The following is a 72,089-nucleotide window of genomic DNA, read 5'->3' as shown; positions in this document are numbered from 1 at the left end:
TGAATACAAATCATTTGGTTTTAGAAATCCCAGCGTAGACGAATGTTATTGGACAATTTTAACCTAATTTGAAAAAGGCCAGATTGGCGCCCATGCGATGCCACTCCACGTAACGCCGCAGGCACCTAGTTTCTATACGAGTAGATAGGAGATTTACATCGTCTGAGATTTCCAATGCATGCATGATGCACAAAGCTCAGGGAAACATGTCTTAATAATCACCTATTAAAACTGGTTAAGGTCGGAAAGTTTTCTTTGTTTGATAGGGTGTTAATAATCCTTATTTGAGTCAAGCGCTACCTGCTAGCAGGGTACTGTACGCTACCTGCTAGCAGCCTCCATTGTATCAGCGTTCATAGCCTCGCACCCAGGTCGCCTCACACGGCGAAAGCCGGAACCAGAATGACGTCACACGGGCTTTTCCCAGCATTCATACTTTGCCGTCGCGATTTCGCGCGCTTGAAAATTTTCACTTTTCATTTAATCGCGATAAATAGATATCGTCATTTAAAATTCTAAAACCGTGAAATACGTACTCCAGGAGTAATAATCTTTCGATTTAGGCAATTAAAAAAATAGTAAACCACCCTATTGTCAAAATACACTTTTATCAATTTTGGTACCCGAAAATTTCTAATTTATACATTTGTAACCATAACGAATTTGTTTGTCCTTTTCTTTGATTTTATATTTTATTAAATAATTGAAAGACACATGGAATAATATTTCATTTACAATAAAAGTTAAAAGAAAGTGCTTTCCGGCATTGCTAATTCTGCCACGACACCACTGGTCTTATAATCTTCACCAATGAAATTCTCCCTCTTTTCCGTTTTCATGTTCCTCCCAGCCCCTTACGTAACAGTCTCTGCTTCACATTCCGCGATTCCGTCTCTCCATCTCTCAAAGCTCTCTCTTCTACCGGATCCCATACTCCATGGCTTACTTAACTCCACGGCTTCAAAAACCCATTCTTCCCTGGACATCTTCCAATACGTCACCTGAGCAATTCACTGCTATCTATCCTATAACCCCCCTTCTTATGCTCAAAAATGTTGTTTTCTGTTTGTTTTTTAAACATTGTGTCTTTAATATGTTATTCATTTATTGATAACAGCCAATTGACTAGCCTCCGTGCCGTTTTTATGGTAAAAACTTAAAAAAAAATATCGATGCGGCTGAGAAACATTTTAATTAATTCAATATCAACAGCTTGTGTGCGGCAGTTAGCCGTTAGTATAATATGATATATAACGTACCAAAATTAAGTTGTTATATTCGAATACCTCACCTGAGCGAATACATGCTCCATTTTGTGTTTCTTATCGGAGGTTGATCAACATCAGCAACGGGGGAATATTTGACACTTTCCATGAGAAAACGCAGCAGGGGGCAGTTGAAGAAGAAGCCCCCCCCCAGAAGTGATAGTTGAAAAATGCTGTTTGAAAAATCAGGAATGGATTGAAACGTAAATTTTGAACAAATGCCTTTAAACCCACGAAAAATGATATTACTGTCGGCGTCAAAATGATATGCCGCTGTACTTTGCAAATGTATGTATGGGCTTGTGCGCATGTTAAAATGGCAAAAGCTATCTTCTTGTTCTGCATAAATGGAGTCACTTATTGCTGTGGTGTGTCAACATTTTTAATTTTTTCATAAAACAAAAATACAGTCACTTTCAAAAGTGTTTGTGGCGCCACTTCTGCTTCTCGAGGAACTTCAGTTTCCCTTACTCTTTTTGTTTTCCTTGGTTACTCACCGAAAATATATCGTCTGTGGGTGAAGATTTATGTCATGATTTATGTACTATGCTTTTTTGTATTATTTCGTTAAGTAAACGCGAGGTTGAAGGAGTTACTGGAAATTATAATTAGCAGCCAAGTCTATAGATTCGATTATTCTTCCTTATCTTGCCCTCTGTTGTGCTATACTGTAAGAGTTCAAAAACCCGCATTGCATTATAAAAGGAATCCAACTGCGCGTGTATCTTAAAAATGCGTCGTTTTGCGACTAGGAAATAAGATAATTCAAAGAGAAACAATACATGCCGCATGAGCGCCAAAAACTCCTCGCACAGAGAAGGTGAAAATCATGAAATTAATTGTGGAAAGCACGCTTCTGTAAAAGAAAAAGTAGAAAAACCTATTTAAAGAAATACCGTAAACGAGACTCGGTCTTCGAACCTCAGCACGGGCAAAGAACACCATAGCCTCTGGGCCACGATAGTGTTCGTATTACGGGGAGTTATGAAGGGAATTCAAAGCCAAATACATTCACAGCTATAACCGATCCTTGCGCCACTAGTGACTAAAGTTGGAGTGCGAATTGATGCGCGGGGACCGGTTTCACAGTAACGCGGCAGCTACTCCCTAGTGGAGCCTCCTATAGTAATACAAACGAATTGCTCATTAATTTTGAATCTTCGCGAAGGAATGGCGGACGAGAATGCATCTGTGTACACGTACACGTTGGCTGATTGCAAAAATCCCAGTGAGGGTATGAGTGCATCGCAACGATCTGCAGGTCCAAACCAACGACAAATTCCATGAGGTCAACATAATACTATATTTGGACAGTCAAAAAGTCGTAAAAAAATTATTTGTTCTCGAGGATGAGAAAGCGTAAGTAGTAGGGATGAACGTGAAGTGGCCAATGGGAGCAAGCTCTCAGAATGCGATTCGAAAAATGGCGGATAATTAGAAAGGAAAAAGTAACCAACTGAAACTCACGAGACACTGATCATTAAATCCCTCCTTCTTGATTTCTGCTTGCAGTTGTTATCGTAGGGGTAATTCGAAGTGGGCTTTGGAGGGAGGAGGGGGGGTTCGGTTCCAAGAAAATTAGGGGCAGTATTATAGTTGGGGGCATTAATTGGTGGCGTGGAGATAGATTTAAGAGGGCGGGTCACCACCGCTCGTATTTCTTCTTCATTTCCTCGCGCTTTTGACTCGTGGCCATCACAAAGACATTAATATGGAGTAGAACCTTGTCGGCATTCTGTCGTGTTTAAGATGAGAGAAAATATGCTGGAGAAAATACTGATGATAAGTCTCAATCACTGAAATAAATAATGAAAAGGCTGTGTCCCCCACATTCTGAAATTTTCATGATGACGGAGGAAATATTGACCAAGTACATAATAGGTACGACGGAAAATGAGACCGTTCGACCGGGCTGACTCGTCCTCTTAGCATTGGAATCTGGTAAATATATATGAGAGGGGGTCGACCCCCCCCCTATTATCCATCGCTTCTCTGCTGCTAGGGGAACATTGACCGTGAGACTGAAATGAAATTAAATGTGAATGATGCGTGGTCTCGCAACGAAGCAAAAACAATTGATAGCGCCACAGATGGAGAGCGATGCGATCCAAGGAGGAAGGAGACATTGGCGCTCCCACAAAGTGGACCGACAACATTCCACGAGTAATAGCGTCTGGGCAGCCACGCATCAATTGCAAGTGCTATTCCCAACATAATTACGCCCCATCTTCGATTTCCGTGCAATCTGAAACTTCCTTGAAACGATCGATTAATCGATTTTCGGAAAAAAAAGATTCCAAAAAAATTACCGATGCTCATTTCTTTGGTCTAAACGGCGAAAATAGCACGTGCAGCAGCAATTACAAGCCAGCTTTCCTTCACTGTCCTTGCTTATTCAAGGAAAAATAACGGAAAATCGACTTCCTCTGAGGCTGATTGTAGCCGCATGTGAAATAAAAATGAATGAACGACAGCGGAGAGTTACAGAGCAGGTTAAAATTGTAAAAAAAAATCGGAATTCAGAGCTGCATTACCCGGCACCTGCCCGCCTATACGAGCTGAGAAACCTTGAACGCACGATCGGGCGATGAAAACAGCGGAACAAGCAAAAAATATGAGAAGCTGAGAATTTGCACTAGCAATTTGTGGAGGGCAGCGGGTGGGAGAGAATTACAGCGGTGAAAGATAGCGAGGGACACGGAATCGACGCGACCTCCAACATCTAAAGGATTGGCTGGAAGATTGCCATCCAAATAAAAATGCATCAGTAGAAATGGCAAAACACTCCTGTCATTCACCCAATTCACCATAAATATGAATGCGCTTGTTCAATAGGGTAGTTTCCTTCATCAAAGAAAAGGAAAGGCATTAATTGCGATTCGTTACCCACCATTAGTGTATTCATAATTCACAAATTATTTGGTTTTTGAAATACCGGTTTAGACGAATGGCAAGGGTCAAATTTTATCCTCATTTGAAAAAGGCCAGATTGGCGCCCATGCGATTCCACTCCACGTGACGTCACGGGGACCTAGTTTCTACACGAAAGAATAGGAGTTATACATCGTCTGAGGTTACCAATGCATACATGAGGCACAGAACTCAGGGAAACATGTCTTAATAATCACCTATTAAAACTGGCTAAGGTCGGAAAGTTTTCTTCGTTTGATAAGGTATTAATAAACCTTTATTAAGCCAAGCGCTACCAGCCAGCAGGGTACTCAGCTACCCGCTAGCAGCCTGCGTCGTATCAGCGCTAAGCCTCGCCTCAAGGTCACCTCACAGGGCGGCAGCGGGAACCAGAAATACGCAACACGGACTTTTTCCCATCATTCCTGCTTACGCGTCGCGTTTTCGCGAGCTTGAAATTTTTCACTTTTCATTTAATCGCGAAAAATAGATAACGTCATTTAAAAATCTAAAAGCGTGAAATACGTACTCCAGGAGTAATAATCTTTCGATTTAGGCAATAAAAAAATAATAGGAAACCACCCTATTCACACGAGTGAAATATTCCATTATATAAATGAATTTAAGATCAAATCACTCGCAAAAAATACATCAAAATGGATAAAATATTATTATTATTAAAGTACTCTACCGTTAAAGGTAGGTGTGCGTAGAGTATTTATGAATTATTCCTAGGAGTCGCGATCGGTGAGGCTTTCCGTGGTGTGTCATCCGAAACTGGGCGAGGAATGGGAATAAGTATATAGCATCCGCGCTTGGTAAAACATCTCAGTTTGGTCTTTTTGGCATTATCGCCATGGAATTCAGAGCAGAACAAAAATGCAACCCTCTCTTTCATGAAGTAAAATTAAATGCTTTATCATCCCTTCGGCTGAAAGCTCTTCTAGGCTGGGAATCGAATCGAGGACTTTTGGGGAAAATGCGCACATCACATCGGATGCAGAGTCAGGATCAGTGTGGGATAGTTGACGGGTGGTGTTCCACAAAGTCGCACCAAAAGCAGAGGCTCCGTGAATTGATTCCCGTCGAGATGAGCTTTTTCTCATTTCTATGAGGGGTTTTCATGATTTTTTTAAATTGCGACATCGTAGGCTCAGAAGGGTCTTTAAAATGGCCATTTCCGCTGTAACTCATTGGAATACCGACCGACAGGTGGCGACTTATGATCGCTGCGACTTTTCCAACCCGAAATTTTTATTTATGTGATTTTAATTGTGCACAGCATTCAGTATCAATTAAAATGTGAGTCTACAGCTAGGCAAAATGAGAACATTTTTGGCAAAAATTTATCGTGTTAGGTAAAAACAAATGATACAGATAGCAAACAGCATGTGTAGTAGGCCGCTAATTATATTTTCACTAGTAAATAGCCAAATTTCAACTTGCCCGATGAGAGTTTTTTATGTTTGCGCTGACTTGAATTGAATAATTTCTGGACGCTAATAGCAAAGAGCTCTCTGCCCGCATGATGATGATCAGACATGTCTGGATGGGAATTGTGCGATTAAATTAAGAAGGCCCCTGACGGACAAAGTGATGCGAGTTTCTGGGGGTGATAAGGTATAATTAGGGGTGTTAACCGAAATTTAGACGCACGATGTTGTGATCTATCAAATTCATAACTTTTCATTGCAATTCCTCGCAATTAAAAACATTATAACGCAAAATATTCGAAAAAAGTGGATCATATTGCACTGATCACAGCGCCGCCGCTTACATTTTTGAAAGCCGATTAAAATGCGACCAAATCAGCCTTCATTTCATTGGATGGAATTGGGTTCCTATTGCCTTGTCTACACTACACACTTAACTTAAGTGACTTCACTTAAATATAATCTTAAATGTGGTGCGGTAGCTACACTTGAGCTTTAAGTCGACTTCAGCACCGTGATTGTCTATATCGGGAAACAGTTATGTTGACAGATGAAGGTCTAGGAGAGCAATTAGTGATTCTTTGATCCAAAGCGACTGTTATTTGCAATAAACTTCCAAACTCCGTGAATTAACCATTTTGGATTCAGAAGGTTAAAAAGAAAGACCGATTTCAGTTCCTGAGGGAACGCTATATGGCGAGAGGTGATGGAGCCAGAGGAATTTAGAATTACTAAGCGTGACTTCGTGGAATGACATATTCATAACGTAAACAAAAACACTTATTGCTAGTCAAATTCCACTGCTTTATTAAAACCATTGATGTTTAATTTCAACCATTAATTCCTCCCACGTCCAATGAAATCGCCACATCTTATCTCCCTCGGCATCCCTAGGACTAACATTAAAGCCCTATGCAATAGTTTCAATAACAGTGTGTGGGAAGTTACTGAGTGCATTCGTTTACGTTATTTTCGATTATGACACCATGGAAAATAAACTGTTTTACCGGATCCTCTGCCGTCGTCTCATTGTCAGTCTTAAAAGTCCTTAAAACGTTTCTAAGTTTTATAAATCGAGTTTCACCGTGAGCAACAGGCATAACAATTAGTTTTCACGGAAATAAAACCAACAATAAGATGAGAAACACTACAAAATAAATTCGTCGAATTAATAACCCCAACACTAGAAATTAACTAACGAAATAGAACGCTCAATAACCACATCATACAATACAGCACAACTTAGAACATAATCAACGGGATGATGTGAGATGGGTATTATGTGCCATTTACAACACATGAAGAGCTTCAACCGTGCGGAAACAGTTGCCTACGCAATTTAAGTTGGGTTCTAAGATGACTTAAGTGGAGGTGTACTTAAATGAAGCTGGTGACACCTACACTACCAACTTAAATACAGAGCCAACTTGAGTAGTCACTTAAGTTACTAGTGTAGACCCGGCATATGCCTCCATGCAGTTAGTTCCCTTGAGACTGCAGTCAATGACTAGCCACTTCAATCTTGGGCCACGGGAGGCGCTCAAGGCTGTGATCGCGCAATTCGTTTCCGGCCATATTCTCAACGCGTCATGTGGACGGCGACCTCGTTGTCATAGGATGTGTTTAGTCTGCTGTGCGGTGATGCTACGTCTCAAGGTGGTTACCATTTATAATCTTACAATTATTGTATTCTCAGGAATTTGTGAAATTATCAGGATAATTCTAATTTTGAGCTGAAAATTAAGGAATGATACAATAATTTAATAACATTTAGATTCCCTTTATTGGCGTATACAAACTTGGTCCGTCTAAGCCACAGGGCTTGTCAGCAGGTTGCATTTATCCTACATAGTGGCAGCACTGAAAGCATAGCATTTATATTACATTACAAATTAAAAATTCACAAACAAAAAAAGCAATAGGTAACATGGCACAAAAATTTTAGGAGGTTTGAAACATAAATATGAGAAGTTAATATAATTTGTGCATTTCAGATTCATTAAGGAAATTACAAGTTTACAGTTTCACTTATTAACCATTCTTTCACTTTTTTAATATCGGCCAAAGATTTTAGATTACATAGAGCCTTTGGCATACAATTGAAGGTATGAGGTACAACATACTTCAGCAATCTTTTACCATAAGTTCGACTCTTTTAAAGTCGGTCGGATCCCGCCTCGCTGAATAGGATTCGTGGAGGCCCAGTGGTCTTCGCTGTCATCACTGGCATCCTGCAAGTACTGGTGTCAGTGCACTTCCTTTTTCGTGTACTCCATTGAGAATTCCATTGTTTCTCGCTGTAAAGGTGAGGCGCAGTTCCATGCTCAATAAATATTAAAACTGTTGCAAATCGATACTGATATTCGGTCTCCCTTAATTCCATGTTAACAGCAGGTCAGTTTTCATTTGGTGCTAAGCAAAGCTTTTATGTTTACCTTCGTAAAACAAAGATATTTTTAAATTTGTGAATAATTTGTTCGTACGCTTTCGCCTATTCTAAAATGGGCCCGAAAATGCTCCTCGCTGGATAGTACGTGTTTTCTCCTTCAGATGGCTTTATGTTCTATTTCAAAGTGGATGTATTCTTCTGATAGAAAACCTTTCTTCATTGGCTGAGGAATTTCATTTTCAGTTTCAACATTGTTTGCTACATACATTTTTTATTCTATTTCAACCAAACTAAATACGACAGGATGTGGTCTTGTTTTGTATTAATTAGTGATGGGTCGATTCCAAAATTTTATCGATTCCGATCCCGATTCCGATTCTGACATTTTGATTCCGATTCTACCGATACCGATTCCATCGATTCTAATGCCATAGGCTCCAAGAAAAATATCACTTAATTCCAGGCAACAAGATAACCACTTTAAAAAATATTACTCTGTGAAAGAGTCAGTTGACAAAAGCATCTTTCAAATAATTACTATGTAATTAAAATATAATAGCTAAATTTCAAAACAGAACATACCTGAGTACAGAAATTTTCATAGCTGTAATAAAGATTACATACTACGTATATGAATCTATGTAATATTTGGCCCTTTCAAATTCTCAAGCAGAAAAACCAATTATTCTACATGCTCAGCCAGCAGGTTTTGACGTCTCCATGTTATAGTATTACTGCCTGCAGAAAATTGCCTTTTGCTACACATGTGTGTTATTGGGCATGTACTTTCCCACCAAAATTGCAAGATTTCGGAAACTTTGGAATTTTTATTAAAAATTATATCAACGATTTTTTGGATCTTGAATCTTCATGGAATTCAAGTGGTCGAAGCGAACAACTATAGAACTAAACTTTAGTTTTGTAGAGCCAAAAAAAATGCTATACTTCTCACGTCATTTAATCAACCTTAAAATCTCTTGCTTTAAGTTCAAGAAAGAAACTAAACGCTACAAATGAATATCACATCGGACGGTCGTAGTAATAAAAAAGGCTAAAAGAGCCTTGTGGTGTGAAAACTCCCCCTACCGCCCGACTCACCTCGGCGAAGGTGGAAAGGGAAAAAGGGTATCGGTTGTTGTCTTTCACGGAAATAGTTCTTTTTTCTCTCTATTAAGCATGCTGACTTAATTTCTTCACTTTACTTGAATACCCGAGGCATATTTCTTATGCGTGGGATGGTTCCAAAAAATATCCAATCCTTAGTATTTTCACTCGAGTAATGCGCTAAATGGTCAAGTCGATCTATACATAATCCTTTTTAACATCCTCAGTTTAGTGTTTTAAGTCAATGAAGACGATTATCTATGCTTTAAATGACGATTTTCAAGACTAATGTTTTAAAAAACTTGAAAAATCGGCCTGTTACCGAGCCTTAAAGTTCCGCAGCGTGTAGCTCAGCCTTGACGCGCGATTGAAAAATCGCTCTTATTTCCTTCTTCGCAAACTTTTTTTTCAAGATTTCTTATTAGTACTCTTTAGAAATCTCTACTTTATATTGTGGTTAAAATTTTCCGAGTTATATTTTTCGTAAACGAAAGATAATGTCTACTTTATGTCAAATTTCACGTGAAAAACGGGTCGGCCATTTTGCGTTGTAAAACCCGACAGATGAGAGCCAAAATCTTCGAAAGTCATTGAAAGTATAGGCAAAGCACCAGATCAAAGGAATATTGCGTTTTATATTCCATAAAACTCACACCAACGCAAAACCACTTGGATAAATTCAAAGATTTTTTGAGGAAAAACGATATCTCGCGTGGCATTGAAAAATTGGTCATGCTTGGGCCTCTGTATCTCACTAAAGGTTCGTATTTATGTGAAATGGCATATAAAGCAATATTTGGTAATGATTTATGAGTATTTACGCTGAGTTTCAAGTCTCTATCCCCAAAAAGGTCATTTTGGACTTTATTCCAGCTTTTTCCGATTTCAGACTAGTGTGCGCCGGGTAGGAAGACGATCGGCCGCTGCGGCTAGCGTAAAGGTATTCGGCGCCCACGTCGACAACTATAGTGTATTCGGCAAGCTGAAACTACCAGGCCAAGGCATTAGAATGACTTATCGGCTTTAAAAACTGCATTATAACATGAGTTTCATGATAGCGCTTCCTATCGCCAGATTGCTGGACCAACTAGCCTCGAAAGCATTGTAACCTTAACTACTCGACTCGACATTCGTAATGCGACTCGGAATGCTCGAGTCGAGTACCAACTACTCGATCGACTTGAATTTTCGAGTACTCGCACATCCCAAGAAGATATGTGTTTTGTTATTACGATTACGTGGCGCGAAAATTCAAATGACTGTTGGAAACGCGGTCGTTTATTTTGTTGTTTGAAGTACTACTGGAATCGGAATCGATTTTTCGCCTTGGCAAGTACTCGTTTTCGATTCCGGTTCTTGGCCGAGAATCGAGGAATCGAAGAATCGAGGAATCGAACCGACCCATCACTAGTATTAATTCTACAGCGAGTCTGTGGTGACTTGATACCAGACAAGGTAGGTATACACAGTGGCGGCTCGTGAGTCAAATGCTGGGGGTGGGAGGGCGCACTCCTCCGGGGGGTTATAATTTTTTAATATTTCGTGTATTTTATTGAGTTTTTGCGGCAATATGGGAATTAAATTTTGTGATGCCATATGTTACATTTTTTTCAGCAAAAATACCTAGTTTTCCTAATAAAACTTGATTAATTGATAAATACTAAATGCAATAGACTCTCGGTCATACGAATCGGTTTAGTCCGGACCCTCGATTTTACTGATCAATGATCTTAAAGAATAAAAATATATTTGCTGCGATATTTTACAAATACAAACGAAAAAAAGGAACTTTAGGTTTTAGCGCCAACATTTTTCGTGCGGATATGCCCGCAATACACTTCTGTTGTTCGTTTTGCAATCATAATGCGTTATTTGTCAAATCTATACAATATTTGCAATGATTTAGGTAGCAATGACACTTGTTACACCTGAGGAGGGTGGGGAGTGTCACTGACCTCCACTAGGTAACAAACACTGCTAGAATGCGCGCGCTTTGTTATTGCAGATGTAAACTTTGATTGCTGTGTTCGGGTTGCTTCTTGAATACAGTATGATTTAAAATCAATAATTAAACATTTCTCACACATTTTTAGCAAAATCTGAAATACTCTTCTTACATGACTTTAGTTATATTGCAGAAGTCCATCCTTCTTTCCTTTTGTCCAGCAAAGTGATCAATTACACGTTCGTTGAAATCAGCGCCGGACAACAATTTCTTTCCGATTGAACACATGGCAAGGGCACTAAGTCTATCCTCTTTCATCGTGCTTGTATTAAATGTCTTTATTCGTATCAATGTTGAAAAACATCTTTCACTTTCCGCTGTTGTCATTTGTATGGTGCCGATGATCTGGAATAGTTTAACTCATTCTGAGAGAAATTCTTTTAGGTTGTTGTCATAAATAAAATTAAGCCGCAATGAACTGGTTGCCTTTAAAAATTTCTTCCGCTGTATATAACTAGAAGTTCTTATTTCAGTTCCAACTTGTTTAGTTAAATAGTTTAGCTACGGTTTCAAGTTCATGTTCTGGAAAACTCTAGGTAAATTCTTGAAACAACATAGGCTGGAATAATTTTGCTGCAGACAAATAGTCCAAATTATTAAAGCGATCCTCAATTCCCGTCATAATTACATCGCAACTTTCTTAGCCACCACATTTCTTCTATCTTCAAATCGACTGTTTCGAACTCGACTCGGTCTCTGAAGTCGTATTATTGGTATTTTTGGAATCAAGTTCTGAAGAGTTTCTAATAGTTTGGATAGCAAACTTAAATTCGTCTACATAAATCAAGGCCTTTAAGCAATCAATTGTTCTGTGCTGTAGTTCATTGTTCAAAATGTCACAATGAGGCAAAATTTTATTGAATAAAGTTAACCAAAAATTGAAATCGTCGTCTTTGATAAAGTGATTTTGAATTCTGAATCTGTACGCACTATCTAATTGGACTCTTATGTCAACTTTGCATAACACGGCATACTCAATGCAGGCATTAATATGTTTTTCACTCAATTTATGTTTTTTGACTTAATCATTTAAATGTTTTAAATCCGAGACACCATCCACTGTCCATGCACGGTCTGCAACTCTCATTACCAATCAAGGATGAAAATAAGAATGTTTGACTTTGCACCAACACAACCAATCAGCATAGTTGTACAAATTATTGGAAATTTTCCGAACGAAACCGTTTCGTGCTTTAGAGGCCTTTTGTTGTTGATTTACATTTAGTATAGGCCCAGGGGGGGGCCTAAATTCTTGAGCTCGATCCTATGTTCCAGGCCCTTAATTCCATTACTAATAATAAAATTCACATTGTTGGAAACAGACGAGGCCATTATGAATCACTGATGCTCTAAACAATCACTAAACCTAAAACAGTAACAATCACTAAACCGTTTAACTCAACTGCAACTACTTAGGCCTATTTACACTACTTCGATAAAATAATTCACACACCATAAGTCAACTGGTCACCAAAACAAGGTATGCAGCAACACTGCAACACCACAGAAGAGGGACCTACTTTTTCCGTAAGTGAGGAGGTACTAATACTTATAGCCTTTAAAAAAGAAAAGGACTCTTATGATTGCGTTTACTTAATAAACAAGGGACGACACAAAATAGGCCGACGAAAAATACGACCAAATAGGTGCCTGGATACAGAATTGGGATAATTTTTCTCTAAAACAAAAACGAGCACTGTTGATTAATTCAAAATTGTCTTCTTGAATGTACACACAGCACTAAGAAACTTCTTAATCGGCAATTACGCGCAGTTAACTCCTCGAAAATGATGTCTGAACTCATTTCACTCCGTTCTTTCCGAGAGTCTTGCAGTTACTATAAGGACGACTCAAGGGAGATAGAAGTCGTGGTCCACTAATGCTGATTCAGCTGAGGGACGAATTTAATGTCAGCATAGGTATGAAAAAAAAGAGGTCACGGACCATCTCCTTTAGTCTAAGATTCACATGTGGTAAACATACGGGCCACACTTGGAATAACCGTGTCTTCGAAATCATTGCCATGATAAAATAGAAAATCAATTCTAGATCGTAAAAGAAGATGACTCTGAGCCACAGATGGGGGCTGTAAGGATCTCCGCACTGATATGAACTCTTCGAAGCCACTTAAATCAGACCCAAGTGGACATTTTCCGTCAGACAGCTACCGCTCTGCCGCTGAGGAATTAGGTGAACGTGAACTAATAGAACAAGGACGGCTAGAAAAATAATGAACCTGCACACAAAAGGTGCATTGCACGCGGCACTTCTTGACATTCATTGAATGACTCTATTTAAAGTCAAGTTTTACGGGTTAAATCATGTTCAATCCTTCACCCTATCACGCACGCGCCTATTTCCAAATATTATAAATCAGTGAGGAATGTTACCTGATTTTTCCTAATACTGCAGGTCTTTTGATAAATTTATCTGAAAAATAGGTACCGCATTTCTAATCACCGGGAAGATAGGACTACATTGTAAAGGCCTAAATATTATAATATTAGTTTCCCCAAGGTTCTTGAAATTCGTAATCATAACAGAACTGTGGCAATACTCGAGAATAGTTTTCCTGCGTCAATACGGCCTTCAACTGGTTGGATTTTATGTGTTCCGGAATTGAAACACCCAAAAACGCAAGCATAATGGGATAATTTCTTTTCTGTAACAATACCTACCAGTAATTTAAAATTAAAATCGTATAACTACACCCAGTACAGTGACCATTCGGACTCCGTAGATACCTAGTAGACGCCAGATTATACTCACTCGTCGCTCTGCGCATTCTCGGACGTCGTCCCAAGACTTCCATAAGGCATAAGGTTAGACGCGTCATAGCACCAGCAGCCCCCACCACTACCACTCTCCATATAACTGTATGGGGATGGATTGGGACGTTCTGGCCAGCCCCCCACGGCTACTAATACGAACTTCTCGCGCTATTTTTTCGTGTTTTTCCTACACTTTCGATGAATGCGACTGAAAAAACACTTATTAATTAGATGTATAATTATAAATTAATGGATGCTTATTTTTTCTACTTTTTCAAATATTTGGGAGGGGCGGCGTCCGAGAGTCCTTATGGGCAAGCCGCCACTGGGTATACATACTTTTTACTCTGTAAAACGACTAATTTATCTTTCTCTCTACTTTAATTTAAGATGTTTACGTGAATATTAAGCAAGAATGAAATTCGCGTGGAAAGAAATCACATGCCTCAGATGGGATGCGAACCCGGGTCTCCCGATGGCCGGTCAGGAATGCTGTCACTTGCAACACCAAGCCACAGTCTCTAGATGCGAATATCAGAACAATTGACGCATTTCATCCGCATTGTATTTGCAACTTTCAACCCGTGCGCGTGCCTTCGTGCGAAGTGACGTGTCTCATGCAGACGTGTCGTTTCGTTTGGCTAACTTTGACTTTTCCACGCGAATTTCTCCCCCGTCACCTCTCTACACAGCGAGAAGAGCAACCCCAAAGACTTCGGAATTTTTCTTTCTCGTCCACGACAGATTTTCTGCCTTCTGATTATGTTTCTTCGTACTTTGCTAAATAAATATTTGATTTAAATCCAGTCACACCATCATTGATGTCCCAATTTGAAAAATTTGCTTTGTGCCAAATTTTTTTGATTGTCAGTTGTCCTTTGATCGCAGACGGAATGCAGATGTTTTATTTTTTTTACGACAGTGAATGATATTTCATGTGTAGAGGTTTGACATGTTCCTTCGTTTTCGGAAGATATCACGGTAAAGGTTCGCGGCTGTCTGGAGTCGCTCTTGTTTCATAAAATTAATACCGAATGCTTTTCCCATTTTTACAGCTAACAACTTACGTACAGCAGCTAGGTCATTTCAAGCCGACGAAAATGTATAATTTCGAATATAAATTCGACTAAGATGCCGTTTGGTGCTGTGCAAAGTGACTTTTCAGTGTCTGTGAAACGAATATTTTTCTCTCTCCAAAAGTACACTTTCTTTCACTGTTGGATGTCCCCGTGAAGACCACTGTTCGCTATTTCTTAAAATTGGTGCAGGATATTTTCCGTGCAAGCCCACTCCCGGCAGTTTCATCTCGTGGACTTGCATCATCACATGCTCCATTACGTGGATGTCGGACGGTCCCGTTTGATGCCCCCCCCCCCCCCCCCAACGGACCTCTCTCCTCCCCCCCCCCCCTCGTACCTCATCATATCCCAAAGGGCGTGATGGCACTCTGTCAGTGAGCTGCCTGCCGCCGTCTCTAGCGTTTGCAGTTAAGTCGATGGACGCCCGTGGGTTTCGCGACTTCGCCCGAGCGGCCGTGGACTACGTCGCCGACTACCTGGAGAGCATTCGCGAGAGGTGAGCGCAGCAGGGAGGGTGTGTGTGCAAAGGGGACGACGACCTACTTGACGAGGGACTCACTCGCTTTCTGGAGACCGCGAATTTGAGCGTGGAGAGGGCTCGACCGCTGCGCGTGTTGTCTCTCACCCCGCATTCACGTGCATTCACCGAAGTCGTCACTTGCGTCTCTGGCGGCAAAGCGATCCGAATTGTACGGGGGATTTAACAGGGGCTGACAACAGAACTGTGGATTCAATTAAATCGATCTCGTTGTATCACGGCTCTTGACTCGCTCAAAGAGGAAATATTAAAATCGTTCAATTGTATTAGGCTCAACTATGTGGAAGTTAATACTCGAAAATGGAAAGGAGACTTCGTTGATTTCCAATAATTTATTTTTAATAATCCGTACGACATGTTTCGAACCATAGAGGTCATTATCACGTACTTGATAATGGCCTCTATGGTTCGAAACATCACGTACTTGATATTGACCTCTATGGTTCGAAACATGTCGTACGGACGAAATAAATCAGTGGAAATCAACGAAGTCTTCTTTTCATTTTTGAGTATTAAAATCCTATGCGATCATGAGATCCAAGTTCCAAGCTTCTCTGAGTGCCGTCCCCCACGAGGGACAACGGGGTGGTCTGCACGGTTTGTAATTGTAAAGGTTAAATTGAAATTACTTTACAGTGCTCCTCCTCGCCATTGCTCTGCTAATATTGAAAATCTATAAATGGCTTTGCTCTCATCACCAGGTGCGTTGCGGACATTTTTGGAAATGGACGAGAATGTGCTGTCGGTGGCTAAAGAAATCGAAACTGGGCGGGAGTAAGTCCCCTCGACAGCGCAGGCGCGTGCAGCGAATCTGATGACATCTTGATATTCATTATCAAATATCAAGGTCGTATAAATACGCTTTTCACTGTTGATATCATGCATGCATTAAGTCGGCATTACTGAGATACTAATAAATATGGGAATATCTGTATTTAATGCTATAATTATAGCGCATTTTTTCATAGTTCTCCTCGAGCTCCTACGCTTCCTCGTTAGCGGCGTCAAAAACGAGACTTCATCTAAATCTACATAACACCCTGCGAGCCACCTCTAGGGTGTTTGGCAGGGGGTGATCAATCACCAGCATGCAGCATGCGATTGGACTCCCACATGCACACCACACGGTCCACAAAACATCACGGATACTAACAAATTATACTACCACACGCTGTTAGAAATAATAATAATAAACATTCAGAAACATGCATTAAGTTATCCATAAGTTATTAGGCTATACTACAAGTCATATAATCTATTTTGGAGTTTTATCGCTGCCGTTATAATCTCTTATTGATCGTGGAAAAAAAGACATTCTGAATCTGTCTATTCTACAGTCTATATCTCTTATTTTATTTACATGATCTCATCTTCCATAGTATATTGGCGTTCGTAAGATATTGCTAACTTCGTTTGAAAAGACACTGCTCTTGAATTTATCTGAAAGGCTTAGTCTATTTTTCAATCTACGGTCTGACAGAGATTCCATCGGAGTTTATCTAAGAGGTCAGTTACACTAACAAGACTATTGTAACAACTTTTCGCGGACCCGGCAGCTCTCCCATGTACAGTGTACACGTTCTAACGCAATTTTAAAGCCTATTTCACGAGGATGCTAAACACTGCCAGCGTATTCTAAATGAAGTTCTAACGAGAGAGAAGTAGCAAATTCCTCTCACTTTGTCGTCGCACTTTCCTAATATTCTATTTAAAAACCCCAATTTACGACTAGCATGACCTGTTATTTCCCGAAAATGTGTATTCTTCAAGAGACTGTGGAACAGATGGATTCAGATAGATGTCGGTTTTCCACGATTAATAAGAGACTGTAACGGCGGCGTTAGGACTTACTGATCGGTTGGTTGACTTGTAGTGCAGCCTACTAATTTATTTACTCCTTAATGCATGGTTCTCAATTTTCCTAGTGTTGCCAACAGCATGTTTAGCATGCTCGAGCTTCTTACGCGAATTATCTTCATGCGTAGTTGGCAAGTTTCGCTTTTGCATGAATGTGGAAGGATATTTCGTTAATATGCATAACATTTATATGCATTATACATTTGTACTATAACCGTGTGGTGCACATGGGGGAATTTTCTTGCATTCTGCATTCTGGTGATTGATCACCCCCTGCCAAACACCTCTGTAGGGGGCTTGCAAAGGAATATATAGTTGTAGATATTAGTTGGATTCTGTTTTCTTCCTAGGCCAGAGAAGAGCCTCGATAATAGCGTCAATGATATAAACCTTCTTTTACTGATTACCTATTTCAGATTTTTAATGACTTATTGAAGCCTTTACTTGGATATCTTTATTATCTTTAATGCAATTTCTTCAATTGCGGGAAGGTGATACTGCATTTAAATCTCTGCTGAAATATCCTTTCACCATTACTCAAGATACAACATTTTATTGGAATTGTGTTGAGTGAAATAAAAAAATGAATGGAATATCCATAAATTGACGTTCATGTCTCCTGCAGACAGCTATTTCTGTGCTCTCTAGGTCTCAGCGAGCAGTTTTTCATGTCGCGTCGCGAAATTACGATTAGGCATTACATCCATGATCTGTGTGGAGTTTCATTACATTTTCAAAATTCAAAACTATTTTATTATTCTCGTATTACAGACCACCTTACTCAGATGTAACATCAATGTTGGATTTTGAAACTCAAATAATCAGCATAGCATCCAAGTATCCTGAAAGAAACTTGATTGTAGGTGGAGATTTCTACATACCATCTATAGATTGGGAGACATATTCCTGGTGGGAGGAATGAAGTGATTTGCGAGGCTTTATTACACTTTTACAACTAAATCACTATTTCTAATAGCATCCGCACCAAACAGAGGAGAGAATATTCTTGATTTATTAGCGACAAATATACCTCATCAGGAAATAAACGTGGGCACTGTCGAAGGAATAAGTGACCATAGGGTAGTAACTGCAAAGTTTTCTCTGAATAGCGCTGAAAATTTTTAAATAAGAGCGTAAAGTTTTCATTTTTAAAAGAGCTGATTTTGATGGGTTTAGGAGTCATCTGAAAAATGCAATCCCCGCGTTAAAGATTCAATATTAAAGTGAAAAGTAGAGGGTACTTAGAAAGCTTTTCTTTCGCTCGTAACTTCGGGAATAAATAGCTTGCATCCATAGTAAAACAGTAAAAGAGGGCAGCGAACCAAGATGGTACGACGCGGAAGTGAGAAAATCATTGAGGCGACAGAGAGTATGCCATGCTAAAAAGAAAGAAGACAGCACGGATTTTTCCGCTAATGAACGCGAGCTAATAATTAAAAAATATAGGATGACTAAAGCCGCCACGAAGGAAGCGTTCAGGATTTCATTCACGAATTTTAAAAGAAGAACACTTGTATAGCAGTTACGGGATAACCCAAAAGCATTTTGGTCTTATGTTAGGGAAGTTCAAGGTAAACTATCTACCGTATGTTCGCTGAGGAACGATAATGGAGCTGTGTTGACAAGCAGTTACGATAAAGACAATTTATTAAATTCCTACTTCAAGAGCGTGTTCACCGAGCCTTCTGAGAACGCATCCGACACAGTTGACAATCTCTACATACGAAAGATGCCGCCTATTGACAATAGTACCTACGCACGGAATAGAAAACATATTGAAATAGCCCAGTCCCAATAAATCACCTGGTCCAGACGAAGTCCCTTCTCGCGTACATGGAGAACTAGCATTAGATATTGCCCCGTTATTGCAGTTAATTTTCAGTAAATGCATGAAACAACACGAAATACCTAATTACTGGAAAATTGCTAACGTAACGCCAATATTCAAAAGTGGAGACCAGCTACAGCTATCTAATGACAGCCGTTATCATTCTCGCCGATCTCATGCAAAGTCCTTGAACATATCGTAGTCAGCTCAGTAATGAAACACATAGACGCGCAAAACTTGTTAATGAGAACTCAACATGGATTCAGGAAAAGTAGGTCATTCGAAAACCCAGTTTGCGCTTTTCGCCCACGATATTTTAGTCTCCGAAGATGAAAAAATTTCATCAGACGCGATTTTTCTTGATTTCAAAAAAAGATAATGATTAAGTACAGTCGCTTTCAAAAAAGTCGGTCCGCATACCCGGCGCAGCCATTTAGGTTATTCTCCGAAGTCTCTCGACCTTGGCGTATTCCGTACCTACGCTTTCCTTGGGGTCCACTGGGGATCGATTTAACTGGATGACTCGTTGTGCAAATGGTGTAACTCGGTTACTTTGACCCTCGCCAAGAACCCCAAGCACGATTTCAAAGGTGGGAAGGCCCCGTGAACCACAGCCAAACAATTCCACCATCGAAAAAAGCAGCGAAGAATTTAAGGATTTTTCCGAGGATTCACACGCGCGAGGAACATGGAAGATTTTACGAATCACCCCGGCCGGCACCCTTTCCAACTTAAATTTAGCACTTCCATTCATAGGAATAGGGTGGTTTCCTATTATTTTTTTATTGCCTAAATCGAAAGATCATTACTCCTGAAGTGCGAATTACACACTCTTAGATTTTCGAATGCCGATATCTATTTTTCGTGATTAAACGAAAAGCGAAGATTTTCAAGCGCGCGAAAACGCGACGGCTAAGTAGGAATGATGGGAAAAGTCCGTATTACGTGTTTCTGGTTCCAGCTGTCGGCGTGTGAGATGACCTTGGGGCGAGGCTTGAGCGCTGATTCGACGCCGACTGCTAGCAGGTAGCTGAGTACCCTGCTAGCAGGTAGCGGTTGGCATAAATAGGGATTATTATTCCCCTATCAAACGAAGTAAACTTTCCGAACCTATGTATTTTTAATGTGTAATTATTAAGAGATGTTTCCCTGAGCTCTGCACCTCATGCATGCATTGGTAATTTCCGAAAATGTAAAACTCCTATCTACTCGTATAGAAACTAGGTTCCTGTGACGTCACGTGGAGTGGAATCGCATTGGCGCCAATCTGGCCTTTTTCAAATGAGGTTTAAGTTGACCGTTGCCATTCGTCTAAACTGGGATTTCTAAAACCAAATAATATGTATATTATGAATACACTAACAGTGGGAAAGTAATCGCAATTAATGCATTTCGTTTCCTTTGATGAAGGAAACTACCCTATTGCACTGTGCCCTTTCATTCTATCCATATGTATCCTTAATTTCATCTTCCCCCCCCCCACTTACCTAAAATCTCTCTACTACCGTTTCTGCATTTCTTTTACTCTCCGTCCATCTCACCTTTTCCGTTCTTTTATACTCACATCTTGGACGCCTTCACTTTTTCTTGTAACTTTTTCTTCTTTACCGTAAAGCGCTACATCCTAAGCAGTATAGTTGGTATATAATAATTATAGTTTGTATTAACCGCGCAGAAATGGTTATCATATACCCAACACGGATTAATTATATTTTATGAAAATTATGCACGCGAAGTTTTGTGTTAGTAGGGAAATAATCGGTATTGCTCACGTTTGAGACTCTCTTAGGTATTCATTACGTGAGTGTAAGTTCTATTATTGCTATGAAAGCATTTAATGTGGAGGATATAAACATGCATGATATCACCAGGCGCCAATGGCGACTCAGCAGAAAAAAGAAACGAGAAAGGGCTGCTTAGATTTGTGCTCTGGAACCGGGCGTCGGGGAAGTCGCGAAGGATTTAGGAATAGAGAAGAATGCCTCGGTGAGACTTGCGCGGACGGTGAGAGCAAGTCAATGTGGCCCTTCAAGGCACACAAGGCATAGGCAATACCCGAAGTTCGAGCTCAGCGGAAAACGTAGTTGCTCGCGCTGGTCGTGGGGACCGACTTTTGAAAGTGACTATACCTCACGGAAAGTAAATAATAAAACTGAAATCTTACGGTCTAGATGAAGATGTCGTTTCCTGGGTAAGAGAACTTTTGAGCGACCGCGTGCCTAGAGTGGCATCAGACGGTGCAGTCTCCGACGAGGTTAGAGTCACTTCTGGCGTCCCTCTGGGTAGTGTCATTGGCCCACTCCTATTCCTTCTTTATATCAACGAGATTAGTGGCATAGTTCATGATTAGCTACGATTAGCATGAATAGCTACGATTATTTGCAGATGACGATGTAGCTTGCAGGGAAATCCGTTCCAGTAAAGATAGGGATGAAATAACCAACTGCTGCTATCCAAGCGTGGTGCGATGCGTGGCAGTTAGAATTAAATTTGAAAAAGAAGCGTGATAATGAATTTCTGGAAAGAGAATAACCCCCCACAACATAGCTATAACATTCGGGGCACTGTTAGAGACTGTTAGAATTAGGCACCAATTAGAGACTGTTGATTTCGTGAAATATCTAGGAGTTAGACTCAATTGTTATCCATCGCGGAATAAACATACCGACTCAAGAAATATCAGGTCAAGCTAATCGTAAATTGGGTTTTGTTCAGGGATGGTCGGCTCGGATACCTCGGATCCAAATATCTGCGGATATTGCCTTTAATCGGATACATCGGATCCGAAGTCGCGGAAGACGTCGGATCTGGATCCGAAATTTTAAATTATAGCTTCAGTGAATGGAAAGGGCGGTAACAGTTCCGATTCTCTCTTTGAATGCGCCGTCGCATGCGATTATTATCCCTATCCCCTAGTTATGAACCGTTTTGTTTGAAAGCTATCGCAGAGGTTTCGTAGCAGAATTTCAGCCGTGGAAAATAAAAAAGGCAAAATACGACTGGCACATAGTGTAACTCTTCCCAAGAGATTGAACAATCATCGGGGGTTCTCAGCGTCGTAGGATAATAACCACATCAAAAGTAACTACATCATAGATGTCAGAAAACCACCCTCGGCCGTCCATCAGCCCGTTCTTCTGATGTTTTTTATCGTTTCCGAAATCACACACACCATAAATCATTGTCTTCTAAGGAAAATATCAAACTACACGAGAAAAATTGAGCATGTTTCATCCCTACCCCGTCTCACCAACTGACCTTTTTTGGCCTACCTGCTTCAATTCTACGTTTCCAGATGACAAATGCTAGGTGATTGCAGCCTTGCTGGGCCCGTAAATGTCTCGATATTTTCGACAATTAGATGACATGCACGAGATTTAAAAAAGAATTAGACCAAACGCGACGCAAGTCTTACGATATTTCTGTTTATTTTTCTGCTCTTATTAATTGCCACTAAGTTTTCTATTTACAATTAGACTAAACTAATATGCAACATTGTCCAAACAGCACAATTTTCAAAGAGACAAGTACAACATTAACCCCTCAAACAAGTAGAGACGGATCCGGTCGAGCACCTCATTGCACCTGATGTTAATGCTGTTTTAAACACTGTAAATTGTATTGCTGATTGCGCAGTTGCAATTTAATTTAATGATATACTGATAAAAATGTCTTTCATTGTGTAGTAACATTTCTATTGAGATAAGGAGAACCAATGTATGCCATGCGCGTGCCCTGTGGCGTGAAATTATCGCGGGGAAGTGCTTAATCCACCTCACCATACTGAAGCATTTTCAGGTGAAACACAAGTCGGTAGGCGATGAGAAAGTGACAAAATTCGGGGGAAACGTGCGTGAGGAAAATTAGAATTCAGTCGATGGCAGTGGGGTAGCCAGGAATTTCGTTAGAAGAGGGGGTCCAAAACCACGGGGGGAAATTTTTAAACAACAGGGTACAAAGAAGAGGGTTTCAAACTAATTTTAACAGCCTTATTAATCGAAAAAACTTCATTTTTCAAAGGAATCTCTTGTAAATTCATGATTTTTCAATATTTTGTTTTCTTTTATGAAGGAAAGTAATTTTTTTTATATTTCGGAGGGTCCGAACCTCCCGGACGTCCCCCTCTCGCTATATCACTTTACAGTGGTTTTATCCGAAGATTTTTCCTATTTTCATTTCCAAACCCATGCGTAACGGTTTAGGTCCTGAGCATGTAAAGATGTTTAAAAAACAACTCGAAAGCCTATAAAAAAGATTTTTAATATATAAAAATATTAAAATGTGTATGAAAATCTAAAAAGCGTTCCTTTGATTGTATATACCCAGAATAAACTTGAATAATTACTTCGTTTAATAGCAGGAATTTGAAAGCGCATTTGGATCCGAAAATATTCGATCCGAAAGATCCGGCTCCGAAAATAAAGGATCCGATTCGAATCCGGATCAAAAAAAAATCCTGGATCCGTCCATCCCTAGTTTTGCTAAAAGAATAGAAGAAGTGAGAGACGAGAAAGTGAGAGAAATTAGCTACTTCTTCCTCGTTAGACCAAGGGGTGGTCCTGCCAGGACGGGTGGTCAGCGATCGCCGAGGGCCCCGAGCTCAGAGGGTCCTCTCAGAGTCCTCAGAATGTCGATAATACCAAAGGTGCGTATACGAACCTTGGATTATACCCAAAATCGTTTTTAACTCTATGAGGGAGTAGTGTAGAGGACTGCCGCCCAGAGGACTCTGAGGGCGCCGAGGTTCGGGAGCGCCCTCCAACACTCGCGTGCGGGAGAGCGAGGTAATGACGTATGTGCGGCTGCAGGGCAATGCCTACCGTGAACCATAATTTTAGATCCGGTGGAGTATGTGGTTATCGCTGGGAAGTGCTGCTGCATATCGGAAGGAAAGCGAAACCAAGACAATCTGGGAGCTTCTGCCTTTACGCACGTGCATGCGACGAAAGTTTTTCTGTTTTGTCATCTTTTCTTATAATTTTAAAGACTAACCCATACTGAGATAAGGGAAACATATTATTAGTGACTACATTCAAACTAGTGGTTTTGAATAACCCATGTCATGGGCTAAATTTAAATACCAAACACAGCTCCTATATTGTTCTTATTTTCGGTTAGGGTTGAAAATGCTGCGTAATGTCGTTTTGGGGCAATTCCGTACATCTTGCATGGGGCAATACCGTGCAAGGCGCAAAGTGAACGATAATGCCCCATATAGTACCTATTATAACTTTTTTGAGCAACTTGAACAATGCTTATGTGAATTTTGAAGGACCTTTGAATGTGTCAGTTGCCAATCCTCCCAAGTACAAGCGAACCTCGATAGTCGGAACACCTCAACAATCCGAACGAACTTCATCAGTCGTGTCGTCAGTTTGTCTGTGCAAATGATGGATTATCATATTTTAATCCCACAATAAATCATTTAATCCTAACTAGAAAAGGATTATATTTAATTTTAGTTTTATATTAGCTCACTTTTATCACATTTACATAAGAAAGGGGGTTGGTATTATTTTAATTTTAATCTAAGCTATGTTTTACTTATTTCGATGACGGAATGAAACTTTAAATTACATTCTCAATCTTTATCCCCCCCCCCACAGTCTTTGCTATATCGTTCATCATCACAAGTTAAGGGCAATAGCGTTAAGAACGGTATTGCCCTGGCACTCTGGGCAATACCGTGCAGTGTTAAGGGTTTTGTAAAATAGGTTTACCACTCAAATTGAGTTAAATTTTCCAAATACGAATCAAATAATTGGTGGGAAATCGAATTTCCTTCAAAGTAAATCGATTTTCTCTTTTGCTGAAGTTTTCAGTTGAAAGATATAAAATAGAAATTCCTAAGTGTACGCTATTACCCCTCATACGCTAAGGCCAAATACGACGACGAGTTCGTGTGAATCTCCCTCGTGAGATGAGACCACGGTTGCAACCGCAGGTGCGACCGTGCATATATTACCGTGGGACTACTAAGGATTATGTGACATGCTATTTTCTTCACTCGTCCACTCTTCTCAAACTGGCGCATGTGCATCGTTGCCTGTGTTATGTCTTGTTTGCGAGAAAAGGAAGATATTTACGAATTATTTTGAAAAATTGCGTGAGTTTGCTCTCTCTTTTTTTAATTAGCATTAGAATGATTCATGTAAATTATATTTTTTAATATTTTTAATTTTTTCACACTTTTATTAACATTGAAGTGGTTGCATAATGAAGACAGAAATTTGGTCGTCTTTATATATTCATCCTTTTTGGCGCCTATTTTGTGGAGGCGTGCCCTGATTCGCCGAGATCTTTGAAGACCCGTTTCCACGCGCTGGAGAGCGTGTAGCCGTCTTCACGGTTGAAGTTCGTGGGTGTTTAGGATTTTTTCAATGGCCTCCCTGATTATCATTGGATTGCAGCGGCCTTCTTTACTCAATAGAGAGGCGCGTTGTCGAAGTCAATATTGTGGGTCGGTCCACTCCATTGGTGTTCCCCCATCGCTGTTTTAATTAAGTTCTCCGGATTCCTGTTGGGTGGTGATGGGAGTCTCCATGGAGATATCGTTCCGTGTGGGTCTTTTTAAAAAGTAGACAATTCAGCGGACACACGCAACTGACAATATTTACATTACTGTCACAAATTTATCGATGGCGTAATAGCACTGGTTTTAAACCAATCACGATGAGACACTGACAATTATAACTCTTGGCCGATAATTTTCAACCTTGTCAAACTTTGTGCATTACAGCCACTGGCACTGTGATTATCAGCAGTAGATTTACGGGATTTTTCACCTTGAAAATAACGCTCTTTTGGTTCGTAGAAATTTCCAAGTTGCGAGCAAGATTTCGCGGATGAGTCTGGGAAAATATCTGCCTTCTTTCACTATTATCTTGGCGTCGTCAAACTTAATGCGTTGCGCCGTTCGTAATAGGCCCCGGTCAATTCAATTCTAAAGGTTGTTGATGCTTATGGGTTTTTGTTACTTTTCCTTGTTCACTTGGAGCAATGGCGTTTTAAAAATTTACCCGACGCAGACCCACTGTGAAAAATAATCATCATTGATATCACCATCAACTTCTCAAACTCCCCATGTTGCAGGCATGTAACACTCATCGAAAATTTTCCTTTCCTTATCTTTCTAAGTCAATATTTATGACTAAGGAAAAAAAAGGTTAATGTCGCTCTCGTGGGGACTACCGACGGTCAGTCCCTCTAATGAGGGTTCATCCTCGACTCCGAGCTTAATTCGACCCTTTCCCGGGGACCCGAGCTCGCGAGGGAAGGACCCAAAACACCGGGAGGGCCCCCACCCATCTGGGCCACGTGTAGTACATTTTGCATTTTATAATTCTTTTGGTGCTATCAACAATTTATTGGCTTTATCGTCTTCTTGATCACACCAGAAATACGGGCGTTTTTTGATCGTCTTTCTACGATGATTTTTAAGAATTTTGTCCAATCTGCGATAAAAGTCCCCTTCTGACTTGGCAACGCTGCAGCCATCAACTTTGGGGTGGGATAGGAAAGCCCTCTCGCTCGACGCTCAACAATGGCAAATTATACTTCCGCATTCATGGGAAGGAAAAAATTGCCCACTGCTCATTCAGGCATGATGAGAAGGCATAAGAAAAAAGGAAAATGTCTGAAACATGAATTAAGAAATACATAAGTCAATAGGATACAACCCAGGATGTTTGGCAGGGGGTGACCAATCTTCAACAAGCAGCATGCAAAATGACTGCCGCATTTCACGCCGCAATTTCATAGAAATATTCTACACATTCATGCAAAGACATAAAGGCCTTCGGCCTTGTTTTGGTCGCTATGGAAGGTCTTATACTTTTTGTTTGCCGCTTGCTACTTACGGATCTTTTACTTTTCAATTGGCTAGATTAGATATAAGTAATATTTCCACTTTTAAGTAAAACGAGCGTATGGTACGTAGGTTACAATATGAAAATAAAATATTAATGAAGAGGAACGTTTTTCTGGGGGACTAAAAAAATAAAATGGATTTCTATGAGTCTGACAGAGCTTCTAACTTATTTAATTCAAATACAAAATAACGATGAGAGCATGTTCCCCTGTAACACTCAATTTATACCTACTTTATATCATAACATAACGAATTTACGAAATACAATGAACTACAGTAAACTACATTTTAATTGATTAAGAGTTATAGAAAGCGAGTAAACACTGCAAAAAGACCTAGTTAGAAATACCAGTTTCTGATCAAACTCTTCACAATTTGGATTCATATCGAGTATTGAATAGTACTTCTGTTACTTCTAACAAACAAGTTTGATAAGTGTAGTTTGATAAATACTATCAGCATCGCACCCATCAGATCGATAAAACAACAAATACCAAATGCATAATAAACGCGACGTAGCGTGAGCATATGAAAGAATTTCCTCCCTTAAAAATATTAAAAGAAATGTTGATAGCAGACTAAAAAGTACTCAACAGTTCCACTATGGGGTTAGCTAACGGCGTCGAAAACAACCCTTTGCTCACTACCATTTAAAGAAAAATGATCCCACCTATTTTTATGAGATCACAACTATGCTATGAAATAAGTAACTCAGGTGAGAAGTCATGAGATAAGCACTTTACTCTACCCAGAAGGTGGTCGCGCGGAATAAATACAGCCGTCCCGCGTTTGAGGTAGCTAATATAAAGCCAAGTATTCCTTTTTTATTTGCATTGGCAGGTTATATAGCAGATATGTTTTGCTTTATGTAAGGGTGGGGCTTTTAGAATTACCACAGCCTTTAATATTAGACCAATATGTGTCAAGTTCAAATCAGAATCAGAATTATCAATTCACAATAACACAGCTAGTAACTTTAAGCATGGAAAACGTCAGTTGAATCATAATTTCAAAAGCAGTCAAGCGTCGTTAATTAGATGGCTGTTCCTTGCCTCCAATTTTACTATTTGCCTTACATGAGCAATTTTCCCTCCCTCCACTTTATCCCTCCCACTAGTAGGCTGCGCGCTAGGCTTAGATTGCTTGAAAAATTGAGAATGGATGCCTTTAAGAGCGACACAGAGAACATAATATTGGAGCCACACTATATTTCCAGGTCCGATAGAAGCGATAAATTAAGAGAGATATTTTGCCGAACGGATAGATATGGGAATTCGTTTTTCCCCCGAACCATTAAGGCTCCCGGATACCTAGTCCAAAAACTACACTGCAGACGTCTGGGCAGATTCGTCTGAGGCCTCTGTTATTCTATGCACATAACATTTGAATGTTTACTTACGAAGAAGAAACATCGATATTCAAAAAGATCGTCGTAATTTTTCATTTCTCGTTTTTCATACTGCAATATTGACCACGGAAAAACACTAAATTCGGCAAAATTGGCTGCCTGCTACGACGTGTAAGATGACGGAACCCAAAATGTTTTACAGTCTTTTTAAACGATAATTCTTTATCTTCATATTAATCCATACCATTTTAATATACTCCTCATAATAGCGACACAAAGTCAATCTATGCGAGCCTTTGCACGCTATTTTTGCGTTCTCCACGGCAGCAACATTCTCCCGTTTACATTGCCCTCAGCCACTGAGCGAGTCTCATCGTGCGGGAGAAGAGGCAGTGGAAGGGGACAACGCTTGCATGGAGTCTCTTAACACCGCATATTTTGATATTTTGCTGCATAAAAATTTGATTCTCATCTACCCACTGTCCTATTCGTCTCTCGTCAATCCTTAGACCCTTGGTTTTTACTACAATTTCGCTCGCAGTTCCATTATTATCAACAAAGCCTTATAAACCGAAAAAATGGGCATTTGTTTCTAATAATGTTACATTTTCACGGGTATCGAGTGGAGGACTTCTGGTTAAATTAGAATGAAATCGCTATGACAAATGCTTATCGAAATGCTTATGCTTATCTTTTATCGCAATAATCTTATATTTTCCTTGCATTAGAACTGCCCGAGGAATTTTTAAATCTGGGATAGAAGTCATTAGAATATATGCTTGCACTGGACGCTTCCTCAGAGACGATACAAGTTCAAATCACGCAAGTGCTAAAACAGGGTAGCTAATATGAGCGTATCTTGAACCACTCGTTCACATCTTAGAGTGTAATAACGCTATGGTTCTCAAGCGTAGCTCGTGAATCTTTACGAACCGCATAAATAATAAATTAACCAATTTATTTTTATTTATACGTGGAATTATCAATAAAAGCACATTTAACATTTTAAATAAATAAGGATAGAGTAGGAATCCCATTTAGGCCTTGCCTGTAGGATACCTCAACACAAATGAAAATACGAGTTGAAAAAATTAGTAATATGAGACCAGATAGAAATATAATAAATGCTTGAAAAAATAGCATTTTTTAAGGTACCATATATTTTATCTTTTCAAAAAAAGATGTTAAACCATTTGATCCTCTTATACTTTCTGACCATCAAGAAAATAATTTTGTCTTACATAGATAAATGAGTGTTTGAACGGTTAAATTTGGCGTCGGGAAAATACAAATTTTTTTTAGATCTTAAGTTTAATAAATTGGTTTCAGGTTCTTCTTTAGGTTTACATCCATTTATGGGGTGGACATTTTTGAATACTTTGAAAAGGTAATGATAACGTAAAGGGAGAACTGTAAATCTACCAAGACCAGGCGGGTTGAAAGCTTGGTATAGCCAAATGGAAGACTGCTCAAGAGTTTTCAATTCTAGCGGTGAGGCGGAGGGTGGGAGAGAGGCAAGTATTCCTATGTGAAAGCAATCGTCAAATTCTAAATTGTGGGAAAAGGCGTGGGTAGGGACAGGAAGCGAAGCAGATTGGGAAGTGGGTTTACAAGAAACTCGATGGTTGTTAATCCGTAGGTTGAGTGAGGTGGTGGATAAACCAATGTAGAAGGCGGGGCAGGAATTGCATAAAAGGATATAAATTACATTGCTAGTTGTACAGGTGGGGGATGGAGTGGAAGGAAGCGGAAAAGTGAGAAATTTGTTAGGAAGCGACTGGGTAATGAGGATAGCACACGTTTTGCACCGGGGTCGTTGGCAAGGGATAGGTAAAGAGCTAGTACGGGTGGTGAACCTTGAGAGTGGTTTAGTCGTTTTGAGAATGGAAGATAGATTTGGCGGTCGACGGAAGGATAAGGATGGACAGCTAGAGAAGATTTTTCCAGTAGTGACATTGTTAGAAAGAATCGGAAAAAGGCTTTTGATGATTCTGTTCAAAGCCTGCACACCCGGGAAGTATGTGGTGGAAAGGGAGAGGTGTGTGGGTTGTTTCTTGGTATGAATTTTGGGTTTGTGAGTATTGTGTAGGATTTTCTTACGCAGAAGGTTCTCAGGATATCCTCTACGAAGAAGGGAGTGGTGAAGATTATTAAGAAAAATGTCCAAGGATTCGGGATTATTGCAAATTCTGTAGCTTCTTACTGAGAGAGAGTAAGGAAGGGATTGTTTAGTATGTGAGGGGTGACAGCTGTTGAAGTGAAGATATTGTTGTTTGTTAGCTGGTTTAATGTGGACTGAAGTGATGAAACTTTTATTTTCAAGGGAAATGGTAACATCGAGAAATGTTATTCGGGAGGGGGAGTGGTTAGAGGTAAATGATAGTTCGGAGAATTCATTGAGTGCTGAAATGAAAGAGTTCAATGAGTCTTCTCCATGAGGCCGGAGAAGGAAAATGTCGTCTATATAGCGAAGCCAAAGTGAGGGTTGAAGTGGGTAGGATGATAGGAAGGATTCTTCAAGGAGACCAAGAAATAAATTTGCGTAAGAAGGGCTGAATCTGCTTCCCATGGCGCAACCTTTGATCTGCAGACAATGTTTATCGTTGAAGGAGAAGGCGTTTTTAGTGAGGATTAGGTGAGAGAGATCGACTAAAAAGTCAGTGCTGGGTATCTGAGGTGTAGGTCGATTGTCAAGAAAGTGTCGAAGGGAGGCAAGGCCTTCTACATGAGGTATAGAGGTGTATAGTGAGGTCACGTCGATAGTGACCATAATGATGTCTTTATCAACCGGGAGAGAGGTAGAATGGAGGCGATTGAGGAAATCGTACGTATCTTTAATGTAGGAAGGAAGGGAGTGTACAAGAGGCTGAAGATAATAGTCAACAAAGGAAGAGATCTACATCTACATCTACAAATTACCCTGCGAGCCACCTCTAGGGTGTTTGGCAGGGGGTGATCAATCACCAGCATGCAGCATGCATTTGGACTCCCACATGCACACCACACCGTCCAAGAAACGTCCCGTATAATAACAAACTATACTACTATATGCTGTTAGAAATAGAATATAGAATAGAAATTCAGAAACATGCAGTAAGTTTTACATAGGTTAGTAGGCTACACTACAAGTCATGCAATCTATTTACGCGTTCTATTGCTGCCGTTATAATCTCTTATTGATCGTGGAAAAAATGACATTCGGAATCTGTCTGTTCTGCAATCTATCTCTCTTATTTTATTTATATGATCTGATCTTCCGTAGTACGTTGGCGTCCGCAAGATATGGTTAACTTCGTCAGAAAAGACACTGCTCTTGAATTTATCTAAAAGGTTTAGTCTATTTTTCAATCTACGGTCCGACAGAGATTCCCATCCAAGTTTATCTAAGAGGTCAGTTACACTAACAAGACTATCGTAACGACCTTTCACATACCTGGCAGCTCTTCTTTGCACGCGTTCTAACTCTGTTATTAAGCCTTTTTCATGAGGGTCCCAAACACTGGCAGCGTATTCCAAATGTGGTCTAACGAGGGAAAAGTAGCTAATTTCTCTCACTTTGTCGTCGCACTTTCCTAATATTCTTTTGACAAAACCCATTTTACGATTAGCTTGACCGGTTATTTCTCGAATATGTTTATTCCACGATAGATCATTATTGAGTCTAACCCCTAGATATTTCACAGATTCAACTGCCTTTAACTGCGCGCCCCGAATGACATAGTTACGCTGTAGGGAGTTATTCTTCTTCCAGAAATTCATTACGACGCATTTTTCCAAATTTAATTCTAACTGCCAAGCATCGCACCAAGCTTGGATAGCAGCAAGGTCATTCGTTAGTTCATCTATATCTTTGCTGGAACGAATTTCTCTGTAAACTACAGCGTCGTCTGCAAATAATCGTAACTTACTCTGCACTACTTCGCCAATGTCGTTTATATAAAGAAGGAATAGGAGTGGGCCAATGACACTACCCTGAGGAACGCCAGAAGTCACTCTAACCTCATTGGAGACTGCACCGTCTAATACTACTCTTTGGACGCGGTCGCTCAAAAATTCTCTAATCCAGGAAATGACATCTTCGTCTAGACCATAAGATTTCAGTTTTAATTCGTTTCGTGGGGGAATTCGATTCGTTCTGTGGGGGAATTTAAAGAGGAGACGATTGGGCGACCAGGATTGTTTGCCTTGTGAATTTTCGGTAGAATGTAGAAGTGAGGGGTTCGCGGATGGGGTGGTGATAATAAGGAAATGTCACCACTAGAAAGGCCCTCTCACCCCCTGCCAAACATCCTGGGTTGTATCCTATTGACTTATGTATTTCTTAATTCATGTTTCAGACATTTTCCTTTTTTCTTATGCCTTCTCATCATGCCTGAATGAGCAGTGGGCAATTTTTTCCTTCCCATGAATGCGGAAGTATAATTTGCCATTGTTGAGCGTCGAGCGAGAGGGCTTTCCTATCCCACCCCAAAGTTGATGGCTGCAGCGTTGCCAAGTCAGAAGGGGACTTTTATCGCAGATTGGACAAAATTCTTAAAAATCATCGTAGAAAGACGATCAAAAAACGCCCGTATTTCTGGTGTGATCAAGAAGACGATAAAGCCAATAAATTGTTGATAGCACCAAAAGAATTATAAAATGCAAAATGTACTACACGTGGCCCAGATGGGTGGGGGCCCTCCCGGTGTTTTGGGTCCTTCCCTCGCGAGCTCGGGTCCCCGGGAAAGGGTCGAATTAAGCTCGTAGTCGAGGATGAACCCTCATTAGAGGGACTAACCGTCGGTAGTCCCCACGAGAGCGACAAGAACAAAAAAAAGCTCTCCTGGCAGTAAGGGGAAATCATGGATTTTTCATATTAGTCTAATTTGGACAATAAGGAGGTGAATATGATGAAAATGTATTTGTTTAAATTTGACATATTTAGCATTTGCTTTTAATAAAAGTTTAAATTTTTAGGCAAGAAGGAATGTTTTTTAGACGAAAAGAGAATGGAGTGATAATTTTAATTTTTTAGTTGAAAATTTGTTTCAACTTTTTTTGCAATTTGCAATTATTTTTGTACATTTGTCTAATAAAGAATCTTCCACTAAGAATTATTATTGACAAAATACATATCAAAAAGCATAATCAATGTATAACGAACCGGTAAAATTATAGCTCGCACTGAATAAATACAATGCTGGTTGTCATTATTTCTCTTTTCCCAAGAGGGGTCACATTATTAAGTTCAAATTTGTTATCCATTTATTAAGTGAACTTTGATAAGTTCAGTGTGGCTAATTGATTGGTTATTTAGTATTATTACTCTTGATGCTGTGAATCAGAGGATTTGGCAGGTAACATTGGTCATGTAGACTATAAGTATTTGTAAGTTAGGTTCCGACTTTGCGTGCAACTTCCCCTTCTTTTATTCCATTCATATTAGACCAGTGTTGCCAAATGTGGAGCCAGGATACGTGCAAACTCTGCTGCCAGATGAGGCACCAGAGCACCCAGAGGAATGGCAGGATGTGCTGGATGATGTGGACCGGGTGGTGATGCCAGGGGTAAGGCCTAATATTCAATTTGCCATTCGATTTCACTGCAAAGTATGTTTGCCATCCATATGGAGTTAGCCTCCCGACAGAGGCGGGCCTTGCCACTTTCGCAAGGGTTACTTTTCTGAAAATGGTTTTATATTCATTTGGATTGGTGAAGAAGATCTGGCTTTCAAACCACATGCTACTTAATGCAAATTTCGTGCCAATATTTGTAAAGCCATTTGTTGTAACAAAATCACATGTTTGGTTATGATACGTTCAAAATGCAGCATTATTATTAAAAGGCACTATTTAGTCAGTAGCTGTAGGAGCTGGGCTATTGAAGTAACAACACAAATAAACACTTCACTTCCTCGACTTGGACATTAAGGGAGCAGAAAATTTTATTTTTCTTAGGATCCCTTGAAGGACCCCATGAAAATGTTTGGTGACTGGTTGACACTTAATGATGAAGTTACAAGATTTGAAGTTCCCAATTCAACTGGGAATTCAGGAATTTTTGGCTTTCAGCCTGCACCATTTGTACCTATTATTTTACCCCAATTTTTGGGAAAGCAGAATTGAATAACTTCCTGTGTTGCGTTTGCTTTGTTAAAATTTCTATGAAATACGAATTTTTTATCTTTGCGGACGAAGCCGTTTTTTATCAACGGAAAAATTACTATGTACTTTGGTAGTCAAGGGTTTGTTGACTTACTTTGTTGGAAAGTTACTTTTACCAATAGTTGAGAGTAAAAAAACCGAAGTGAGATAGTGGAACCTGATTTTTTAATCTTTTTTTTCCGGGCTAACTGCCGAAGCTCAGTAGTGCGAAGACTTCATCGCTCAACAAAACTTCACCGCTATAGTAATAATTCTTTATGATCATGCTTTGTTCCAGGTGACTCATTGGCACTCTCCCCATTTCCACGCGTTTTACCCAACAGCCAACTCGTATCCAGCCATTGTAGGTGAGATTTTAAGTGCTGGAATAGGCTGCGTAGGTTTCAGTTGGGTGAGTCAACTCATCACCTGTAAAACCTGCTGACTGCATGTTTTCGTTGAACAGGTATATATTTGTAGAGATGCGCATTTCTCTTCTCCAGATTTCTAGTCCCGCTTGCACTGAACTGGAAACAACTATGATGGATTGGCTCGGAAAATTGCTTGCTTTGCCGAAGGAGTTCCTAAATTCGTCAGATGGCCCCGGAGGTGGTGTAATACAGGTGAGAATGCCCACAGTTTTTAATTCACATAAAAGCAGATTGTGGTTTCATGCATTCAACTCACACTGGTGAATTGGCGGTCACTTTCCAAAGGCTTATAGAAGGAAGGACAAAATTGGTTCAAATTACATGTACCTATGTATGTGGACCATTAATTGTTTCTTTTCATTATATTTTCCTTCATCGGGTTAGTTCAACCTGAATAAGGAGAGTAAATTGTGTATTAGACATGTCATGACGTAATCATATGAGTGTGACCCTAGAAGATCATCTCATATTTCCCAGTGATTGCATTTTGTCAATATTTGCAAATTGTGCTCAGCCTGTACCAAGTGGCATTGCATGTATATTTTCGGTGCGTAGCCAAGGGTGATAATAGCAGCACTTAAGTGGAGCTCAATTTCTCTGAGGAGCGGAAGTGGCGCCGCTCAATTTGTGAGGAAACTTTTGGAAACCACTGTACATATTTTATAACGAGAATTATTCATATTGGCTGAAAGTAGAATAACTTTAGAGTTTATGTTAATTAGTATTAAATGATAGTAGTTTTGGGATTGGTTGCCCCCTGGTGGGTTTGTGGTACTTTGCCGTCGCTATAGGCACTATGATCTGACACAGCCTCCACTTGTATGAAAGTGTAACCTCTCCTCTAATAACCGTGTGTTGCTGGATCATCTGACCACACAACCATTGCATACATGACTCACAATTGGAGTTTGAAGTTGGATTGGATTGGCTTGCACACAGAGTTTGATGTTCGGCAGTTTTTTTGTTTATTTCTTTTGTAATCTTGTCCGATTACTAGTGAATCTCTGTTCCCTTTGAAATTCTCAAAGAATTATTGATTTTGGCACGAAGTTGAGGAATTATCACTCCAAAATCTCATATTGATGCAGGAAAGTGCTACTTCATCGAATGAAATTCTCCGTGAGAAGACCTGGGGAGGATAAAACTATGTTGCGCAATGTTCTACCATAGAGTAAGTATATATAGAGAGCTCACCACACGTACAAAATTCGTATACGTTTTTGGTGTAGTTCTAGGGCGATTAACCAGATGTCACTAGAAGAATTTTGGCATTTTTTTTAATTCATCTACATCTACAAATTACCCTGCGAGCCACCTCTAGGGTGTTTGGCAGGGGGTGATCAATCACCAGCATGCAGCATGCATTTGGACTCCCACATGCACACCACACCGTCCAAAGAACGTCCCGTATAATAACAAACTATACTACTATATGCTGTTAGAAATAGAATATAGAATAGAAATTCAGAAACATGCAGTAAGTTTTACATAGGTTAGTAGGCTACACTACAAGTCATGCAATCTATTTACGCGTTCTATTGCTGCCGTTATAATCTCTTATTGATCGTGGAAAAAATGACATTCGGAATCTGTCTGTTCTGCAATCTATCTCTCTTATTTTATTTATATGATCTGATCTTCCGTAGTACGTTGGCGTCCGCAAGATATGGTTAACTTCGTCAGAAAAGACACTGCTCTTGAATTTATCTAAAAGGTTTAGTCTATTTTTCAATCTACGGTCCGACAGAGATTCCCATCCGAGTTTATGTAAGAGGTCAGTTACACTAACTAGACTATCGTAACGACCTTTCACATACCTGGCAGCTCTTCTTTGGACGCGTTCTAACTCTGTTATTAAGCCTTTTTCATGAGGGTCCCAAACACTGGCAGCGTATTCCAAATGTGGTCTAACGAGGGAAAAGTAGCTAATTTCTCTCACTTTGTCGTCGCACTTTCCTAATATTCTTTTAACAAAACCCATTTTACGATTAGCTTGACCGGTTATTTCTCGAATATGTTTATTCCACGATAGATCATTATTGAGTCTAACCCCTAGATATTTCACAGATTCAACTGCCTTTAACTGCGCGCCCCGAATGACATAGTTACGCTGTAGGGAGTTATTCTTCTTCCAGAAATTCATTACGACGCATTTTTCCAAATTTAATTCTAACTGCCAAGCATCGCACCAAGCTTGGATAGCAGCAAGGTCATTCGTTAGTTCATCTATATCTTTGCTGGAACGAATTTCTCTGTAAACTACAGCGTCGTCTGCAAATAATCGTAACTTACTCTGCACTACTTCGCCAATGTCGTTTATATAAAGAAGGAATAGGAGTGGGCCAATGACACTACCCTGAGGAACGCCAGAAGTGACTCTAACCTCATTGGAGACTGCACCGTCTAATACTACTCTTTGGACGCGGTCGCTCAAAAATTCTCTAATCCAGGAAATGACATCTTCGTCTAGACCATAAGATTTCAGTTTTAATATTAACTTGCCGTGGGGTACTTTATCAAATGCCTTTTTGAAATCAAGAAAAATCGCGTCTACTGGAATGTTGTCTTCCCCGGAGACTAAAATATCGTGGGCGAAAAGCGCTAACTGAGTTTCGCACGATCTGCTTTTCCTGAATCCATGTTGATTTCCCATTAATAAGTTTTGCGCGTCTAGGTGTTTCATTACCGAGCTGACTACGATGTGTTCAAGGACTTTGCAAGAGATGGACGTTAAAGATATCGGCCTGTAATTAGATGGCTGTTCCTTGTCTCCACTTTTAAATATAGGCGTTACATTAGCGATTTTCCAGTCATTAGGTACTTCGTGTTGCTTGATGGATTTACTGAATATTAACTGCAAGTAGGGGGCAAGTTCTGAGGCTAGTTCTTTATATACGCGAGAAGGGATTTCGTCTGGACCAGGTGATTTATTTGGACTAAGCGATTTCAATATATTTTCTATTCCGAGCGTACTAATGTCAATAGCTGGCATCTTATGAATACAGGGATTGTCATCGGTCTCGGGTGAGTTTTCGGAAGGCTCCGTGAACACGCTCTTAAAGTAGGAATTTAATAAATTGGCTTTATCGTAACTGCTTGTCAACACATCTCCATTGTCGTTTCTCAGCGAACATACGGTAGATCGTTTACCTTGAACTTCCCTAACATATGACCAAAATGCTTTTGGGTTATCCTGTAACTGCTCTACTAGTGTTTTTCTTTTAAAATTCGTGAACGCATTCCTGAACGCTTCCTTCGTGGCGGCTTTAGTCATCCTATATTTTTTAATTATTAGCTCGCGTTCATTAGCGGATAAATCCGTGCTGACTTTTTTCATTTTAGCATGACACGCTCTCTGTCGCCTCAATGATTTTCTCACTTCCGCGTCGTACCATCTCGGTTCGCTGCCTTCTTTTACTATTTTACTAGGGATGTAGCTATTTATTCCCGAAGTTACGAGCGAAAGAAAAGCTTTCCAAGTATTCTCTACATTTAACTTTAATACTGATTCTTGAAACTCGGGGAAAGCATTTTTCATATGACTCTTAAACCCATCAAAATTAGCTCTTTTAAAAATGAAAACTTTACGCTCTTTTTTAAAGTTTACAGCGGTATTTAGAGAAAACTTTGCAGTTACTACCCTATGGTCACTTATTCCTTCAACAGTGCCAACGTTTATTACCTGATGTGGTATATTTGTCGCTAATAAATCAAGAATATTTTCTCCTCTGTTCGGTGCGGATGCTATTTGAAACAATGAATTAGATGTGAAAGTGTGTAATAAAGCCTCGCAGATCACTTTATCCCTCCCACCAGGAATGAAGCTATAAGTCTCCCAATCTATAGAAGGTACGTTGAAATCTCCACCCACAATCAAGTTTCTTTCAGGATACTTGGATGCTACGCTGTTTATTTGATTTTGAAAATCCAACATTGACGTTATATCTGAGTTAGGTGGTCTCGTTTTGCTCGTTTTGCTTTTGCTTTTCTTTGCTCGTTCCACAAGTCTAAAAATATATTCTGAAGCAGAAAGGGTTGCTACGTTAAGTGGAGACATTAATTATTCGATTTTGTTTATAACAATTGTTATAAAAAATATTTTATCGAATTTCGGCTAGTTACTTGACTTTTCCGAGTTTATATTCCTAATCCATTTTTCGGCATACTGTTGTTAGTATAAAGTTGAAACTTGCAGGAAATGTTTATAGTACATTTTTTTCCATACTGGTAAACTTTAATTTGTTCATAACTCAGTTTCAACGTTGTTATGTGTGTTTATATATCTTTCGGACGAAAAATATGGAATTTTGCAGGGTAAAAATCAATCGCCTGCTAACTTTCGTATCTTACGATATAGGTCCATATATGCTGCATATGAAATTTGAACAAAGCTATAAATTTATTTTTGGTGAAAGAATTGTAACTTTATCTCGATTACAAGGGGAGTTATGAATTTTTAATGAACGCACCTCGTCAGGCTTTCCTATCTGGCCTGGGTCCACGCTGAAAGCTTCCGCCTCCCAAGGATATCGTTTTGCCATCAGATAGGTTGTCGAGGTGAGCTGTTGTTTTGACGAGGAAGAGATTTTCCGTGAGGGAAGATTTTTTCCCTTCAAGAGACTTATAAATCTTATTGATGTTCATCGCTTCATTGAACAATCAACATATAGAATGAAATACATTTCGAGTGGTGTGCTTCAGAACTTCAGTTATGAAATACCTCACTTTGGTGAAGTGTAAATGTTATTTACAACACCAAGTGCCGGAATATTACAATAAAATAGGAATGCGAGATAGGATCCCTACACTGAAAAACAATGCACTGTTTGCCTTTCGCTAACGGTCATAGCCTCTTCACCACAGTTGGTAGCTAAAGCTTAAAAGTATTTGGTAATGAATTCTTAAGCGCGCAGCTTCAAACGAACACAAAGAGGTATGGATCAGCAGTAGCATTTTTGGGAATAGGGGTGGTCGGTGACCTTGATTTGTTTGCTCGATAGCGGGATGAGTAATGGCCCATTCTGTTACCACGTCGAAAATGGAAAGGTTTCTTTCGGCTCTACCATTTTTCTACTTCGGGTCTTACGTATGAGGCAGAGGATCATCTAATGCATGTTTTTGTCTTTCCTTGAGACCTTATTCTGATAATAGTTGTGATAATCGTCGTCTCGTCAATAACAAGATGCATTGTCGTTTGAGGAAAGTTTTATTTTAAGCGTTAGCATTAAGTTGAGGTTCTTAAAAGTAAAACAAATAGCGGCTGCAATTGAGCCCGGGTTCACTCATTGCTTAAATTCTTGCCTCATTATATGAATGAATCCCTTCTCCCAGGGGCCGAAAAACTAAATATCCAAAGATACATTTTACGCGGTGAGCATTTATACAGGAATATCGAATGGAGTATTTTTGGCATATTCCGATTGTAAGTTGTTGCGGCACTAGAAAAATATGGCGATTCAAAATTATACGCCCTCCCCTTTTTCGGAATTAAACCTCTTATTATGCAGTTTTGTGAATCGAAACTGGAAGCAAAATTTGCTTCGTAGGCCTCATGGGGAATCCTAATCCGTAGGCTAAAATATGTTTTCGCGTTAGAATCTTGAGTTGTCCATTCATTAATTGTTATAAAACATTTGATTCTATGTATATTAGCTTTGAACGTAGGTTTTCGCAGCGAGGGGCATCGTTGATAATGGCTTCCGGGTGCAGCTGCGTGTTGCGCTTTGTCGTGCAAGCTTTCGCGACCGTTGCAGGACGCATCATCAGGCGATGAATGAAATTACGGAATTCGGTGGTCAATTAATATACTCGTCCACCTCCCCCATCCACCGGAGTAGTGGGGGAGGGGGGCGGAGTTGACGTCAGCAGAACTCTCACCCCTGTCCTTGAGCGACGAGCGGACTCTTCTTGTCTAGCGAATAACCTTGTTGGTAACATATTCGTCGTCTTCTCTTTCGGAAAATCGTTTTCCACGTCTGGCTGAGTTTATCTATGTATATTAGATATTGATTGCTTTTCGTACACAATTTAAAAAAACCAAAACCTATTTTTTTGTCTTTGATGACGAGTTATTCATTTAAATACAAATTTTCAACACTAATACAGGATTTATTATAATCTTGCAACATAAAGTAGGTTCGAAGATTTTCGCGGCGTTGATCAGATTATCTCTGCATTCTCTTCGGGTTTCCACCGCGTCCGATGGCTTTTGTCGAAACTGTTCTCGCCAAAAGGCAACGGACGCGGTGGAAACCCGAAGAGAAGGCAGAGATCATGCAACATAAAGTTTTAAGTCCAAACTTCGAACTGTAACAGACCTATTGACGAGCCTTTCCGGAGATTCTTCCTCTGAGTGGCTGAAATGTCACCTAGCAATGATTTTCCCGAGGTGTAATCCTCATTTTCCTCCATTGTTGGGGACTCATGTCCTGACGAGTAAAAACTAGTGATGTGTTTTTAGAAGGTTAAAAAACTTCCATCTGATGTAAAAAAATTTCGACGGAGTCGACGTGAAAGTAGCCCTCCGGCGCGAGAATGTAGGAAAACAAAATTGTGCGATATATATAATTATATTACTTTTGCTAATCCAAGTAAATCTCACCGTATGAAAATTAATCACAAACAAGTTGATTTTGATCAATCAATTAGAAGATAAACTAAGGAGATTTGATTATTTCCAAAGCAGAAAAAAAGAACAGTGTTCTAATCCGTAATAAGATCTCATGCATCGCAAAATGTTACATTCAATTTAATGTTACATAGATAGGTCAATCTACCTTTAAATGCAGTCAATTTCAATTGTGAACTTTTTACAATGAAATCAATTGCAATTTCAAATGGCTACAGCTTAAATACTTAAACTAAAATCCTTCAGAGAAAGATGAAAACGCGAGCTATTTCTCAGCTTTGCTCCCTTCCGCCATCACAGAGAATTCTAAAAATTGGTGCCGGTCATTTTTTGTGGGAGACCTTTCCAACAGGCTTGCAAACAAATTCCCCAAAAATAAATTCTATGTTTCTTTCTACAACCCTTGCACTCTCGGTGAAGTTCTGTGTCGTGACAAAGACAAAATAGAACCCATCCATCAATCCGGCATTTACAAAGTTAATTGTGAATCATGCAACTTGAGTTTCATTGGTCAAACAGGCAGAAGTTTTATTATCAGAATGAAAGAACATAGAAAGTGCAGGAAATTGGGATGAAGCATCACTTCTCGCCAAACATTTGGTACAGACTTTTCATTCTTGTCATTTTCAACCATAATTTTCTTCACCCCTTCAGTAATGGCATAAGGCTTGATGTTTTAGAGAAATTTGAAATAGTACAAATTTATACAAATATTCTTATTAGATGTTCCCGTAGACATACCCCGTTAAGACGGTCTTAGGCACAGCTCCGCGGTGTCATAAAACGTCCGTTTTCGCAGTAAAACCCTGGGGGTGAGGGATCGGAGAGTACAGAAGGTATAACAGTCTCAGCTGGTATCTTTCTGGTAGGTCTTTTGTATGATTCCCGGGAAAACAAGTCACTTTTTCGAAGTGTGAACGCTTTTAAAAGAAGCATAGTCTTCGATCGTATCCAGTGAAAACGAAATGAACTGCAATGAAACGTGCACTCACCTCGGCTAAAATACTTCCACTGTCTTCACCACAGACCATTTGAGAATCGGTGTCTTGAATAAAAGCATAAAAACGGTGAATGCTGTGCGTTAAAACCCATACAGTTTCAATAACATTACCACGTCGCGGCTAATCCAACTCCCGACGTGCGCAGATTAAAGAAAGAACACCATGCCAATAGATTATGTGGTTTTTTATTCCGCAAGAATCCACCTACAACTTCACCTTCTACATACTTTGGAAGATTTTCAGAGAAAATTGAAGACGGGCGTTTTCATGGAACGTTGCTCACGTTTAAGCCTGTGTATCTCAGAATCGGGTAGGATCTTTGTTAAATGAATTGCATATCCTTAAATTTCAATCAGTTTTGAGTATACCTGCGAAGTTTTAAGTTTATAACTCAAAAAAAGTCATTTTGTAATTTTGTCCGGCTTTTTCCGATTTCCGCCCACTGTGCGATATCCCACGGTCAAATTTGCATCAAAATTTAATGCAACTAACGCGCACCCTGTCCCACCGTCAAAATTTCATCCAACTGGCTTTTGGTACTATCATTTGTACAAAACACCGTTTTGTCCAAATGGATAGGGCAGGTTCTAAATTTTCATCCAATAGGATGAAACCAACAATTCACAGGGCCCTTGACAAAAAGCATCGCCTAGCGCTGAAACAGAGGCCACATAGACCACATTTGAGCCGGTGTCCCACGGTCAAACGGTGCAAATATTTTGATGCAACTGGACGGGGGTGTCCCACGATGCATATCATTTGGACGAAAAGGAAAAAGACGATATTAATGTAAACAAATTTGGAAGCTTATGGAAGTGAAGGATTCTGTCTTTTTTAGCAAGCGAAATTGTCTGAACAGGCCTCTTGAATATTGAAGAGGCGAAAAAAAGAAAACAGAAGAAATGCTGAGCTTGGCCTTGGCTGGAAAAGGGGGTATGAATGGTTGGAATAAGCATGCTAAACATGATGGAGAAGGAGTTGGTCGCCGATGTTCCCGTATATTATCGATAATAATTGACGATAAGTGAGGATATTTGCATGTCCCTTATCAGCAAGGTTGGGGGCAGAATGAAACGGCAGGATACAAACGTGACGCAGTTTATTCCCGTGGTGAATATATTATTAATAATTAGATGGATATTGTGGTTGAGAAGATGTTATGATTAGTGCCGTAAACGTGCATTTAAATCACATTTTTCCTCTCCTAATCTAGCAGTTGCTAAAATAAGGCCCTTATCCTAAAATAATAGTGATAGAAACGGGCAGCTGTAGTGTTTCACAGGTATAATCGTCATTTCATATTAGTCATTTCTCCAGCTGCTCGCTCGCTCGGATTGCATGCCCGCCACAAAGATAACCTGTAGAATTCGGTCTCGATACCTTAAGTAAATCTTTTATTATTTCCAAAACTCCCCTCCTAGTATTGCGATTCTAAAGATAGCTTCCTTCTTATTAAAGATCAACTCATTATTACCAGAGATGGGCCGTATCGAAAATACTTGTATTTGAAATACGTATTTTCGATACTTTTGTAGTTTGTAATTTGTATCGGAAATACATTTTCTGAGAGTATTTTGCATTTTGTAACGAAAATACATCTAAATAGTAGTTTGTATTTTTAAAATACATTCAAAATCAAAATACATGTAATGTTTTTTTGTGCATAAGTAGAAAGAGCATGCGACGAGATGGCAGAGATCCCGAATGAGTCTGTATTAGCCTGCCATCTATGGGACAATAAATTGCCCCTTAATTTACTTCTGTAACACCCGTAGGCCCTTGTATACTTGCAAAACGTAGTCGCGTGTGGAGTATTTTGCGAAACGAAGTTGTGCATTGAGTAATTTGTGGAGGGGAGTTGTAGAATCTGACGCTGTTCCCAAAGGAGCAGGAGACATTTTTCTCCATTTTATTTAAGACATTTCGCCATGGATAATGGTCAAATTGGCAGTTTCCTATAGATACGTAGCAAGAATGTTTGCGCCTCTCATTCTAAAAATAGTTCATATTTGAATTTATTTTAATTTTTTATTAGGTAAGAACTTCGGTGAAGGCATGTATTTCGTATATTAGTAGAGTATTTTGAAATTACATTTGTATTTAGTATCGAAAATACAATTTTTAGAAGTAATTTGTATTTTGTATTTGAAATACAGATTTTAAAAGTAATTTGTATTTTGTATCTAAAATACATTTGACATGTATTTTGCCCATCTCTGATTATTATGGATTTCCTGGTTGAGTTTCCATCGCCTATCGAGACCAATTTTTGCTCATTTTTACTTTTAATACCACACCAGGCGATGAAATAGACGATCACGAACGTATATATACATTTGAAATAATGTTTTGTGAACTCACTTCGCGGTATGGTGACATTATAAATTCAAAACTAAGCCATTTAGTATTCAATACAGTATTAATGAAAAAACTCAACCGGTTTCGATATTTTCAGGTATTTATCTAGAGGTTTACGATAACGCTAATGACCTGAAAAGAAGGAAACCGGTTGGGTTTTTAATGCATACTGTGTGGAATACAACAAAGTTTGCAAATGAGCATTTTAATTAATAAAATATATATTATGGACACAAAAATAAACTTTGTTGTATTCCACACAGTATGCATTAAAAATCCAACCGGTTTCCTCCTTTTCAGGTCTTTAGCGTTAATTGTATTGTATTCGATCGCTTCTCAGAACGACTTCAATTGCGTTTTGGTGATATATTGAAGTAAATACGATAGGCTACATGCACTGCTAATGGGAAAATCTACTACCGGCTTCCCTTTCTTTCAATCCGAAGTGGCAAGAGACCCGTCACCCGAACACATGCCGGACCTTAGGGACGTGGGAAGTGGTCCTTAGTCGGGACCTTATGTTATCTTAACTTGGAGCACCACCCAACTTGAGTTAATTTCCTAGAGGTGGTCTGACTTGCAATTGAAGCTACACTTGTTAATAGATGAGGTCTTTACCCTCCACCCGCCTCCTTTTGGACGGGTTGTATTGCAGGTCCGCCGCTATTTCATGGCATTGCATTTTCGCACAAAATCTAAACATTTCACATTCTCTTTACAGGTCCAACCCTACCCCTACAAGTTATCTGGGGGAATAGCCACATTTTCATGGCTCTTCTTTTTAACCCCGTCCAAATAGCGGTCAAAACATTTTGTTACCCTTCAGTTTCTCCTTTTCTGCCGATGTGAACACATACCCATTACTAATTGAGAAGTCCTATTTTGGCCACAGTTTTTGTGTTTAACAGTGATCTCACACAGAAGTTATAGTGTTGTGATAACTAAAGAAATGTGATTCAGTGATTTATTAGTTCCTGACAACCACATACGAGTAGGCATACTATGTTTCATTTATTTCCGTTTCTAGTTTCCGTTTTTTTAAATTGGTCTGAGACGAGGCACAGCACTATTTTTCATATTTTCCCTTCTATTTTATATTTAAACTTTGTAGGAAGAAGACTGTTATGTAGCTTTTTACAAATCTGTGTAATTATTGTTGACTGTCAAAAATTTCATGGACTTTTACGCGGCGAGAACTGCACGGAAAAATGCTGGAGAAAAAAGAGAAAACCATAGTTGCTCGAAAAAGGAATTTGAATGCATATCTAGGGGGTTGTTTCAGATTACACGGAGATGAAAGGCAAAACTTGAGCTTATTAATTTTTTGAACATGAAATTTCTTTATTCCGACGAGAGAAGATGGTGAGCTAGTTCACGATCAACCTCTTTTATTTTTTAGAGGAATGGCAAATGGTTGGACAAAATTGTTGATTTCCCTGATGTATTTCGCAACCTTCCAAGCACCTCGGGTTCGTATTTTCCTAGTATTTTAATGGTGACATGGGGTCCCCTGGGATATTGTTCTAGTAGTCTTATTTTTTAACAGGTACTTCCGATATACAAGGGGGTAGGCCAAGTAACCAATTCACTGATGTTAATACGCGCTCCAAAATTAGGAAAACGAAGCTGCTTGAAGTCAATTAATTTGCAGGAGTAGAAGAAGAGTTAATCTTTCAATTCTCGACTAGTTTGAGATCTCTGTCTTGCGGATTTTTGATTGATCCGGTAAAATTTAAGAAGTTCTGCTTAGATACAGCGGATAATTTTGTGAGACATTATGGATGGTTTTACATGCCACCCATGGAGCACGAAGTATTTCTACATGGTGCAGATGTTATCGAGTTGGCTCTTCTTCCTAATGGAGAAATGTCAGAGGAAGCCCAGGAATCTCGCCATAAAGATATTAGAAAATACCGCGAGCATTACGCGAGAAAAATATCTCGAATTCATACGAATGAGAATATTTTCCGGTGACTGATCCTGACGTCGGACCCTTTTATTGGCACATGAGGAACTGACTGAACAAATGTCGGGGCCTTAAAGATCTTTCGCAGGAGGTTCGTGATCTCTTGGTCTTGCAAGAGTCTCAAAATTCTGCGAGCGAATGCGAAGAGGAGAGGGATGGGTGGGGTTGAGAAGAATCTGATGATGAATAATTATAATACATAATTCGTAAAGTTATAAATCATTAACCATGCTTATATGAGAATGAAAGAGTCACTTAAATACTATTTTGACATTTATTTAAAAATTACTTTTAGTCCATACAGAAGAACCTCTCGAAATCTGGAAATCGCACCTCTTTAACGTAGGTCAATGAACCCAAAAACCCTACTTTTAGCCTTTTTTGTTTATTGACTAATTTCAAATATCATAAACTCATACTTTATAACTAATTATCATTTATTTTCATGTTTTATCATGATTTGGGTTCGTCTATGCAGTCAGCGTTACAATTGGCCAGTTAATAAGTTAAAGTTCCACGTATCGCCTAAAATAATATTTTTTCGTGAAAATAACTGCAGAAATGAAAATAGCATGCCAAAAAACGTGTTAAGAGCAATTGTCAAAGACATCCAACGAAAATCTGATTTTTGTCCAACTTTTTCGCGATCTGGGCCATTGTGCGCCGCCTGTCCTCCTATGCTCTATCAGGCCGATATAAACATCTTGTTCCCTTCCTTCGATGCTTGGGGCTCGGGGGACTGAGTCAGGAAGAGGGGGAGCGGGAAGGGAAGGGGATAGGCGAGTTGACCTTGAAGCGAACTCTCTCGCCTCTGGCTAGCTACTGTCGTGCCATCTTCCCGCTTTTTGAGAATTAAAACTGTCGATACGATTTCCCCCTATGCCGTGAGCCCTCTAGAATATACTTACTCTATGGTTCTACGTAGTATGAGTAGGTATTTCTACCTCAGGGAAGGTTTTCGTGATGCTATAAATCTAAGGATCAATGGCACGGCGTTCAGGTATCAGGTAGTTTATCCTATATTTAGATTCATATTTGGCCTCACCGTTTATATTTCACTAATACGTGGCTCCATGGCCGAGTAGGTCTATACTGTGCGCGGTAGTTGCGGTAAAGTTGTGGGAGGGTTCGAATCTGAATTTATTATACTTTTTAAAAGAGACATCCTGAACGTCAACATAATCTATGCAGATGACCCAAGAAAAAGTTAGCACTGAATTTTTAAACGACTGAAATTATTTAGCTAAAAGTAGCCTCCGAGGTAATCCGCATAGCGAAACTTTTAACATCAAATTAACTTATGAGCGGTAATGCCGGAAAAAATCGAAAATTCCAAAACGCGTACCCCCGGGAAAGCAATAAAATCAATGTAATAGTCACATCCAGTGTAATTCGCTCACCTATAGCATTAGCGTGGAAAGAAATCAACTGAAAGTCAGTCTACAAAATATGACATAAAGTCTGTCGTAGTTAATTGCCGTAGCATTAAAAAAGAGAGGGCAAAAATCAAGCATAAATTTCAGGGCGCAGGCATGGTCATAGGAAGAGAGAGTTGGATTACAGAGGATATATATGTGACAGCGAAGCTTTTCCTCCAGCATATAAAACTTACACATGCGATCGACGCGATAGGACTGGTGGCGGAGTGTTTCTATTGGGTAATTCACATTTACACAGCACTGCCCACGAAATTACATGCAATGAAATAGAAAGTGTATGGTCTGCAATTAAACAACGAAACAGGAGTATACATGTTTCCTCTTTTTGTAGACCTCCAAGCTCCGAAGTTGATATTATTATTTACCAAATAGAAAATAATATATCCGCATTTACTTTGGGAGACAGCAAAGGTGTAATAATCATTAGGGAAAATTTTAATCTCCAATTTGGGAACCTTACACTGAAAATCGAGTTCAAATATTAGGGATATAAGCGTGATCTTACTTACTAGTAATTCACTCACCTAAACAAGTAGTTGAAAAGTCTTTAAGGGAAAAAAAACATTAGACCTTTTAGCAGTGAGCCATCATAAGTCGATAAAAAACAATATTGTTGACGGTTTAAGTTATCACATGGTAATTTTGCAAACTTAAAAATTGGAGTAGACTCATTTGTAAAACCAAAATAATAAATATAATAAATCATATAAAATTAATAAAAATCGGAATATTTATCTATTTGATACATGCAACTTTATTAAATTTGGCGAGAAGATTATTAAAGCGTACATGGACTCTTGCGAAGGTTGTCCAACTAACCCCATGTGTGTTTGCAGTGGATATTTTCAACATAAGAGCAGCAGATAAAGTGAAGGCAAGGTTCTGAAGAAGTAAGAATTAGTCAAGCGTATTGTGAGAATATTCTCGAACAAGAAAGTAAAATAAGTTCTATTTCGCACTCAAATACTGTTACGGGCGAACAGAAAGCGTTACACAGATGTTAAAGGAATTAGGCTGGGATCCACAAGAGACTCGGAGGCTGCGCGCTAGGCTTAGATTGCTTGAACAATTGAGAACATAATATTAGAGCCACACTATATTTCCAGGTCCGATAGAAGCGATAAATTAAGAGAGATATTTTGCCGAACGGATAGATTTCACTCGCCTTATGAAGGACGATAATAAATGTTAGGCGTAATGTCATAAGAGTATTTCTTTTTGTATGTAAACGGCAGGTGTTCTAACACTCCCTGCCTATTAAGGTACCTTCCAGGTACCTCCCTCCTCCCTCCCTCCTCCTCCCTAAGGTACCTCCCTCCCATGTATGTAGATGTTGATGTTTTAAAACGATGATGAAATACTATTAATAATTTTGCGCCTATGAACGCAATTGATATCACCCATAGCTTTAAACTTATTAATCGCGCCTACCCCGGAGTTTGCTGTGGCATATTTAAGTGAGATGAATGAGCCGACTATGGTGTTTTTCTTAAGTTGTCTACAGTAAAATGAGAAGAAGCCAATTTATTTTCACCCGTCCGGATGCTTAGTATGGTTCGCACACCCACTGACAGGAAAGCGTCGGTCCTTTTAATCACATTATTTCCTACATTTTTTGTGACCAAGAACTAGACATTTAAAAACTATGATTATCGATCGAATTGCAATTATTATCTTACTCTGGGGTCATCAAATTGATTTCAAATACGAGTGTATCTCACTATTTTGTGAGAATTTCAATTACTAAGCGTAGGAATAAAACTCAACGGAGAATTGACATTAATGTAATTAACAACAACGAAGATGTACTCTCACTTCCCCTGATTATTTCTTCTCCATGAATGAATCTGTTTAGAAATGTGTTTACGTAGATAAAGTTAATTTGATGTTAAAAGTTTCGCAATGCGGATTACCTCGGAGGCTATTTTAGTTAAATAACTTCAGTCGTTTCAAAAAATTCAGTACTAACTTTTTCTTGAGTCATCTGCATAGATAATGTTGATGTTCAGGATGTCTCCTTTAAAAAGTGAAAAAAGCGTAATAAATTCGGATTCGAACCCTCCTTGAACTTTATCGCATCTACCACCCACAGTGAAAACCTACTCGAGCTCAGAACCACGTTTGAAGACGAGATAAACGGTGAGTCCAAATATGAATCAAAAGATGGGAAAACCCTGCCACGGAGCCCGGAAGGAAACACTCAGACCGCGCAAGGTGAGTTATCCCAGTGCATTCCATCCGCTAATCTTAATTCTGATTGGGCTCCAGCAGTTTGACTCCACCTTCGGTGGCTAGGTCGCGACCGCCTCCGTCCTCGTCGTCGGCTCTTGGTGGCATACGAGTGAGGGATGCAGATCGCTCTATGTGCCAACCTCACAAGTTATCATTGAACCGGCCCCATCAGTTAATGGGACTCCTGGGTGTCTACATACTTCTGAAAACGATAGTACATATACTGATGGTTCTTCTGTACATTGATAATTTTTGATATGATGAATAATTCATGCAAACCAAATATTGATTTCCTTTCCTCCAGGGCTCTGCAAGTGAATCTTCTTTAATTGCTCTCCTGGTGGCCAAAGACAGAACTGTTCAAAGAATTAAAAAGGAAAGACCAGAGTGGGATGATGAAACCATTAAGGCCAAATTAGTGGCTTACACATCAGGTCAAGTACATTTCTCTTTGTTTCTCTTTCTATTACGATTTCCAAGGAAATACTTTTTCTATATTTATTACTTTTCTAAATTTCTATATTTAAACAATTCAAGGTGTAACCAGAGATTCCTCGTCATAGAAGCCCTATTGCAAATATTCAATTAAATTCAACAAAAACATTTTCAAATATACAAATTCATCCAATATGGTAAATTTATGAGGTAGGATATGCTTAAAATATAAATTTCACGAATCCAGAATCCTAAATAAATAAAATATGTAAACAGAAATTACAGTTGAAATCTTTTTCGAAGCAGTGCAATAAAATCTTTAATTGGGCTTTTCCACACCTTCCATCACTTCTAACACTCATGAATAGCTATAGAAAAGCTGTATAGTTTTTCCATAATTATCAGAAAAACTACACCATCTTTTATCAGTTCTAACAATCTTGAGTTGTCATCTTAAAGCGAGATATTTGCTATATTTTCAGAACCACAACACTAGAACCACAACTTTCACCAATTCCAACAAAGTTGAATAGTTATCGACAAGCAAAAGTTCAGCCGTGATTATAGCGAAAACAACATCACCAACAAATATCCCACGCGTGTTCTGAGAAAGACTTCTTTATCACTCGTGTTTATACATGAACACGGGGATTTCACTTCACACAAGTAAACCTGCATGATACACACTACTCCGACAATGCTTGTAGTTTCTTGTCGGCGACGTAACGCACGTACGCTTAATTACGTTAAATAAATATGCTTAGCATTGCTTTCATTTTAAATAGAAATATTATTGTAACCGCTCAAAAAACTGAAAATTATAGCGATAAATTACCAAACGAGTATTTTGGCGCTTGAATTCTTCGAGCGGGTTTGGGAGGGGGGTGGGACATTGTTGTGGCACGTATTGTCGTGTATTGTGTCCATAAGTGATTTAAAAAGCGAAAGAAACACTCACAATGTCGTCTAAATGGATGAAATATTCGCAGCGTAAGCTCTTTCGCCATCAACAATACTTTACATCGCCCTAGTAACCACGATGATAAAATCATGGAAGGATCGTTTTGAATTGAATGATTTACGTAATCGAGAGAAATATTAAACGAATGACAGATGAACTTGTGAAATGTAACCGATTGTTCGTGTTTTAGTTTTTATCCGATGATTGTAGCTCCTCCATTTCTCATAATGAGCGATTGAACGCAACAAACTGAAACGAATTAAAAATAGAATTGTGGAAAAAATAAAAGGACTGAGACCAATTAATTTGACAAACCGAACAAATACGTCTCTAATATTGAATTTTTCGGATTTCACCGACGACTAATGTCTCTCAATGTTGTACGGTGTCATATCGAGGAAAGGCTAAACAAAACGAAACGAATTGATTACAATAAATATGGTTAAGAAAAATGAATTGGGATAATAACCGCGTATATCGTTGAATATATTATATTATAAGAAGTCCATATTGTAAAATAATTGACGAAATAAATTTATTTTTAGAACTATTAAAATGTTCTTACCCGCCGTAACCAATTCATTTCGTTTTATGTCAGAGACTATTAAGAAGCTATGAATAAAATCTTATGTAATAGGATTAGATCGTTAGTTCCAAGTTGCTTGTCATGGATCGTTATAAATTGAATACAAAGGTGAACTCAGAGGCTTACAGGGCAATAAATAATGAAACATTATCAACTGGATAAAAATATAATGAAAAATTTTGATTCATTCCATTCCATAATTATTATTATAATTATATTAAGAGTTGGAATTTATTTTCGATACAGCATGAAAACTATGGTTGCCAATGAGCCTTAAAAATAACTAAAATTTTATATCACCAATCAGGTACTACCCTGAAAATTTCGTACAGGTACGGTCAATAGCAAGGGAGAAAATGAAATCTATCCATATAATTTCATGTCAATATATCGTTAGAAGGAAACATTACAAATAAAAATAATTTATATGTATGTATATTACATTGCTATCTTAGCAAATTATTAAAATTTTATCCCCGTAAGTATAATAATAAGTCTGCAAAAGGGCTCTATCGAACGATCATTTGTATCGATCATAACTTCGGCTCTAATCATTAGATTCGTTTGATTTAACTTTTGTCGTATTACATAGAAATACTGTAATTTTGTGTATGACTTTCAGGTTCCTAGATCTTTCAACAAATAAGTTGTTAGCGAATGAAGCGATATTAAGAAATATAATTCGCACATGAATCATTCAAGTGGAACGACCATCATTGCAAAAGTTTACCATTTTGATAACAGTTTTACCCTGAAAATTACATTCATTAGCTTGAACAGTTGCCGAATAATTCAAGATCTAGTTCTCCACAAAAAATGGCGACAATCATTTTTCACGTGCAGGATATTTTTCGGAATATTTTTTAATAAATGAACCAAGAGGGTTATGTGAGAAGAATGGTGGAACGCGAGGGAGCGAAGCATTCTCAACGGTTTTTCGCGAAGATTCCAAATTTTCATATACCACAGTCTCAATGCTGAAATCCGAGATTGAAAATTCGGCCATCTTGACAATGGAAAATCGAAAATCGTTTATTTCTCGGAATTGTTTCGACGCATGAAAATTCCAAGATAGCCAAAATATAAAAAAACATCTATTATCGTGCGCTTCAAGGAATTTGTCCCACTATAATCGCAAGTTGGTAAAAAAATGCAAAGTTAGTCCCATAAGAAAAGTATTGGACGCTTAAAAAAAATCATAAAAAATACTAAATATCAATTCATCGCAACAATCACCACACCAAAAAAGCAACCAAAAAAACTAGTTTCTGCCGAGGGAATTTTATATTCCTGAAAAATTTACAAATACCGAATAAAAGTAAGCAAGTTTTAGTCCCTTAAGGCTCCCATGTTAATTCCAGTCGATATGTCTCGAAACCATTAGACTTTTTCGAGTTCTCGGATTTTTCCCTCTGATGATTTTTTTTTACTTTTACGTCCACTAAGCCAAATACCCACACCTATCTCCGTTTTGGTTGCGAATTTGTATCAATCACTCAATCAGTGAATCAATTTGCAGCTTTTAAGTAATTATGATGTAATGTAATGAACACACTAAAATACAACAATCATATAAAAGCTTTCGCTGTATCACTGATGAGAGACACGAATGATCAAACTCAACGCTTTGGGAATTAAGAATGGGTTAAATTATACTGATATTAATACATTTTTTCTCCAACAGCAAAAACTAAACCACAATTCAGTCATCCACGTGCACGTAAACCTGAATAACGGGATAGCGGTTTCACCGTTGTTGTCGTGAGCTATCTCCTCTTGGCAGGTGCCGGCACTATGCCCACTATCTGTTCACAGTCGAAGTGAGGTACATAAAACTCGTTATAGTAGTTTTAATTTACGTGATCGCTTCATTAGCCGTCATTGGTGGTTTGTGATACTCGTGATAATGAATTCCAGCGGTCACCTTGTGGGTGAATTCAATTTCATATTGAGATTTTCAATTGAATATTTGAAAATTCAATTGAATTTTTTCTTCGAATTCAACTGATTTTCCTAACATTCAATTGAATATTCGTATCTTCAGTTAAATATTTGTAAATTCAATCGAATTTCGGGAATACAATTGAATTTTTGGAAGTTTAATAGAATATGAGGACATTCAATAGAATACTGGAATATTCAATTCATATTCAGTTGAAATTTTCAATTGATTCATCAGATATTTTCCTATAGGGTGAGAAATAGATAATCATTAATCACATATGCCCATCAGAGTAATGAAATAATCGGCAAAAATAAAATAATCATGTGCAAGTGTACAAAGTTTTTGTTCTTGGTTTTACATGAATTATAGATTCTAGAAAGTTACACCATATGCCATCCTATTTGAATTGTCTGAATATATATCCAGTTTATCTCTGCACCAGTCTTATAATTTTTAATGTACTTAGAACTTAATTTTTGTTCATATGTATATATAATTAATGGTAAAATAGTCATGATTTCAAATCAAAATTCATTCATTGAATAGGGATTTTATTTTAAATAAACTGCACTAAAGGTAAATGGATCGCGTCCGTAAAAGTGACGAGAATTCGATGAAACTCTGGCTACATATTCTGCGAAAGATGAACTTTAAACGAGCAAAAAGGAAAAGGCATTCCCATGTGCCGTTTTGGAGGCATTTGATTTAACAAGGGCTCGAATGGAGAGATGCGGTTTTTTTTCGAGGAAGCGAAGCTGTTTATTGTAACAAGACGTTATTGAGAAGGCACTCATTAGAATCAAAGTTTTGTAAGAAATCTAAATATATGCGGAAAAGTATAGGGACACGATCAAATAAGAAAGATATTTGGTAAAAACTGCCTGAAACCGGCAATATGGCGGCTGGGAATCTATGGTACCAACATCGCATAACGAAAACCACTTCACCGATTTCGCCTAAACTACGAAATTGTATTTAGTTTCCCTGCCTTTACGTCTTACATATTCTTTGTTTATAAATAAATATATTTGTTTAGGATTTACCTCTTAGATTGTGAACATTTAGTCGAAAGTTCATTGCACTAAGGTTGAAAGCAGTGTTGAAAGCAGTCGAGTTGACCACCTACCTTTCAAAAATTATTTTTAACATTTGTATTTTGCTGAGGTGCAAAATGGCACTCATATTTCATTTCTAATTATTTTTTCTTTTTTTTTTGTTTTTTGGCAACTCTTTAGCGTAAATAGCGCACCGCTCCCTTCAATTCTGGATATGATACCCCTATTTTAATTTGGCATTTAAGCCGAATCCTCGCTTTCGCCCTGACTATTGGTCCAGAAGGGTTTTCGTTCGGCGTCTTTATAAGTTTGCTAAGCACCTCGACAGATGAGCCTAGCACAAAGCCAAACTTAGAAATGGCATGCCATAATTTCCATCAATATAACATTGAAATCCTATTTTTGTATTTGAAGATCTACAGCATACACAATTTCAGTGAAGTTCTCAGATTTGTAAAAATAGTTTTATTTTGCACCTTACCACTTGGATTGTAGGTTCGGGCGAATCGGAAAATTCGATTTTTTTCCAAATCCATCTGGCCGAATGAAAAAAACGTTGTGTGACCGATGAAAAAAGGCCTTCAAAATTTGAGACTTCGACGTGAACCCCTGACCCTCGCTCAAATGTCATTTATTGGGTGGTGGGAGGGTCAAAAATCAAAGAATTTAATGTTATCCCATTATTCTAAGGATGACTTTATTTAAGGACTTCAGAATGACATGAACAGTATTAGCAAGCTTTTGTGGAACCCAATGGAATAATATCAAAAAGTTGTCTTGTTTGTCCACTTTAACTAATTTAGTTTAGAAATATTCTTTAACCAATTTAGTCAACAACAATAATCTTGTTTCATTAACACCTCATCTCTGGTTCCTACAACTATGTAGTGCTGTACTGCAACAATTTTAGTGGTAATGTATGACAACATTTTGGTGTTATGCCATGAAATTTTCAGCAGAAAGAGTTATTCTTCTTTGAATGATTGGTCTAGGCAAATTGTATTCAGGAGTGCAGAAATTATACCTCAAGACACTCGCCATTTTGCTTCTTAATACTAAACCAATTTTCTCTATTGAGACTAGATGGGTTATTGAATTGACGTTTCTGTCAGGTTGCTCTCTATAATGGCTGCTATTTCCTCACTGCCTTCTCGCGGCTTTGGCACCTTGTGCAAAAAGATGCCTGCATAAAATATGCAACTTACAAAAATACCATTTGGGTTAATGCTTTGGTCCCAGGGCCCAGTCAGCCCTAAGATTCAATTCCAGAAATTGAGCTGTTCAGATTGGTGATCTCAGGAAAATATTTCTGCTGTGTAAGCCATTTGGAATTGTCATCTATCTGCTTTGTAGCCACTGATTTGCATGTGCTTTCGAACAGATTTTTGGAATTGAAACACGGCACACAGCATTTCATGTCGTCATAGCGTCCTACCATGTCATCAACTCATTTGTACACCTTTCTAACTCATATGTAGCACATTTTTTACTGCTTTGGATTTCCATTGGGAACTGCCCGTTGCATTTTCATAATTAGCCATAAGCAAAGGTCCTTCCAGCTTGGCAAACTTGACAAGGAATTGGTGCAATTGTATGGATAGGGTAAGTGGCTTTGGTGGTCAAGAAAGTCCACATCGAGAGCTTATTTCCGGTCATACGTGGTTGACGAGAATCATTCAGTGAGCACATCTGAGTGAAATACTTTCATTTCTGGATTTTTTTCCCTGAAAATCGTCACGCAAAATACAAAAAAAGGCCTTTCCGGATACCTTGTCGCAATACCGCGGCATTGAAATACATTTTTGAAGGAGGGATTCAGTTTTGTTGAAAAAATTCATAAAATTATACGGAACTAATAATGGAGATAAACAATTGCCCGGGGATCGGGAAGACAATACATCGACCGGTATGTTTTATGTATATAAATCGATGCAGAATAATAGTTTTCCGAAAATATTTAAGAACGAAAGCATTGAAAAAAATTGGAAAAAATACCATACAATTCATCATTTATGTGCGAAATATACTTTGAAAGCATAGGCTTTAATGTTTGTACAATAATTATCTATTTGGAAATGCCAAAAAACGCCATTATTAACTACGTTTGCCATGAAGTTGCTATTGAATACCTTATTTTACACAACCAAGATTCTTAGTACGTAGTGAAGATAACCTTGTCGCATTCCAAAACGATAGGCAATTCTTAAATACGATTCTTAAATAGGATAGGCAACAAGGAAAATAGAATAATTATTATTTTAACTCATTCGAGTGAACATTTTGGAGTTCCGTCTCCATTATCTGACTTATGATTGTTTCTTCAACCTTTCTGTCATATTCCGTTCACATGTGCATTTCTATTGCATATATTAGAGAATTTTCGTTTTCTCGAGCAAACGAATCAGACTGAGCTTGGCTATGGTATTCCGGCACGTAGAAGGCAGTTCCAAAACAAATGATGACGTCTATAAATCACATGGAGTCGTTCAACAGAAATTGCAAGCGTATGAAAAGCAGTTACACATGAATCTTTTCAGTACACAGCAGTTACAATACGAATGATGACGCCTGGAAACCCTGCCGAATCGTTCAAAAGGAGTTCCAGATGTGTAGGAAGCATTTCCACACGAACACACTCTGTACAAAGGAGTTCGAAGGGAGATTACAAATGAGTTACAAATTTCTTCATGCTTTCAATTTTTGGTACAAATGAGTGGAAATGAGTTTCACAGCAGTTCCATAACAGATTTTGGTGTTTCAAAAGTGTTCCAAAGCAGTTGGAAAGCAACATTTTTTCTCTGAGAACGATAATACTAATAGCAAAAATATTTTTTATCAATAGATCAGTCAAATTCCTCTGTGGAAAAAGCTGGCATTTTGGGATCGATGCGAATGAGGCTTCTACCCACGGATGATAAGTGCTCATTTCGTGGCACAACCCTCATGGAAGCTGTGGAGAGAGACGAGGCCCAAGGACTTATTCCTTGCATTGTGAGTGAACCAATACACGTCCCGAGTAACCGATGTATCCTGCTCTGCGCAATCAAAATGTACTTGGTGTAAATGATAAATCAAATGTGGCTTTGTAAAATGTGTATAATGTATTAGTAATGATTTTATGACACATTACATTCACCAGGCTTTGCTTGCAGCTATTAGTAAGTTGGTCTCTTTTTATAAAATAATTTCGAATTGGATATAATAAATCTATGGATAAAAACATCGCTCACAAAAAAGAAGGAGTATCGATTTCAATTAACTAAAATATTAATGCATGGTGGAGTTTTATTTACCAAATATTTAAAAAAATATTCAATTGAGATTCAGAGGTATTTTCATCATCACTTGAGTGACTAGTAAGAATCCAATTATGAATATTGTAGGAGTTAATTAAAATAGCACATTTTAAAAACTTTTCTTCCAGGTAATCGCTACATTAGGCACCACAGTGACCTGTGCCTTCGACAACCTCACTGAGCTGGGCCCGATTTGCTCTCAGAAACATATATGGCTGCACGTGGATGCTGCATATGCTGGTAAAATGAAAAAGTCTAAAGCTGTCTTTGCCATTTGTCAATGACCCCAATATACCAGTCATATGAATAAAAATGGACCAGTTAGCATATCCAACCTTATGATGACATCAGTGTCATGGGCATTTAGCGTTATTATGTGGGTATTTCTCAGAGGGGAAAATGATGAATTTTTCTGTGTAATAGTCATACTTGCCTACATAAGTAGGTAATGTTTTGAATACTACAATTTTGATTTGTCAGTAAATGTTTCATTGTGTTGATCCTTGAAGCTGCAAGTTTGACTGACTGTCATTTACTGTGGCAATATAAATACAATTGCAAATCACTATACCATGAGAAGTCTTTATGGTTCAGTTGGATTGAACTCATCCATTACCTCCTTTTATATTGAATTTTTTTGCCACCTAACCACTTACGAATCTGTTTTGAAAGTGTAACACTTGATGTGCACATTTCTCAATATCCTTAAATTTCTCATTTGAGTAATAAATCTTTGAGATACGGGCAATCGCCATGAAAATTCAAATATTCATCTGCTCATATTCATTTTCTCATAGGTGCTGCCTTTGTTTGTCCTGAATTCCGTCATCTTATGGCTGGTTTGGAATTCACCGATTCATTCAATTTCAGTCCTCACAAGTGGCTCCTTGTCAACTCAGACTGTTCCGCCATGTGGTAGGTAGTACTAACTAACCCTTAAGTAGGCGCGCTGGCGCACGGAGTGAGTGCGCCATTTGAGTAAAAAGTACCAGAACTCCGACTTAATAGTCATAGATGGATTTAGTGTGCCATATATCCGATTGGGCATTCTTATACAATGTATTTATAACACCGTCGTATTTCACGGCACTGAGAAAGATAGGACGCATATATATCACAAAATTGTAGAACATTGTAAACTCTTAGCTGAGACATTTAAATATTCGCCATACCTTTGTCAGTTTTGGATCGGGTCAGCAGAAGGACGTATTGTGTGGTTCATCGCAAATCATTTCCTCGCTTCTGGAGGCATAAGTAGGTATGATATTATTTTTTTCGGTTGTGTATGGGAGGAGGCATTAAAATAACGCCACTTTATAATGATATCTCGTACATTTTGTTGTTTTAGCTCTCGTTCCACAGTGTTATGTGCTCTCGATGACAGCGGTGGAATAAAACCCTCCTACTGTGATATGGATATCGATAGCAGTGATTCGGATTCAGAATATGAACAACATTTTGAAGAGCAACATAATTCAGAATCTGAATTACAAGCTTCATCGGAAGAAGAGGATCATTCTGCTGACAGGGATGGCGAATTTTACTTGGGGAGGGATAAAGCGACTATGTGGAGTAAACAACCTTGTAAAAGTAAGTTTAGTAGAACTGCTGCATGCAACATTGTGAAAGTGTTTCCCAATGCCAAGAAGAGGGGCCAAAATGTGAAAAATGAGTTTGCAGCTTTTTCTAAAATTATTGACTCCGACATCATTGAAATAATACTGCATCATACTAATCAGAAAATTCAAGAGAAACGGTCCAGTAACGCGTGTTCTATGGATGGAGACATCAAAGACACAAATAAAAATGAAATTATAGCTGTTATAGGTCTTTTATATCTCACTCGAATCAAAAAAATCTAATCATACAAACTTTCATGAACCTTGGACTGATGATGTTACAGGTATAGAAATATGTCGCGCTGTTATGTCATACAAGAGATTTTTGTTTTTGTTTGTCGTGTATGATATTTGATGATAAAAGAACAAGACACGAAAGGAGACAGTCAGACAAGTTGGCACAAGTTCTGTGCTTGAAAAATTCATCAACAACTGCAAAGATTCATATTCACCACCTGGTGAATTTTTGACAATTGACGAAAAATTGGAGCCAATCAAAGGTCGTTTTATAAAGTACATACCTAGTAAACCAGCTAGATACGGATTGAAGGTATTCGTGTTGGCTGACGCTAAAACATTTTATGCCTGTAACTTGGAAGTTTATTGCGGAAAGCAGTCCTCTAGACCGTATAGCGTAGACAACAACATCTATTGTTCACAGGCTGATTGAATACCTAAAAGGTTCCAATAGAAACCTGACTTGCGATAATTGGTATACCAGCTATCCACTGGCATTATCTCTTTTGAAAGAAAACATCACTTTCGTTGGAGCCGTCAGAAAAAATAAAAGGGAAATACCATCTGAGTTTCTTCCCAATAAAAATAGAAAAATAGAATCATCTATTTTTGGGCATCAGAAAAGTGCAACGTTAGTGTCATGCGTGCCTAAAAAAATAGAGCTGTGATTTTTAAAATCAACGATGCATCATGATAATAGTATTTGCCTTGAAAACAAGAAACCTGAAATAATTATGGACTATAACCAAACCAAAGGAGGTGTTGACACCATAGATCAAATGTGTGGAAACTTCTCCGTTTCCGAAGATCCATACGGTGGCCAATGACGCCGTTTTTCGGTTTGCTGAACTTAGCTGGCATAAATTCCTTAGTATTGTATAATCTGTCGAATAAAGATTCTCCACGCAAGTGCAGGAGAGTATTTTTGAAGAATTTGGCGTTGAGTTTAGTGAAAGATCAATTGAAAGACAGAATGCAACAGAATCTACCGCCAAGCTTAAAAAATATAATTTCGAGGCATGTTCAGGATTCTCAAGTGAAAGAAGTGAAAGAGGAGGGAAAGAGGGCGAAGCGGGGAAAAGGAAACGCGTGCGGGAAGAAGGAGGGAAAGAAAGAGGACGCTGCATGAAGTGTGGTCGGAGTAAAAATAATAACACCACGTTGAAATGCGCAAAATTTACTTGCAAAAATCATTTTTTATACTTGCATTGACTGTATTGAAAGCAACGGAACCATCAGTGAATAGAATTAATCGTAGAGGGCGTAACTTGGTGGAAATCCATAATAGCACGAATACAAGGAAATAGCAAAGTTCTTGATCCTTGTATTCGTGCATCAGTGAATAGGTTTGTTTTCTATTAAGAATAATTATGTCCTCAAAAATACTTTGTATAATAATAAAATTCATAAATTAATATGTTTAAGTTACATTGCAATTAAAAAAAGGCCTGTAAAATAAATAAATAGTAGTTTGATGTTTGTTGACATAAAACTTACTTTTCGCTTTTGAAACCAATGGCGCACAAAGTGCGCCACGCGACCACTTAACACATTCAGTGCGGATGACATATATATATGTCATGAGGGCTTTTCCACTCAGGCGGATGACATAAATGTATGTCTTCGGGAGTAGGTTTTTCCGCTGGTCACTAGGGTGCTCCGAGCGCGCCTAGCGTTACTTTTTCACCCTCCCGCAGTTCAGGATTGACCTTACACCATTACGGAAGTGTCCGTTTCTAGTTCTACGTGTTTCTTCATTTTTAGTGTTTTTTTGTTTACTTTACTGCTGTTTTTGGAACAATTTGGCAGGTTGAGATTTTTCTTTTCATTTCCTTCGTCTCTTTTTGATCATTCTTATCGTAAATATCATAATCATGTCTTACATATGGATTTTTTTTATTTGTTTTTTTACCTTCATTTTTAATTTATTCATATTTTATGTGCTATCACAAAAATTATGATTAGACTAACTTTATTATTAAAGATATTTATCCTCGTTTCATACCCACTACATTATAAAAAAATGATCTTAGTGCGGTGCTTCAGTTAATGATGTCATATTTAAATTTCTTTTGCTAGGAACATTTTTTATTAATGCAAATTACGTTTATCCTGGGTGATTTTTTTTTTAGTCTTTTTCCTACTTTTAAGGCATATTTTCTTATTCGTTTCCCTAGGTCAATTACCAATCCTCTATTCATTTCGATTTTATTTCATTGTCTGAGTTATTCATACGTGTTGAGTTAGTTACAGATTTTCTTCCTTTTCATAAAAAAATAACATATTAATGGCGTATGCAACACTGCATTACATTATCTACAGTATTGGTCTGTATTTTTTTAGTCGTTTATTTGTTTCCTTAGCTTTGTAAACGAAATTGCGGAAAAGAATAGACTCAGAGGTATTTTAAGCAATATGGCATTTAACCATTATTTATTCCCTTGAATTAGTATTTTTATCTTATTTTTTAATTTATTTATATCTTATGTGCAACCACAAAAATTATTATCAGACTTAGTTTTTGTTAATAACGTGTATTCCCGTCTCAAAACTTACTATTTTATTCCAAAATGTTTCCATGCGGTCCAAAAGGTCGTATTTTATACTTTATTAATAATTTTAAAATAATTATTGCAAATTACGTTTTTTTTACATAATTTGGGTTTTCTTCATTTCTAATTTTACGGCATATTTTCTCAGTCATTGCTCCGCATCAATTACTTGTCCTCTGATCATTATGGTGTTTTCGTTTTGTAGGTCATTAATACGTTCTAGTGTTAGGTACAGATAGTCTTAATTTTCATAAAAACTAAGGTATTAATCACATATGCAACACTCCATTACACAAATTGTACTATTTTGCTGGATAATTTTTAAGGCTCAAGGTTGGAGTCCCTCCCTACCAGCGGCACTCCCAGAGATTATTTCAACTTGCAAATGATATTTTCTTTGAAATAATCCTCTCATAGACGGAGAAAAATGCAGAAAGCATTTTCCTCCGAAATCCTTCACCAAGGGCCTTCACTAAGGGCCTTCACTAAGGACATAATGGATTGAAAGCTGTTGGACAGGGAGAACTGGAAACTTGGCTGGGCCTTCTTCTCCACATGGGTGCAATTAGGGTTAACACGATTTCTAACGATTGGAGTTCAGAATTAGTGTGAGTACCGATATTCGGGAGAAAATATGCCGTGATAGGTTTTTAGGAATGATGCAGGCTCTTCATTTCTCCGCTAACCGTGAAGGCATCCGTAGGACTGACTGCAATTTGCCCAGAATGTGAAGGTCAACCAGGGCTCTGTCTAAGGCCTTGCTTTCAAATATATCATAAACATTTCTGAGAATTTTTACTGAAATGTTTCAATTTTGCAATAACTCTGAGGTAACATAGATTAAAAAAAAATGTTTATCCCATAAATTTATATTTTTCTTGCCGTTCATTGTGTGTTCTACTTCTGTGACTTGAAAAAATTAAATCTACGGCCGTTGAAACAAAAAAATACACGTAAAGACTAATTCCAAGATATTTCCGCCATTAACCTAAGGAATCAATGGTAGAAGAAGTATTATTAACGGAAATATGAAAAGTTCGCTCCCTCATACAAGTAAAATTGCATGTGTGTAATGCGGGTTGCGTGAATTGTCAATTACTGGTGACGGGTGGCATACATGTATGTCATTAGGGTTTTTTACAAATTGCTTGGAATAGAAACAAAAAAAATTGCAAATTCTGTTGTATTACTTCCAAGACCACCGTTATGAAGGAAAATCACCCATCCGTCACTGGAGGTTTCGGTGAAAATATCATCCGCATTGAATGTGCTGTGTAGGAAGGGGGCGCGCCCAGTCAAGGGCTAAGATGGAAAAAGGGGAAAAACTAGTTCTTATTCTTCAAAAAAATTATTTTATTTATATCTTAATGATGCTCAATTAAAAACGACCGAATTTCAAAAGAGGAATTCTAAGGATTGGCTCTGGTATTAATTTTTATCTCTGGTCTTCATCCGCTAGTTTTCAAAATAATTGAAATATCTTTGTTGAATTCTTCAGGTTAAAAAATGCCAACGACCTGGTCGATGCCTTCAGTGTCGATCGCATCTACTTGAAACATCAGAAGCAGGGAGTTGCTCCTGATTATCGAGTAAGTACTTACATACTAAAATAATTTATACTTTATCTTTTGTTGACGTGGAAAAGATGCCTTTATGGATGTATGATGTGAAGTTGTTTGACTATTTCATTAGCCATATTTCCAAAAATCTAATGCGATATATATTCTTCTGCTGCACTTTATAAAAAATTGTTCATCTTCCAGTTTTACACTCATATTCGATTCGCTATTATGTATCATTAATGATTAGAAAAATAACATTTCATTTTTGGTGTCCTGAATCTTAGGGGCATACTCTCAGGGATTGCCTGATATTCATGTAAAAATGGTTATTTTTAGGTAAATAATGGATAAGGGCAGTAAATATTTGGTTTTTATCAGCATATAGTGTATTTTATTAAGATCGCTATACAAAAGAGTTCCTAGTAAATGAAAATAATGATAGTTTTTATTCTTTTGATTATCACCTCTTCATTTCGTTTATGTATAACATTTCATAACCTCGTTGTTGCAAATATATGTTAGGTTAAGGTTATTGTGTATTAATTTCTGTCACAGACATTTTGTTAATTCACGCATAAGTGTCTAAAAATGAAATGTTGTCATTTCAGAACTGGCAGATAGCTCTGGGGCGCAGGTTTAGGTCCATGAAGCTTTGGTTTGTATTGAGGCTGTACGGAGCTAGTGGATTACGGAAACATATCCGGAAGCAAGTTGCACTTGCTCAAGCATTTGAAAAAATGGTTACAGCTGATCCTAGATTTCTAGTTCTGATTCTAGTTCTTAATGCAAGCTTAGGACTTGTTTGCTTCAGGGTGAAGGTAAATTCCTTGTGCTACATTTCAGTGCATATGTCAGTGGATCATGTATTTCAGTATATATAAATAAACCAATATATATTTACTATGTACCTTGTCACCATCATCGTTGTCAGGTCATTAGACAATGATGATTAATTGCTGCATTGATTTGATGGCTATTTTCTTTTTCAGGGTCCAGAATCTTTCACCAAAAAACTACAAGAGGCTCTTTTTCGGAGTGGCAAAATTTATGTGATACCAGGGACCTACCACGGGATCTACATGATTCGATTTGTTGTTTGCAGCAGATTTACTGAAGAGAGAGATCTCCAGTATGCTTGGAAGGAGATATGCGATCAAACTGATCAAATAATTGCTGACGGACAGAAAATCAAGGCAGACAACGCATTTTTGAAAGACAATGTTTGGGAGAGTTTACAAAATGGCAAAATGATTCCCATCAATGGAGCAAATTGATTTTTTTCCATGTGCGATGTGATTCATTATCATAGTAATGGAATATTTGTGAGAGGAGTTATCCTTATGATTAAGTTTCTTTCCATGGCCTGAAAGAAACTCAGCATTGAAAATTTCACTAGAGCGATCACTAAATCAAGAGATAAGTATTATTATCGTACTTGAACCAGTTGAAACTTGTTCTTCTCTAATTATTCTCTTCTGTGAAATACGTATGGAATAAAAAGCAGATGCCCGTTGAAATTGCAAACTTTTGAAATCATGCATAATCATTTTCATCAATTATGTATACTTGTATTTTACTGTGTTTCTTTTCTAAAATCAATGGAAAAATTATCAGAATTTTATGTATTTCTTTGAAAGAGAACACAATTACTGAATATTAAGTAATGATTGGTAACTGCAAGATATTGTTGTCTTCACTCAGGATAATCACTTACTTTTTGATTCGAGTAGCAGGTGAACACAAGATTTATCATGGCAAGCACATTTTATATTCAACTAGTCACATTACTCCGTTTACACTACTCACGTATCGACATCGATCGGAACGGCGACGGCGCGTTTGCACGTTCAAAAGTTACCATGGTAACCTAGTGCTGCCTTCTTTTTGGAATAGAGAATTTGCGCGTTTGGAATGCAGTTCCTCCTCGGTATGTGACGTCATTCTTCTATCTCATCAGCGTGCAAGGTACATGATCCGATGATACGATGAACTACGTGTGAATTGGAAAACGTTACTGGATATGATCTGTGTAAAGAGAAATACGTTTAAGTGCATATCATGGAATCAGGTTTCGTGAAGGTTTCTTCAAATAATATCCCGAAGGTGAATGCTTCAATGATTGACCGTGCTAATTATGTTGGACTATACCTACATGCCACGACACTAAGTTTTAATGTTGAACTGGAGCTTTTTTGTTGTGTTGCCTCATTCACAATAAAGAGAAATCGACGGGAAACCTCATCAGAAATTAGGTCAAAGTGAATTATGTGAGAGTGCTTCTAACAGTAGGTAATTGGCAACAAGTTTGTAAGCACGATTCGAAGGTTTACGGAAGTAAAATTGCCGGTGCGTAGTTAACTATCGATATTTGTATCATTATTTCAAATACCGATCTTAATTTAATTTATCTATTTAACTGTTTTCTCTTTTATTCTTATTTAACCTACTGACTCGCGAAAAATAACGTTTCATATTGAGTGATTGAATGAATATCCATGGTTCATTATTTTACTTTCTCATCCGAAGAGCTTCCCACAACACTCTTGACGCAACCTAGCTTCATGATCGTGCCACATGTAATCTCACCCTTTGTTACCTGAGCGCACAAATGAAGCCTAGAGTACCCGAATGCACTCAGCCATTACCAAGACAAAAGCCATACGTAATATTACCAAGATATTGAGTTTCACATATATTTATCCATTTACTTATTTTTTTCGTATTTTACTTATATTTACCAAGCCTTTACTTATATTAAATTAGAGATACATGAATTATAATAACAATAGAACGTTACAATTCCACAAAAATATAATTATTAAGGGATAAGGGAATTATGGCAGAAGTTTCTTAACCAGTCATTAAGAAGTAAGAAAATGAAATTGTTATTTCAGAATGAAAATAAATATATTTTTTAAGTTTAAATCAATGAAAGTAGGGACATATACTAAAAGAAGATTACAACTTTTCCAAAGCACTACCAAACGTTGCAGTTAATTGACGGAGACAGGTTTACTTTCCTCTCAGTCATTCTTTCTGATTTCCTGTAAGCTGTTCTATGCTGTGTTGTAATTCTAAGGTAAAGGTGGTTTTCAGGTAAGCTCATTTTCTTTCAGAAATTTGCATAGTGCACCTTTGAGGGGAAGGATAAATGCGTCTGAGGGATTATGTAATGTTATAACCGCGTTTATAGCCTTCAGAGTAGACCTAAAAGTGACATGGCTTTTGATTTGATCGCATGAATGTGTTCAGAGAACAAAAGTTTGCGATCCACAATAATTCCAATCTTTCATGGATGACACACGATTAAGAAGCAATGAATCAATTACATAATCAAAATGGATAGGAGTTTTCATCGCAGATATTGTCATTGTGGTGCACTTTTATAAGTTTAGTTTCAGCCTCCAGAGACTGCACCACTCAGTGGACTTTTTTACGGCATCCTGTAGCACATGAATAACACAGCCATAACCAAGACAAATGCCATACTTAATATTACCAAGATATTGAGTTTCGGAGTTTCATACAAATTTATCAATTCGAAGCCTTTACTCGTATTAAATTAGAGATACATGAAATATAATAACAATAGAACAATAGAACGTTACAATTCCACAAAAATATAATTATTAAGGGATATGGGAATTATTATTATTATTTTATTATTGTTTCTATTAGTCTCTGAGATTATTTATGTTTTTAAATAGTCTGTAATCATCAGCATGTAGTCAGATATTGGCTTGGAAAGAACGGACAATGGGGGCGAGGACATGAAGGAATAGGTTGAAGAGGTAAGGTCCAAGAACGCTACCTTGAGGCACTCCGTAGGTAACGTTAGACCAGGGAGATGAGATACCAGCGAGTGTTACTCTTTGGGATCTGTCACGAAGGAAACTGGACATGAGACTAAGGAATGTGCGAAATATACTTTGAGAGCATAGAAATCGATGTTTTTGCAATAATAATCCACTGGAAAACGCCAAAAATCGCCAATATTAACGACGTTTGCCATGAAGTTGCTATCGAATGTTTTACGAAATCAAGAATCCCGGTAGTGAAGATAGCCTTGTCACATTTCGAATCGGCCCCAAAAAATACGATTTAAGCAACAAGGATAATAGAATAGTTATTATTTAAACTCATTCGAGGGAACATTGTGGAATTAAACCGCTTATATATTTGCATTTCATGCGAGGGTCTTTTAATAAGTCCGTAAATTTTTGAATTACCATTTAGTTAATGTAAAAACAGCAATATTCCTGTTAGTTAAATTTGAAGTCCTGAAATTTTGAGCAAGTTCCGTCGTTTAGTTTGCATTTGACAGACATTGAAAGCAGACAACTGCAACCTAGTGAATTTGAACAATAACGGAAAAAAGTGTATTTCGCGTGCTAACTAAACATTATTTTTTTCCGCAAAAAAACAGTCACTGAGGTCCAAGGAAAGAATTTGTAAATACTAGGGAAACTCTGCAGCATCAATGGTTCACCGAATTCCGTTGTGGTCGCATCAGCTCAAGTGACGTCGAACGTTCAGGACGCCCGAAAGAGGCCGTCACGCTGGAAATCGTGGATAAGATCCATGGGATGATACTGGGCGATTAAATAATCAGTGTGTGAGATGAAGGATAATGAAGGTCTCTCAAAAGTGCAGGTGCAGCACATTTTAAATGAATATTTGGACAGGAGAAAGCTACTCGCGCGATGTGTGCCGCGATTGCTCACGAGGTATCTCAGGTACCCCATTTATTATAATTCATAAATTATGTTATAGAATGAAATAAAATAACTTTGTTTTATTCCATACTTTATTTTAAATAGCACGACCAGGGTTTCACATCTAATGATAGCATTAGATGTGCCTGATAATAGCATTAGATGCTGAAACCCGGGTCGTGCTATTTAAAATGAAGTGTGGAATAAAACAAAGTTATTTTATTATATTCTATTGCTAGAAATAACTATTTGACCCTCAAATTGGACAAAGAAGGAAATTTTCATTTACTATTTGAATATGCTATCAGTCGAAAGGAAATAAATAATAATGACGCCAAAGGAAAAATATTTTCTCAATGAAATTAAACAAAAGAAAAGTTGAAGTTACTTCCCTTGGGCATAATAGATAAAGGCAAATATATACCAGAATGGCTATAATACAGCAAACTCTACCCTTAAGCGTCATTTAATTAGCAATTTAGAGGCTATCGCTAACTTTTCCCGACGTAGTGCACACAAAAAGCTCAGAATAATTGCACCATGTAATAAAATAATGGTTTTTAAGAAAACCTTCGTCAAGGGAAATCGAAAGCGTGCTTTTACCCAGAGGAATTGAAGAATGAGTGTTGTAATGATTGGGGTATGATTGAAGGCTATCTTTAGTTCGAGAATCTATGATCCATGACAATTATCATCACTGATATATTCCATTAAAATAATTATTTATTTTTCGTATTGTTGGTGGGTTATTCTGGTATGCTAAAATTTTAGCTTCTTGGGAGAACTGAAGATTGCAAGGAGAATATTTTATTTGGACTCATGCACTAACACACGATCCATATTTTCTGATCTCCTATGCAGTAAAAGTATCCCAAAAGAGTCTGAGACCTATGAATATGGTTTAAAATTGGGTGATACTGTTATTAGCCTTGTTTTAAGGAGATTTTGGTGATGAGTATAAATAGCTGTCTACGATACCAACATGAGTAACATACGATGAGTAACAGTATCTGTCTACGATAAAACAATATTTACGTCATTGTATCATCTTAATAGCACTTCAACAATGAAGTTAACGAACATATTTGGTCGTAGAGCATAAAAAGCATTGGTGTTAAAGGATAATAAAAAGCAATGCTTGAGATTAAAGCGATTAGATTTCAATCATCCGAATAAAACGACTAGGTGTATGAGGAAGAGTTTTAGCCTTGGATTAAAAGACATTGGGGAAACATTAATGGTTAGAAAGTCCCTGCATACGTTTCCCTCTCGCTGAACACTCAACGTTTTCTCCAACAACCTATTACCACCTTGAGTTCCATCACCAGATAATTCTGTGGCAACACAAAGCACTATGTCCTGCAGGAATATGAAATTATAAACCATGGTGCTTTACGAAAAAAACATATTCTAAAAGTTATCCGATGGAAAGAGGTGAATAAATAGGGACTTTTATGCTCAGTGGATCAATATAATATGCTGATGTTTAGTTTTTTCAGTGGAAATGGTTGATATTAACTTCCAGAGTATGTCGTCCAAATCAATAGAAGTATGCACCCTAGGTCACCACATAATAACACACATTAAAAATGTTATCCGATGTATATCGGTAAATAAATAGGGATTTTATGGTCTGTGGCTCAAAATTTAATGCTGCTGTAGTGTTTTTTCAGTGGAAATGGTTGATAATAATTTCCAAAGTATGTCTTGCAGGTCAATTAAATTATGCACCCTAAAAAAACACTTAATAACACACATTTTAAAAGTTATCCGATGGAAATCGGTAAAAAGCACGGTTTTTAAGGTGTATGGCTTACTATTTTAAGGCGACGTTTTGTTTTTTCAGTGGAAATTGTTGATAATAATTTCCAAATTACATCTTGAAGTTCAATGACATTATGCACCCTAAAAAAACACTTAATAACACACATTTAAAAAGTATTCCATTGGAAATCGGCTAAGAAAAACGGTTTTATTGGCGTATGGCTCAATATTTTAGGGTGACGTTTTGTTCATTCAGTGGAAACGGTTGATGTTTTTTTTCTAAAATTTGTCTCCGAATACAACAATAAATTGCACCATGGTGTTTCACATAATAACACGCCTTCTAAATGATATTCGATGTAAAACGGTTAATAAACGAGGATTTTATGGTCAGTGTCTGAAGATTTTACGTTGACGTTTTGTTTTTCAGTGGAATTGGTTGATAACATCTTCTTAAATATGTCTCCGAAGACAATTTTATATTTCAACACGGTGCTTTTATTAAAAACACACATTTTTAAAGTTATCTGCAGTTAATCGGATAATAATTAGGGATTTTATTGTCAGTGGTTCATGACTTTCAGGTGACGTTTTTTTTCAGTGGAAATGATGGATAATAATATCCAAAGTATGTCTCTCAAGCCAATGTAATTTTCACCATGGTGTTCTACATAATAAAAAAATTTCAAAAGATATCTGATGTATATTAAATAATAAAATGGGATTTTATGGTCAGTAGCTCAATGTTGTAAGGTGACGTTTTGTTTTTTCTGTGGAAATGGTTGATA

At 38.1% G+C, this 72,089-nt stretch overlaps 1 protein-coding gene across 1 annotated transcript; it reads left to right on the top strand.

Annotated features, from left to right (window-relative positions):
• Positions 1–15,344: 15,344 nt before the first annotated feature.
• LOC124165590 (aromatic-L-amino-acid decarboxylase-like) lies at positions 15,345–66,322 on the top strand. Its single transcript, XM_046543048.1, has 11 exons — positions 15,345–15,452; positions 33,823–33,943; positions 34,818–34,931; positions 35,023–35,142; positions 50,879–51,008; positions 58,399–58,547; positions 58,981–59,092; positions 59,650–59,767; positions 64,759–64,849; positions 65,431–65,640; positions 65,812–66,322. The coding sequence occupies exons 1-11, from the start codon at positions 15,373–15,375 to the stop codon at positions 66,094–66,096; spliced, it is 1,530 nt and encodes a 509-aa protein (XP_046399004.1). The 5' UTR covers positions 15,345–15,372; the 3' UTR covers positions 66,097–66,322.
• Positions 66,323–72,089: the final 5,767 nt, after the last annotated feature.

The sequence above is a fragment of the Ischnura elegans genome, chromosome 9, assembly GCF_921293095.1.
Source record: "Ischnura elegans chromosome 9, ioIscEleg1.1, whole genome shotgun sequence".
In the NCBI taxonomy this organism is placed as follows: Eukaryota; Metazoa; Arthropoda; class Insecta; order Odonata; family Coenagrionidae; genus Ischnura; species Ischnura elegans.
Note: the sequence above shows the minus strand (reverse complement) of the source record. Positions and strands in the feature narration are given on the sequence as shown.

Bases quoted from the DNA above. Each gene is read 5' to 3' on its own strand.
- LOC124165590 (XM_046543048.1), top strand. From the start codon at position 15,373: ATGGACGCCCGTGGGTTTCGCGACTTCGCCCGAGCGGCCGTGGACTAC. The intron at 33,944-34,817 runs GTAAGGCCTAAT...GCTTTGTTCCAG, and splicing joins ACCGGGTGGTGATGCCAGGG to GTGACTCATTGGCACTCTCC. The intron at 59,093-59,649 runs GTAAAATGAAAA...ATTTTCTCATAG, and splicing joins CGTGGATGCTGCATATGCTG to GTGCTGCCTTTGTTTGTCCT.